We start from the raw sequence: 72,089 nt of genomic DNA, 5'->3' as shown, positions 1-72,089 counted from the left end.
TAACATAACTGTGTAATCAAGCCTGCTTTATGAAGCTTGTAATATGTGGATGGGGGGCTGAAGCCATTGCTCCAACAAGGCAGAGGGAATCAGAAAGTGTGCCAGCCACACCTCAGCTTCTCCGTGGCCAGCACCCTGGCCACCATGCATCCATTTGGTCAAACAAGGGGAGGGTTGGGAAATTATGAGCAAATTGTGTACCATCTGGGTTGCCTTTTGGAGAGCTGGAGCCAGAGAATGCGTACCACGCAGAGCAGAGTTCCACCATGGAGGTCCTCTCCACCCGGCGCTGACCCTGACTGAGTGCCAGCCATGTGCCCTTGTGGTGGCCATGATTTCTCATGAGGAAACACAACTGGAAACAGACCCAAAATTTCCCCAAATTAACAAAAGATGGGGAAACTATCTCCATCACATAACATCATTCTTCAGGTCAAAAATCACAATATTTAGCACTCTTGACCAAAATAGAGTAACAAAGACCGCACTTACCCTGCTGCCTGAAACAAATAAAAATCTGTGTGAACCAGCATTCTCCAGATAAACAAGACAAGTGGGATGTTTATATAAATATGTATTGTTATTTTGTTGTTGTTGTTGTTGTTTAGTCACTAAGTCATGTCCAACTCTCTTTGCAACCCCATAGACTGTCCATGGGATTTCCCAGGCAAGAATACTGGAGCAGATTGCCTTTTCCTTCTTCAGGGGATCTTCCCAACCCAGAGATCAAACCTCCATCTCCTGCACTGCAGTCAGATGCTTTACCGCTGAGCCACTGGGGAAGTCCATATAAATATGCATGTATATAGAAAAAGATTTATTATAAGAAACTGACTCATGTGATTAGATATGCTGACCAGTAACAAAATCCAGAGGCTACATCAGCAGACGTAGACCCAGCAGAGTCAATGTGTAGTTCAAATTTTAAAATGACCAAGAATATGCACAACTTTGGATATGAGCAATGATGCCACCCTGAGAGATGGGAAGAGGCAAGCCCTAAAATTGCCTACCTGTCTGCCTTGTGTCTCCAGATGAAGGCACAGACAGAACGTGCTGAGTGCTGGTCAGCACATGTGTGTGAGGAAACTAATCAAGTCCATAGAAAGACCCATCAAGGATTAGAGGGTACAGAATTCTGTGCTCACACGAGGCAGGGCTGCTGCTAATGACCCCAACTTGACCAAAAAACCTTATAATTCATAGGGCCTTGGGTAGTATACACAGAATACACACAAGGGTCTTGCTTCGGTCATGGGGAATTATTATCCCTAGACTGAGCACAAATCAATTACCTCAACTCCTACTTCAAGAAACTAGAAAAAGAAGAGTAAATTAAACCCAAAGTAAGTATAATAAAGGAAATAATAACAATTAAGACAAAAGCCAGTGATAGATTGGCCAAAAAGTTTGTTTGAGATTTTCTATAACATCTTATGGAAAAAACCCAAATGAATTCTTTGGTCAAGCCAATAGAAGAAAAGTGGAGAAAATCAATGAAAGAAAAAGTTGGTCTTTGAGAAAGTGAAAGTGTTAGTCAGTCAGTCGTTTGACTCTTTGTGACCCTATGGACTGTAGCCCAGCCAGCTCTACTGTCCATGGGATTCTCTGGGCAAGAATACTCGAGTGGGTTGCCATTTCCTTCTCCAGGAGATCTTCCAGACCCAGCAATCGAACCTGGGTCTTCTGCATTGCAGGCAGATTCTTTACTGTTTGAACCACCAGGGAAGTCCTTTAGAAAACCAATAAAATTGGTCAGCCTCTAGATGACCAATAAACAAGAGGGAAGACACAAGTTACCAATATCAGGAATGAGAGAGGTGACATCACCACAGATCCTACACATGAATAAGTGAGTTTAGTAAGGCTCCAAGACCCAAAATCAGCATATGAAAGTTAATTGCACTACATATATTCACATTAAACAATCAGAAATTGAAATTTAAAAGAATATTATTAGCTTAATATCAAAATGAAATAGGAATAAATCTGATAAAAATGTGAAAAATATGTACCCTGAAAACTAACACATTGCTGTGAGAAATTAAAGAAGATCTAAACAAATGGAAAAATATGTGATGCAGGATCATAATACTCATTATAGTTAAGCTGACAGTGTTTTCAATTAAATCTATAGGTTTAACATGACCTCATTATAAAAAAAAAAAAAACAAGTTTTTTGTTACAAATTGATGAACTGGTTTTAAAATTCATATAGAAAAGTATACAAAGGCCCTCAGTTCAGTTGCTGAGTCTTATCCAACTCTCTGCAACTTCATGGACTGCAGCACACCAGACTTCCCTTTCCATCACTCTCTCCTGGAGTTTGCTCAAACTCATGTCAATTGAGTCGATGATTCTATCCAACCAACTCTTTCACTGTTGCCCCCTTCTCCTCCTGCCCTCAACATTGAGGTCTTTTCCAGTGAGTCAGCTCTTTGCATCAGGTGGCCAAGCATTGGAGCTTAAGCTTCAGCATCAGTCCTTCCAATGAATATTCAGGCCTGATTTCCTTTAGGATTGACTTATTTGATCTCCTTGCTGTCCAAAGGATTCTCAAGAGGCTTCTCCAGCACCATAATTTGAAAGCACTAGTTCTTTGGTGCTCAGTCTTCTTTATGGTCCAGCTCTCACATTGTACATGACTACTGGAAAAACCAGAGCTTTGACTATACATATCTCTACTGGCAAAGTGACATCCCTGTTTCTTAACATGCTGCCTAGGTTTGTCACAGCTTTTCTTCCAAGGAGAAAGAGCCTTTTAATTTTGTGGCTGCAGCCACAGTTCACAGTGATTTTGGAGCTCAAGAAAATAAAATCTGTCACTGTTTCCACTTTTTCCCCATCTATTTGCCATGAAGTGATGGGACAGGATGTTATATTCTTAGTTTGTTGAATGTTGAGCTTTAAGCCAGCTTTTTCACTGTCTTCTTTTACCTTCATCAAGAAGCTCTTTAGTTCCTCTTCACTACTGCCATTAGAGTGGTACCATCTGCATCTGAGGTTGTTGATATTTCTCTCAAAAAGTTTTGATTCCAGCTTGTGCTTCATCTAGCCCATCATTTCACATGCTGTACTCTGCATATAAGTTAAATAAACAGGGTGACAATATACAGCCTCGATGTACTCCTTTCTCTGTTTGGAACCAGTCTGTTGTTCCATGTCTGGTTCTAACTGTTGCTTCTCAACCAGCATATAGGTTTCTCTGGAGGCAGGTTAGGTGGTCTGGTATTCCCACCTCTTGAGGAATTCTCCACAGTTTGTTGTGACCCATGCAGTCAAGGGCTTTAGCGTAGCCATTGAAACAGAAATAGATTTTGGGGGGAATTCCTTTGCTTTTTCTAAGATCCAATGGATGTTGGCAATTTGATCTCTGGTTCCTCTGTCTTTTCTAAATCCAGCTTGAATATCTGGAAGTTCTCGGTTCACATACTGTTGAAGCCTAGCTTGAAGGATTTTGAGCATTACCTTGTAAACATGTGAAATGAGCATAATTGTGCAGTATTTGAACATTCTTTGGCATTGCCCTTCTTTGGGATTGGAATAAAACCTGACCTTTTCAAGTCCTGTGGCCATTGCTGAGTTTCCCAAAGTTGCTGTTGTATTGAGTACAGCACTTTACCAGCATCATCTTTTAGAATTTGAAATAGCTCAATTGGAATTCCATCATCCCCACTAGCTTTGTTCATAGTAAGGCTTTCTAAGGCCCACTTCTCACTCCAGAATGTCTGGCTCTAGATGAGTGCCCACACCATCATGGTTATCTAGTCATTAAGACATTTTTCGTATAGTTCTTCTGTGTATTCTTGCCGCCTCTTCTTACTCTCTTCTGTTTCTGTTAGCTCCTTGCCATTTCTGTCCTTTATTGAGCCCATCTTTGCATGCAATATTCCCTTGGTATCTCTAATTTTCTTGAAAAGATCTCTAGTCTTTCCCTATTGTTTCCTTCTATTTCTTTGCATTGTTCTCTTTAAAAGGTCTTCTTATCCTCCCTGGCTATTCTCTGGAACTCTGTGGTCCGTTGGGTATAACGCTCCCTTTTCCCTTTACCTTTCACTTCCCCTCCTTTCTCAGCTATTTGTAGAAGGCAATGGTAAACCGCACCAGCATTCTTGCCTCGAGAACCCCATGAACAGTACAAAAAAGACAGCGTAGTTTTGGCATCAATAGCAACAAAAAGATCAATGGAACAAAATACAGAGTCCAGAAATAAACCCTGTATATGTGGGTAACTGATATTTTTACAAAGATGCAAACGCATTTGAATGGAGAGAGGAAAATCTTTTCAATAAATGTTTCTATAACAGTTTAGTTCACTTCTGTCACTCAGTCATGTCCAACTCTTTGCGACCCCATGGACTGCAGCATGCCAGGCTTCCCTGTCCATCACCAGTTCCCAGAGCCTACTCAAACTCATGTCCATCACATCAGTGATGCCATCCAACCATCTCATCCTCTGTCGTCCTCTTCTCCTGCCTTCAATATTTCCCAGCATCAGGGTCTTTTCCAATGAGTCAGTTCTTTGCATCAGGTGGCCAAAGTACTGGAGTTTCAGCTTCAGCATCAGTCCTTCCAATGAATATTCAGGGTTGATTGCCTTTAGGATTGACTGGTTGGATCTCCTTGCAGTCCAAGGGACTCTCAAGAGTCTTCTCCAACACCACATTTCAAAAGTATCAATTCTTTGGTGCTCAGCTTTCTTTATAGTACAACTCTCACATCCATACATGACTACTGGAAAAACCATAGCTTTTACTAGATGGATCTTTGTTGGTAATATAATGTCTCTGATTTTTAATATACTGTCTAGGTTGGTCATAGCTTTTCTTCCAAGGAGCAAGCGTCTTTTAATTTCATGGCTGCAATCCCACAGTGATTTCAAAGCCTAAAAAAGTCTCTCACTGTTTCCATTGTTTCTCCATCTATTTGCCATCAAGTGATGGGAAAGGGTGCCATGATCTTAGTTTTCTGAATGTTGAGTTTTAAGCCAACCTTTTCACTCTCCTCTTTCACTTTCATCAAGAGGCTCTTTAGTTCCTCTTCCCTTTCTGCCATAAGGGTGGTGTCATCTGTATATATAAGGTTATTGATATTTCTCCCTGCAATCTTGATTCCAGCTTGTGCTTCATCCAGTCTGGCATTTCGCATATAAGTTGAATAAGCAGGGTGACAACATACAGCCTTGACATACTCCTTTCCTGATTTGGAACCAGTCTGTTGTTCCATCTCCAGTTCTAACTGTTGCTTCTTGACCTGCTTACAGATTTCTCAGGAGGCAGGTCAGGTGGTCTGGTATTCCCATCACTTTAAGAATTTTCCACAGTTTGTTGTGGTCCACACAGCCAAAGGCTTTGGCATAGTCAATAAAGCAAAAGTAGACATTTATCTGGGACTCTCTTGCTTTTCGAGACAGAGTGCCTGAAGAACTATGGATGGAGGTTCATGACGTTGCACAGGAGGCAGTGATTAAGACCATCCCCAAGAAAAAGAAATGCAAAAAGGCAAAATGATTGTCTGAGGAGGCCTTACAAATAGCTGAGAAAAGAAGATAAGCCAAAGGCAAAGGAGAAAAGGAAAGATTTACCCATTTGAATGCAGAGCTCCAAAAAATAGCAAGGAGAGATAAGAAAGCCTTCCTCGCAGATCAATACAAAGAAATAGAGGAAACCAAAAGAATGGGAAAGACTAGAGATCTCTTCAAGAAAATTAGAGATACCAAGAGAACATTTCATGCAACGATGAACACAATAAGGAACAGAAATGGTATGGACCGAACAGAAGCAGAAGATATTAAGAAGAGGTGTCAAGAATACACAGAAGAACTATACAAAAAAGATTTTCATGACCCAGATAATCACAGTGGTGTGATCACTCACCTAGAGCCAGATATCCTGGAATGTGAAGTCAAGTGGGCCTTAGGAAGCATCACTATTAACAAAGCTAGTGGAGGTGATGGAATTCCAGTTGAGCTATTTCAAATCCTAAAAGATGTTGTGAAAGTGCTGCACTCAATATGTTATGACAGTTACTGTTCTGCAAAAAAAAAAGCAACTGATTCAAACCTGCACCATATGTAAAAATTGATTCAAAATGAATCAGCATTCTAACCATAGCACCTAAAAGTTTAAAACTACAAAACTTCTAGCATAAAACTTTTGTGACCTTGGGGCAGACAAAGTATTTTAATATGAAACCAAAGTCATGATCTCACTCAATAGTAAACTAATAGGAGCTCATCAAAATGCACAACTTCTGCTCTTTGAAAGACACTATTAATGAAATGAAGAGACAGCTACAGACTGAGAAAACAGTAACTGCAAAGTATATCTGATAAAGACCTTGTACCCAGAATATAGAGAGAATGTAGTTTTTAAATGACCCAATTTTTTTAAACGGCAAAATATTTGAATAGATACTTCACTGAAGATGATGTCCAGATGGCAAATGATTATGTAAAGATGCTCAATATCACAAGCCATTAGGGAAATGCAGATTAAAATCACAATAAGATCCCACTACACATCTATCAGAATGTTTAAAATTAAAAAGGCTTACCACAGCAAGCACTCATGAGTATGTGGAGGTACTGGGATCTCTCACTGCTAACGGGAATGTAAAATGGTGCAGGTATTCTGGAAAGCATTAGGGAATTTCTTTAAAAAGTTAAGGCTTCCCTTGTGGTTCAGCTGGCAAAGACTCCGCCCGCAATGTGGGATACCTGGGTTCGATCCCTGGTTTGGGAAAATCCCCTGAAGAAGGGAAAGGCTACCCACTCCAGTATCCTGGCCTGGAGAATTCCATGGACTGTATAGTCCACAGGGTTGCAAAGAGTTGGACACGAATGAGTGACTTTCACGTTCCCTTTTCGGGCTCCCCTGATAGCTCAGTTGGTAAAGAATTCACCTGCAAGGCAGGAGACCCTGGTTTGATTCCTGGGTCGGGAAGATCCACTGGAGAAGGGATAGGCTACCCACTCCAGTATTGTTGGGCTTCCCTTGTGGCTCAGCTGGTAAAGAGTCTGCCTGCAATGAAGGAGACCTGGGTTTGATTCCTGGGTTGGGAAGATCTCCTGCAGAAGAGAAAAGCTACCCACTCCAGTATTCTGGCTCAAAGAATTCCATGGATTATAGTCCATGGAGTAGCACAGAGTTGGACACGACTGAGTGACTTTCACTTCACTTAAAAAGTTAAGCCATGTGATTTAGACATTCCACATCTAGGGATTTTCATTTACCTAAGAGGAAAGAATGCATATGTTCATACAAAGATTTGTATACAAATATTCCTAGGAGTTTTATTTATGTTAGTCAAAAAACTGGAAACAACCCAACAGTCCACCAATAGGTGAATGGATAAATGTTTCGTGGGATATTACTTAGTAATTTAAAAAAAGGAGTAATGACACTTAGATTGCTTCCATGTCCTGGATATTGTAAATAGTGCTGATGAATATTGGGGTACATGTGTCTTTTTGAATTATGATTTCTCTCAAGACATATGCCCAGTGGTGGGATTGCTGGGCCACATGGTAGCCCTATTTTTAGTTTTTTAAGGAATCTCCATACTTTCCTTCATATTGTATCAATTTACATTCCCACCAACAGTACAAGAAGGTTCCCTTTTCTCCACACTTTCTTCATAAAATAAATGCTAATGGGAACCTGCAGTATAGCACAGGAGCTCAGCTTGGTGCTCTGTGATGAGCTAGATGGGTGGGACGGCGAAGTGAGAGGGAGGTCCAAGAGGGAGGGGTTATGTGTATATATAGAGCTGCTTCACTTCATTGTACAGCAGAAACTAACACAACATTATAAAGCAATCATCCTCCAATAAAGGATTGAACTATTGCTATATGTGACAACATGAATGAATCTCAAAATAATTATACTGAATAAAAGAATCTAGACCACCACTGGCCCTGAAGAAAGAGAGTGGGTACACTGTGATTCCACTTCTATAAAATGCAAACTGAACTACAGTAACAGAAAACAGACCAGTGGTGACTAGGAAAAGTTAAGGGAGGGAAACAGGGGAGGGGCAAAAGGAAAGGATTTTAAATGACCACAAGGAAATGTTTAGGGTCATAGGCATGTTCATTATCTTTATTGTTTTGATGGTATATTAGTTTGCTCGGGTCACTATAACAAAGTACCAAGACTGAGTGGCTTAAAAAAATTACTATTTTCTATAGGGGCTGGAGGGGCTTCCCAGGTGGCTCAGGGCTAAAGAATCTGCCTGCCAAGCAGAAGATGCGGTTTTTTTGTTTTTTGGTTTTGTTTTGTTTGTTTGTTTGTTTGTTTGTTTGTTTGTTTGTTTTTTACTTTATTTTACTTTACAATACTGTATTGGTTTTGCCATACGTTGACATGAATCCACCACGGGTGTACATGCATTCCCAAACATGAACCCCCCTCCCACATCCCTCCCCATAACATTTCTCTGGGTCATCCCCGTGTACCAGCCCCAAGCATGCTGTATCCTGCATCAGACATAGACTGGCGATTCGATTCTTACATGATAGTATACATGTTTCAATGCCATTCTCCCAAATCATCCCACCCTCTCCCTCTCCCTCTGAGTCCAAAAGTCTGCTATACACATCTGTGTCTTTTTTGCTGTCTTGCATACAGGGTCATCATTGCCATCTTTCTAAATTCCATATATATGTGTTAGTATACTGTATTGGTGTTTTTTGATCCCTGCGTCAGGAAGATCCCCTGGAGAAGGAAATGGCAACTCATTCCAGTATTCTAGCCTGGGAAATCTAATGGGCAGATGAGCTATAGTCCATGGTGTCGCAGAGAGTCAGACAGGACTTAGCGACTAAACCAACCAACCAACCAATGGGGGCTGGAAGTCTGAGGTCAAGGTGTCAGGAGGGTTGGTTTCTCCTAGCCATCTCTCCTTGCTTTATAGATGACATCTTCTCTCTGTGTATGCTCTTCTCTCTGTGTATGGGTCTTTCCCTCTTTGTGCGGGGGTCCTAATCTCTTCTTCTTATGAAGATGCCGGTTATATTGAATTAGAACCCACCCTAATGACCTCATTTAACTGAAATGCCTCTTAAAGACATTATCAGTCACAATCTTTGGTTCTGGGGGTTAGGACTGAGCACGTGAATTTGGGGAACACATGATTCGGTTCATAAGAAGTGGTCTCATGGGTGCACGCCAACGTCAGATTTGCTCACCTTAAAGATGTGTGATTTCTTATACATTAATTATACTTCAATAAAGCTGATTTTAAAAAATATATACATTATTTTCAGACTTTGTTTGTGTTTGGTTAATAAACAACTCTTCCATTGCATAGGATTTGATTCATCCAAGTATAGTTGAGCACAAGTGTTAGGAATGAAGTCTTCCCAGGTGGTGCTAGTGGTAAAGAACCCTCCTGCCAATGCAGAGACAGGAGACTTGGGTTAGATCCCTGAGCTGGGGAAATCCCCTGGAGGAGGGCATGGCAACTCACTCCAGTATTCTTACCTGGAGGATCCCATAGGCAGAGGAGCCTGGTGGGCTTCAGTCCATAGGGTAGAAATGAGTCAGACATGACTGCGGTGGCTTGGCGCCCGCGCATGGAACAGCTTCACATAATAAGACCTGCCTGTGTGTTTCTGCTCCCCTTTCCTTGTAACTTTCCATGCTTCACTGCATTAGCTTCACCCCACCCAGAGGACAAGCAGGGGTTGCGGTCCTGAACAGTTGAGGGAAAGGGGCCCTTTCCTTTCCAGTTGAAAGGAGCATTTTCCAGGCTCAGCTTGGACTGGCAGGGCCTTTCTTGTTAATTTGTCACCTCCATTTATCAGAGGCTCTGATGGCTAAACAATCTCTCTGCGAGTCTTCCTGGACACAAATTAGGTGTGTATTGCTTCCATGTAAGCAATTGACAATTTCTGGAGAGAAGAGATAAGTTTGCCATCACCCTCAATCTGTCCACAAATGTTCACACATGTATGACATTTCAGTCATCTTCAAGGAAAAAAATGATGCTTTACAGATGTCTCTTCTTCTATCCATCCTCCCCAGAAGAGGTCTCTGCCCCCCTAATTTGCTTCAGGGCAATCTCTGCCCAGGACTTGCTGGACAGAAGCTCCTTGGGGGCCTTTTTCAGGCAGTCCTTGGGCTTGCTTTAGTTCAAATGACACCATGGCTTAGAAAAACAAGCAAGCCTGGAAGAGAAGGGCCACAACCAATTCAGGCACAGGGAACAGACCTTCCCATGGAGAACAGGGCTTCCTAAAGCAGCCTCCACTCTGTTCTCTATCTCATTAATCTGTTTATTTCCTGCACAGCATTTAACACAATACGCCAGTGTCACTCACTGGGATCCAAGCCCTATAAAGTATGGGTCTTGTTTTTCTCATCCATTGCAGTATCCCAAATACCTAACAAAACCTGACATATGGTGGGTGTTCAATAAATGTTTGTTAAATGAGTAAATTGGGCTATAAAATCTTATGGGAAGTCCTGAGCCAATGAAGGCTCCTGCCTGGAGCAAATTCCTTGCACAGCTTCCGCTGTATTTATAGCAATGGGCTAATATTTTGCTATGTACCAGGTTGCCAAAAGTATTGGAGCTTCAGTTTCAGCAACAGACCTTCCAATGAGCATTCAGGGTTGAATATTCCAAGAGCTGACTAATTGGAAAAGCCCCCAATACTGGGAAAGATTGAAGGCAAAAGGAGAAGGGGTCAGCAGAAGATGAGATGGTTAGATAATATCACTGATTCAATGGACATGAGTTTAAGCAAATTCCAGGAGAGAGTGAAGGACAGGGGAGCCTGGCTTACTGCATTTCATGGGGTCAAAAAGAGTTGGACATGACTTAGTGACTGAACAACAACAATATTTTGCTTAGAAGATGCCTTGGATGTCTGCCAGGGTTGAGGAGGGTTACCTATACCTGTCCCCTATCTCAATCAGAGCAATTCTGCCAGGGTTGAGGAGGGTTACCTATACCTGTCCCCTGTCTCAATCAGAGCAATTCATTTTTGCCAGCTTTGCTATTGTAATTCCATGAAAATTTTTGTTTAGAAATTAAAGAATATATTTATTTTTCAGTTCAGTTCAGTTCAGTTCAGTCACTCAGTCGTGTCCAACTCTTCACAACCCCATGAATCGCAGCATGCCAGGCCTCCCTGTCCATCACCAACTCCCGGATTGGTTGGATCTCCTTGCAGTCCAAGAGACTCTCAAGAGTCTTCTCCAACACCACAGTTCAAAAGCATCAATTCTTCAGCACTCAGCTTTCTTCACAGTCCACCTCTCACATCCATACATGACCACAGGAAAAACCATAGCCTTGACTAGATGGCCTTAGTCGGCAAGGTAATGTCTCTGCTTTTGAATATGTTATCTAGGTTGGTCATAACTTTTCTTCCAAGGAGTAAGTGTCTTTTAATTTCATGGCTGCAGTCACCATCTGCAGTGATTTTGGAGCCCAAAAATAAAATAAAATAAAATAAAGTCTGACACTGTTTCCACTGTTTCCCCATCTATTTCCCATGAAGTGATGGGACCAGATGCCATGATCTTCATTTTCTGAATAATTATTTTTAAGTGTCTACAAATCACTGGTCTAGACTTATACTGAGAAAGAAATCATGTCATTTTAATTAGATGTTTTTGCAAAGCCAAAGCAATGACACCTTTCAAGAGGATATTCCCTTTAAGATATCACAAGCAGAGTTCTGCAAATATTCTTAACATCACCACATGTTAAGACAGCTTTACAAACCAACAAATTTGTTGATTCCAAAGTCAGGTTGGACCAGAGAATGTCTATCTTGTGTAATTGGCGCCTCTCTCTCCTCCTCTGCTTTCATCAAAGGCTGTGCAAGACAGGCAAAATGCTGCCCAGAGAGAAAGCAAAAGAAATTAAAGGAACAAAAGAGGTGGCAGAGGCAGCTGAGAGGAAATCTGGCTGTCTGCAGGATGGGTTAGAAGGTGGCAGTGATGACAAAGTAGGTTCAGGATGCCAGGAAGCCAGGAATCAGGCTCTGATGCTGAGAATAGAGAGAAGAGAACTGGATTCTTCCTCAAAACAAGAATGCTCCTGGTCTCCCACCATCTCACTCTCCACCGTGAGCAATCTGAACCTTTCCAGAGGGATCATTCCAGCCTGCAACAGCTCAGGTCAGGCTCACTTTCTGAATGATGAAGAGGACGGCTAGAATGGGATGTGGCATCTTGCACAAGTTGTTGCCGTTGTTGTTGTTCAGTCACTCAGTCGTGTCTGACTCTTCGTGACCCCATGGGTTGCAGCATGCCAGGCTTCCCTGTCTTGCACAGGGCACACTACCAGCTCACCATCTGGATGGTAATGGGTGATTCTTGACCACGCCTCTTCCTCTCTCATCCTGCCCTCCTAGTGGACAGTGGCACTTGCGTGTGGGACACAATGCCCCAAGCACAAGACACAGGGAAGATTCCAAGATTGAATCCTGGGTTTGCTAAAAATTTCAAAGTGGGGTTTCCCTAGTGTCTCAGTGGTAAAGAATCTGCCTGGCAAGGCAGGAGACACAGGTTCAACCTCTGAGCCAGGAAGATCCCACATGCTGCAGAGAAGCCAAGACAGTGGGCTGCAACTATTGAGCTGGTGCTCTAGAGCCTGAGGGCCACAGCTACTGAAGTCCGTGCACCCTAAAGCCCATGCCCCTCAATAAAAGAAGCCTCCACAATGAGAAGCTTGCACACCACAACTAGAAAGTAGCTCCCACTCACCACAATTAGATAAAAGCCCATGTAGCAATGAAGACCCAGCACAGCCAAAAATAAATAAATAAATACAATTATTTTTTAAGGTTACAAAGTGGTGAACTCTGTGCTGAAAACTGTAGGAGCAGCCCTGCTGAGATGGCCTTCCCCCGACACATAAGAAGGCAGACTGGCGTCCAGATGGGGGCTTGTTTCAGCAAAGATCAGAACCTAGACTCCGATGGAGAGTATCTGGCTAAATGCTGAGTTTTATCACCACATGAACCTCATCCTTTGCAGCCCCAATAAAATGAAACAAGGCAGTAATGACCATCAGCAGAGAAGCATGTGCCAGAGTCACACACTGGATTCCTATTGGGAAGATGCTAAAAGCCTGCCCTTTAAAGTCTCAAAAGAGAATTTCCTGTGCAGATACTCTGAGACTTCAGAAATTTCTATGTAACTTGTGTACCATTTAATCCATTCCCCATAACCCCATGAAGCATCCACCTGCATGAGTCTTACCCATGTCAAGCCAACCTCTACTGGGACAGCCCCAGGGGCAAGGCTGTTCATTGAATGGCTAGGTGGTCTGTTCCAACTTTAAACAGCTCAGACTTTGAGAAGCTTCTTTCTTTCACCAGATGAAAACCTATTTCTCTGAAACCTCAGTTCTGTCCTCTGAGGTCACAGGGAGAAATGAGTTATTTCCCATCTACAGAAATATCCATCCAACATTCAAAGGCAGCCACCATGCCAAACACCCAGCCTTTCTATTCCAGGATAAACATTGCTAGTTGCCTCAACCCCTTCAGAATTGTTTAGACTTATAAATAATACCATCCAACACTAAAGGCATCACAGGGAGGTCTACCCAATACAGAATACAGTGAGACCATGACCTCTCAGCTTCTGGACACCGATTCAAATGCTTTCTGGCCTGTAGAGTTTCTAGAATCTGCCACTCTCCTCATATTGAAATTGGAACATTCTCTTTCCTCTAATTTTCTGGAAGCTATTCCATTCTCTATGATTGCCAATTGCTGTCTATAATTAAACCTGAAGCCTCCGTGCTAGGATGGAATTGAATAAAAGCTGGAGACATGAATGTGCCCCAGCAAAGCTCTAGACAGTTCTTTTCCCTGCTTAATTCCAAAACGTCATGCACAAGTTCATCTTTCTTCCAGATCACTCCCCACAGTGACAAATGCTCTCACCCATTTTACTGACAATAAAAGCAAGGTACAGAGTCATAAGTGATTCCCAAGTGCCCAAGGACAGTCGGTGGTAAGTTCTTCATTCTATCCCAAACTGTCAAGCTCCCAGCTCTGAGCCTCATTCTTAGGAGGAGCAGTTCTGGAAAGCCCCGCCCACAGGGGCAGCTACAGAGACTCCAAAGGCTGTTTGTTGTCAGCCATTGTCTCCATCTTTGACCGAGGACAGTAAAAGACGTGGGATCACCAAGGGAACTTTTGGAGGTTGCAGATAAGGACTGAGCCTGAGGGCTAGGGACTGGCTTCTGCTTTCCAAATTCTTCCATGCCTCACTGCCCCCGGACCGCTCACAAGAGCCAGGAAATTTCACTCTTCGTGAAACAGGGAGAATATTCGCTTCCTCTTGGTAATAGAATCCTAAAGGCTGTCCCAGCCTGTCCCACTCCGTGTTGGCACAGAGGCAGGATGTCTGATGACAAACGCGTCCCGCCGTGGAGTCTGAATGGGGCCCGAAGGTGGCAGAAACGGAAACTTTCCAGTGACTTTTGTGCCCCCATCAGAATGGCTGTAAAGAACACAAGACATAAAGTACCTCCCTGTATAATTTGCTGGTTTGTAGATGGTTTCATCACTTTTTTTTTAATGGCTATCCAAAGTGATCTTTATGTTTCCCTATGGCTGGGACCAAATGCTCTGAAAAAGCCAAGAGAGCTGAGGAAATAGGGAGACCCTGGAAGAGGGTGCCCACTCCCCTTCCCAGTCCGTGGCCAGGAGGCTGTGGGTGTCAGGAAGGGACAGGGAGTTGATGCTCAGGACACACAGCTCTGCCTGCTCAGAAATTTCCTGCAGGATCATCCACGGGCAGAGGCTTGATGGTGCTTCCACCCCCAACCCCCTAAAGGGGAGGTCAGGGGCTTCCCTTGGACTTGAATTTAGAGCTGAAAGGACTATACACACCCATGAGGACAGGATACGAATAAGGTGCAGCTGGCACTAGTATTATCCTGTATCACCTTGACCACATGCTAGTAAAACAGCTTCCTTTCTTTCATCTATCCCAGAACCTGTGAGCTGCTTCTTGCACTTATGGGAAGTTGCTGTCATTTTGTTGATTTTGTGCTTCCCTGGTTATTTTTTGTGGGTGTAATTAGTGATGGAAATCATCTTAAAAACTGCCAGTACATGATTTAAATATCTAAACCACCTACAAGCATTTGCTTATTGCTATTTGTATTAATTTATTATTATATAAAATTTAATTTATTTTTCATATCAATTAAATTGAATTAAGACAAACACACTAAATGTTCAGAACTGTATTCAATGTTAACTTGTTAAATTATATTTATACTTGACATAATTATAGACTCACAGAAGTTGCAAAAACAGCACAGAGAGTCCCCGATGTACTCTGGCCTCAGGAGAACATCTTACACAATCGGAGTAGGAAATACCACAAAGGAAACGAACACTGTGCATTCTTCAGGCAGGTGTGCTGATGTCTGTGTGTGCGTGTGTATGGGCGTGCATGTGTGCATGTCTGCGTGCGTGTGTGCTAGGTATCTGGCAGTAAGTGCCTGCCTGGGATCTGTGTGTGTGTGTGTGTGTGTGTGTGTGTGTGTGTGTGGTTCTACACAATTTCATCACATGCATCAACTCCCATAACCATCACAGTGCAAATACAGAATAGTCCTGTCCCCCAAAGACCCCCGCCCGCAGCACCTGGTTACACTTTGTGTATCCGTGTACTCCAAGCCTGATGGGGCCACTCCCCTCCCATCCAGCATGCATGGCCATCTTGCAGGGCACCCACCATGTTCTGAAGTCCCTACCAAGACTTCCTCTCCAGCTGTGGGCATGGAGGACTCTAAAAGTAACCTGGGGATGGAGAATCTGGTCCTCAGTGTTAGATGTGGTGAGGGTGATGGAGACTGCAGGCTGCCTTCTGGAGCTGACAGTGGACTCCTCTGACCCCAGAGTGGTCCCCAGAGGCCATACACTCCACCCGCTCCCCTCCCCAACCTGCTCCTCCCCCACCCTCCTACCTGCCCCTCCAGTGATACGGGACCACTGGAGGGATGATTGGGGAATGCTTTCCAGGGCCAACTTTCAGGTGCAGGAGATTATGAAGGCCACTCAGTGACCCAGCCCCACAGGGGCCTCCAGGCTTTTGAAGAGGGATCGAGAAGAAGGGAGGCAGTGACTGAGGAAGCAGCAACACTGCCCACAGCTAGTACTGCTTTCCCATGCACCCCCGCTGCCAATGTCAAGTGATTGAGGGCCCTCCCCTGCCCCCCACTCAGCCATTAGGCAGCCCTGGGGGCCCCTCCCCCTCTCCTCCCTTCGGAGGATCTCTGGGAGTTCACACCAAAGCATCGCCACTTGAACTACAGAGTGGAGGATCCCCTTGGTCTCTACAGGGCACAACAGGACCAGAGCCTGTTCTCCACGGGTCTGGGCCAGAACCCAGGGTCCTCCTGCAGGTCTAGAATGGTCTGGATGCCTCAGTTCCTCTTGCCACCTTCTGGAACCTGCCAGGACCCCAGCTCACATTCACCCTCTCCCGGGCTCCCCAGGGCACCCGCAAGCCAGGAGGCCATAGCGTCTCTCTGGAGCTCGGATGCAAAGTGATGGCTCTCAGTTCCCCGTAACCATCCATGTCCATGGCAACAGCAGCCCCCAGCCCTCCCTACCTCGGCGGTCCGTTCTCATCCCAGTTTCCAAAAGAGACAAGGCCCACTGGGCTCCCCTGAGACCACAGCTGAGTAAAGGAAGCAGAGGCCTCCAGCAGAGCAGCTAGCAAGGCTCAGAAGGCTTCTGGCAGGACATCAGGTCTCAAAGACACGCAGATGGTGCCAAAAAGGAGTCTGGTCTCCCAGGTGGGGGCAGGGGAAGGGATGTGTGCATTTTTTAAATGGCTAAAGTAACACAGCAGAGGTTCCATCCGTGGGTGGAGGCAGCCATTTGGGACCTCACCATCCCCAACCAGGCGGAACAGATCTGGGCTCTGATGGCCATTAATATGTGAACCTTTCACTCCATCTGCAGGAGCTTAAACAGGGCAGGATCCACAGTGCCTAAAGCCTCACTGGATGGGAGAAGGGTACTGTATCAGTGATGCTGATCTCATGCTTGAGAGCTACTGCCTCCCTGAGAGTTATGGGAGCTAGACCTCTAGACAAAGTCATGGTCAGAGGTACCCTCATCTGAAGCCCCCAGCTCCCTATCCCCCTTGCCAGTCATGGCACCTACAATTCCAGAAGCTTCTTGAGAGCCCAGACCATGTTTCATTTTGCTCACCACTGATCTTCATCATCAAGCCCCATGTTTGATAGAACAGAAAGCTGTAATCAACAATACTATATTGGGTGATTTAAAATATGTTAACAATGTAGGTCTCATGTTGTGTTCTTACCCCACACACACACAAACATAAGGATACTTTTGGAGGTGATAGATATGGTTAGTACCTTGATGGTATCATGAGTATTTTGCACATGCCCAAATGCATCAAAATGAATACACTAAGGGAGCTACAGTCAATCCTTTGTGATAATCTATAAAGGAAAAGAGCTTTGAAAGTATATAATATATATATATATAAATCATTTTTCTGTACATCTGAAACTAACACAACTTTGTGAATGAATCACGCTGTTGTGTTAGTCACTCAGTTAGTTGTGTCTGACTCTTTCCAACCCCATGGACCCACCCGGCTCCTCTGTCCATGGAATTCTCAGGCAAGAATACTGGAGTGGGTAGCCATTCCCTTCTCCAGGAGATCTTCCCAACCCAGGAATCAAACCTGCATCTCCTACATTGCCAGGAGGATTCTTTATCACTAAACCAGTACTATACTTCAATTTTTTTAATAAAATGTATACACTAAAGATGTGCAATATTTTTGTATATTAATGGTATTTCAGTAAAGCTAAAAAAATGTTCTGAAAATGTGCTTGAATGAATGAAAGTATTAGTGAGTCAGCCAGTTAGGGAACTCATTTGCTGAATATCCATAAGCACTCGTGGATGTTTAGTGGACGTTCAGCTGATTGTTTGCATCCCCCCCACACACCGAGTAACCTTCAGAATAACATCCAGGAACTGGCCTCTGTCAGGTGGGAATCTCTAGCCTCTGCAGGGGGCAGGCACCGAGTTTCCAGAACACCCATGGTGTTTGGAGACACTGATCATTATAAAATTAAGCTGTCCTTTATGTCAAGCTGCATCCAATGCGTTGAGACTCAAAGCCGCTAAAGTTCACGGGAGACATAACTGTGTCATTCGATTTGCTCACCGAAGAGCAGTCAGACAGAAAGGTTACTGTCCTCTTAAAAATATTCCAGCAATATTTTTTTTTCATTTTAATGTTACCATTTTGCCTTTTTGGAGAAAAGGTTTCTGTTTATCAGCGATGAGTAAATGCTCCCAAAATCGGGGATTACGGACTCTGACCTTCTCTTTATCGGCAGGTAATAAAACGAATGGGCAGATGACAGCAACGTGATTCAACGATTACAAAATTTATGAGGAGGCAGCACGCTGAGGGGGAAAGTGATGACGACATGAGTGAGAGAGGGAGAAGCAGGTGGGGGACGGGAAACCCAACAGAAATGCTTTCCCCTGGACTCTCGGCTCCAGAAATGAAGATGTTTGCTCCACAACCTGTCCACTGCCTGGCACAGAGGAAGAAACTCCCAGTGTATTTTGAATCAGGACATCGGCAGGTGAACGGCTCCACTGTGGGGCCATTGTGGGAATTAAATGAGACGATCCTCAGAAAATGTTTAGTTCAGAGCCTGACACAGGGCATCACTCAGCGAAGATCACCTTCATCATCACCATCAGCCTCCTCACCTAATGACGCTGTGTATGAGAGCAGAAAGCCCTTATCAGCCTTGTCCTCACTCACCATTAACTCCTTGCTTTCAAAGTACAGGAACGCATGGACACCCATGGCTGACTCATGTCAATGTATGGCAAAACCACTACAATACTGTAAAGTAATTAGTCTCCAATTAAAATACATAAATTAAAAAAATTAAAGAATCCAGTTGAGCTTTAAAAAAAAAAAAAGTACAGCAGAGGCCTGGCTGCAAAGTCAGGCTTCTGTCTCATTGTCATGTTTGTGTCCATCAGTGCTGTGGGTTGAATTGTGTCCCCAGAAAGACCTGTTTGAGTACTAACCCCTGGGATCTGTACACGTGACTTTACTTAGACGAGGGTCTTTGCAGATGTAATTGAGTTAAGATGAGGTCATACTAGCTCTTGTTGAGCCCTAATGCTGTGACTTGTCTCCTTATAAGAAGAAGGAAATTGGACACCCACATAGAGACGCATACAGAGGGAGGTGCCAAGTGAAGATGGAGCAGAGACTGGAGTGGTACCTCTACAAGCCAAGGAACACCAAGTATGCCAACAGACAACAGAACTCGGAGAGGAAAGTAAGGGCCCTCCCCCAGGGAGCACGGCCGGCCAACACTTGATCTCAGAATTCTGGCCTCCACATTAGTGAGAGAATGCAATTTTGTTATTATAAGCACCCAGTTCATAGTTCCTTGTTATGACAGGCATAGAAAATGAACACAATAGGTGCCTGCAGCTAATCTGTTGGCATCTACTGTGCACCTGCAGGGCATCACGATGGAGCAGGAGAGAAAACACCATAGTCCCTGCCCCCACACCTGTGTGCTCTCTGCCATGGGCTCTGGGTACCACAAACCAGCACCAGGTCTCAGCCATAGTGGACCACACAGTGGGAACAGAAAACAAAAGCATAAATTTATCCATGTAACTTGAGATCAGTCTTCTGAGACAAACACAGGTGAGGAGAGGTGCTAGGGAAAGGAAAGCCATTTTCTGATTGGATAGGATAGCTGTCACTCACTGTGTACTAGGCTCCTTTGAGCTGGGCTGTGGTCCTCAGGGCTCCTTTAGGGGTGCAGCTGTCCCTGGTTTTTCTAACAACAAAGGACAGCAGTCACCACGGTGCCTTGCTGAGTTGCAGGGGTCTCAGGTAGACTCATGCTTTGTTACATTGAAAGCCTGCCCCCATGCAAGTCAAACCCCTTCCTTAGTAGATGATCTTTCTCAAAGTTCTTTAAACTCAGGACCCTTTTGGCAAACACAAACATCTCACAGACTAGATGAGGCACAAGCTGGAATCAAGATTGTCGGGAGAATATCAATAACCTCAGATATGCAGATGACATCACCCTTATGGCAGAAAGTGAAGAGGAACTGAAGAGCCTCTTGATGAAAGTGAAAGAGGAGAGTGAAAAAGCTGGCTTAAAACTCAACATTCAGAAAACTAAGAACAAGGCATCCAGTCCCATCACTTCATGGAAAATAGCTGGGGAAACAAGGGAAACAGTGACAGACTTTATTCTCTTAGGCTCCAAAATCACTGCAGATGGTGACTGTAGCCATGAAATTAAAAGATGCTTGCTCCTTGAAAGAAAAGCTATGACCAACCTAGACAGCATATTAAAAAGCAGAGACATTATTTTGCCATCAAATGTCCATCTAGTCAAAGATACGGTTTTTCCAGTAGTCATGTATGGATGTGAGAGTTGGGCCATAAAGAAAGCTAGGACCAGAGAATTGATGCTTTTGAACTGTGGTGCTGGTGAAGACTCTTGAGAGTCCCTTGGACTGCAAGGAGATCAGACCAGTCAATCCTAAAGGAAATCAGTCCTGAATATTCTTTAGAAGGACCAATGCTGAATCTGAAGCTCCAATATTTTGGCCACCTGGCGCAAAGAGCTGACTCGTTGGAAAAGACCCTGATGCTGGGAAAGACTGAGGGCAAGAGGAGAAGGGGACAACAGAGGATGAGATGGCTGGATGGCATCACTGACTCAATGGACATGAGTTTGAACAAGCTGTGGGAGTTGGTGATGGATGGGGAAGCCAGGAGTGCTGCAGTCCATGGGGTCGCAAAGAGTCAGACACGGCTAAGTGACTGAGCTGAACTGAAACATCTCATGGTGTGTCCCACAGCCCGCTTTGGGTCAGGCCCCTGGCAAGGCCCGCCCCCCTCCTTCCCCCTTCCTCCCCTCCCCCCACCCCCAAGCTTCTGTGTTACTTTGCAGCTAAGAGGACTTTGTGGAGTAATTTCACAGGCTTGGTGCAGCTCCTCCAGAACTTAAACACACACGTGCTTCAGCAGGGCGGCCCCAGTCTAGCAGGCTCTGCCCCGCCCAACCCCATCTGCTGCCGGAGCAGCTTCCTGTGTAACTGTTGTAACAGGATTAAAAAGCAAATAGCTCAAAGGTTTCCAATATGAAATACAGTTCCTCAAGGCTCATTTTAATATTTCAAATCAAAAGTTGAAAAGGCTGCTGGCTTTCAACTCCCAAATCTTTATTAAAATGTGGTCAAGGACCTCCCTGGGAGTCCAGTGGCTAGGACTCTGAGTTCCCAATGCAGGGGGCCTGGGTTCGATTCCTTGTCAGTGAACTAGATCCCACATGCTGCAACCAAGAGTTCAGATGCTCAGCTAAAGATCCCACATGCTGTAACTAAGACCCGACACAGCCAAATGAATAAATGTATACTTAAAAACACAAACGTAAGAAGACCATGTTGTTGTTGTTTAGTCACTAAGTCATATCCAACTCTTTGTGACCCCATGGATTGCAGCAAGCCGGGCTTCTCTGTCCTTCACTATCTCTGGGAGCTTGCTTAAACTCATGTCCATTGGCCAGTGATGCTATCCAACCATCTCATTCTCTGTCACTCCCTTCTCCTCCTGCCTTCAGTCTTTCCCTGCAACAGGACCATGTGCTTCTGTGGCTATCGTCTCTATTTTCATTGAAATTTCCCTAATTCTCAACCAGGACCTCAGCTGACGTCTCATCAGTTCAGTTGGTTCCATTCCAAAGGCCCAGACAAGGTCTCAGATCACAGAGGGACATGTTCCACCTTCAACAGGGTGAGACACTGTGGGTGGAGTACCTGATGGAGTCAAAAAATATTCACTGAGTGCCGTGCTTCTGGGGCTACAAGTACAGTGGTTAGCCAAGCAAACAACAGTCCTGTCCTCATGAAGCTTACACTGGAACATGGGTACCCCTGGGGAGGGAAGGACAGAGCCCCATGCTACATATGAAAGCCCTTTAAAATAAATGTAAAGGAAAGAAATCCAGTTATTTGCATATTGCAAACCACAGGGGAAAACTCTATGTGACAGCTTCCTGGCTCCTGAGACTAATGAGGAAGAGTGATCTTCCTCCTGGAAGGCATTGCAGAGTATCTGGGGTGCAGGAGTGGTAATTAGATCTCTCTGTTTGTCACAAAGAAGCATGGATGGGTTAGCTAGCTCTGTTATCAATTTCGAACAGATGACACACGCACAAGGGAAAGCGTTCTGACAGAACCAAAGGGTAAACGCAAGAAGGAAGTTTCCCGTGTATTGTTCTAGACGAGCTGTGCATCCATAAGCATGTCTGCAGGTACGCGTGTCCCTCTGCAACACGTGAGCATGCCATGGTGTCTGTGTGTTACGTCTTAGGGCTGTCTCCTGAAGACTGTCCTGGACCCCGGTGGTTAGCTCTGCCTCTTTCTCTGAAGGGTGAGGATTAGGGTTCAAATGGTTCTGTTGTAAGGATACTCCACAGTTCATGGATCCAGTCCTTTCTTGGTAGATGTATGTATCTTTCCTTTTTTCGTCCAGTGTTCATTCTTGTACATACATCTTTATGCACCTGTGCAAACATACCTGTAAGATCAAATCCTACATGAACTTGCTGAAATGAAGGGCATTTGTATCTCGCCTCTTGATACGGGACCTCTTTGTGTTCAGTTGCGTTCAACTCTGCAGCTCCATGGACTGCAGCCCGCCAGGCTCCTCTGTCCATGGGATCTCCCAGGCAAGAATCCTGGAGCATGTTGCCATTTCCTCCTCCAGGGGATCTTCCCAATCGAGAGATCGAAACTGTGTCTCTTGCATCTCCTTCTTTACAGGTGGATTTTTTTTTACCACTGAGCCACCTGGAAGCCCTACATCTTGATCGATGTCAGCAAATTGCCCTCCCCTCAAAGAATGGTCATTCCTATTGACATTCCCACCGTAATAACAACTGTTTCCTCATCCTTGTTGTCAATCAGATAGATTTAAAAACACCATTTCAGGGAAGTTTCAACACTAAGAGTGAAATTTCTCATCTTTCCTACATCTAAGAGCCATTCTCTTTGTGAAATGTGTCCTAGAATGATGGCTTGAGGAATTGAGAGCCCTGATCCATCTACCTTGCCTCTGCCACAACCACACATCTCACTGCAGTCCCAGGTGAGTTACCGCCTCCTTTCCTGCATCCAGAAAATGCAGGGCACATTTTGAAAGTATTAATAAATCCTAACCAACTCGGTTGTGATGGTTTTGTGCCCTTCTCAAGACAGCTGAGAGCCTGCTGGCATCTTTCAAGATGCGGATTTGAGCCAAAAGGTCTGGGGATGTCATAGGAGCCAGCTGGCAGAGAAGGGTTGAGAGCAGAGGCTGAGGAGAGGGCACTGAAACTGTGCCCCCAGACGGCTGCTCACCCAGATCTTGGCGGGTTCCTGGGCCACGTCCTGGGACCCAGAGCTGCGCCCTGCTGGCAGAGCACCTGGTCATCTGCCACTCAGGTAGAGTAGCTGCATGCTGATGCCCACAGCTGCCGTGCGTCCCTGCAGAGTCCACACCACTGAGGCCACTTCCTGGGCAGATGCTGTGCCCACCCAGTGCGGACAGCTCTGAACCCTGCTTCTGGGTGGACATGGAGAAGCATTTCTGGGTACCTCTCCAGGCTCTGCCTCCCCCACCCCAGCACCCCCGGCAGCCCATGGCGCTGAGTTTGTGATTTCATTGCGGGGCTGTCTTGCTCCTGGGATGAGGACAAAATGAAGACTCAGCAAACCATAACAGGAAGACTAAACCATTGGTTGTAAAAATGCATCAATATGGCTCCTCAGTTGTAGCAAACTTCGGCCCCAGAACCAGATGTTACTCACAGAAGGAACTGTGGTGGAGGAGTGGGTGGAGACATGGGAACTCCTCACACTCTCTGTAATTTCTCTATCAACCTAAGACTGCCCCCCAAGAAATAAAGTCTAAAAGAAAGGAATCAGAAGAGGTTTTGAGCCAAGACACACTGTGCTTTCCTCTGTTCTCCGGCGTTCATGGCATCTTCCTGGGGTACTTGTCCCCACTTGAGGCAATTAGCAGGTACCACTGGGGATAGGGCTGAGGCTGGGATATTTAACACCTAAATTCTCTTTTTTAAGGACTTCCCAGGTGGTGCTAGTGGTAAAGAACCTGCCTGCCAATGCAGGAAACAAGAGATACGGATTCCAACCCTGAGTCAGGGAGATCCCCTGGAGAAGGGAATAGTAACCAATTCCAGTATTGTTGCCTGGAGAATCCCACGGACAGAGGAGCCTGGTGGGCTATAGTCCATGGGGTCACAAAGAGTCGAGCACAACTGAAGCAACTTAGTATGCATGCACATTGAGGGTGGGGCTAAGGTTGGGATATTTATCACCTAAATTGTTTTTTAACATATGTATTTGTTTGTTTTGGCTATGTTGGGTCTTAGTTGCAGCGCTCAGGATCTTTGTTGCCTCATGGGGAGTCTTTCATTGCAGCCCAAGGACTAGCTAGTGCCCAGGTTTAGTTGCCCCATGGCATGTAGGATCTTAGTTCCTCGACTAGGGATCAAATCTGTGTCCCCTGCATTGCAATATGAATTCTTAACTGCTGAGCCACAAGGAAAGTTCCTTAACACCTAAATTCTAAGGCCCACATAGCAAGAAGGAGCAGAATAAAGGGTGGGAGGTATAAATAAAACAAAAGGCAGAAATGAGAAGGTGAGAACAGAAGGCGGATGAGATGAGACTGATCTCAGAAGTGACTCAGGTGATGCAGGCAGAGATGTGCTCTAAATGGTGGGGGAGCTCTTGGAAGTGATACCCGGGCTCCTGGATGCCCCTTCCCTGCATCTGATCAGGCACCCCCAGAAGGGAGGAAGGCCAGCTCCCTTTCCTATGTCTGCCTCCCATTCTCCCCATTCCATGACCTCACCCCCATGCTCAGAGTCTGGACCTCAGTGTGCACATGGGAGGAAGGGGCTGTGGCAGCAGGGGCTGCTGCATTGCCAGGCACTCACCCCCCACCCCTGCCCTTTTCTTTGTCCATGAGCAACAATTTCCAGGTGCTGAGGACGTGCCCAGCCCAGGGCTGAGTCCCCACCTCTGTGGCTCTCAGAGTCTGTGGTTTTAGTGAGGCACCTGTCAACCCAACTCAATCTGATGATGAAGGTAGGTGGGAAGGGAGCCTCCTGGGGATTTGAACAGGACAGACTAAAAGCCAATCCAGGGTCCTGGCCCCAGGAGGCCTTAAGACCCTGCCATCAGAGAACCTGCAAGGTAGGCAGGAAAGGAGCTGTTGGGACCTGAGCCAGAGACAAGGGAAGCAGCCTCATATCCTTGCCCAAGGACACATAGTCAAGGATGCAGGGGGACCCGGGAGAAAGGCCTTTGCACCCAAGTGGCATTTGCTAGCACCCTGTTGGAACTAGGCTTTCTTTAGGCTTAAAGGAAGGGAGCGGGGCCAATTCCTCACTCAAGAACATCACAATCCAGCTTTCTAGTTTCTGCAGAAAAATGCCCCTTTTCCAAACCCACACATTCCCCACTCTGCTTGGCCCCAAATTTGGGAGGAACAAGCAGCAAGATCAGTGACCAAAACCGAGAGATACACAGACAAGCCTCCTGGGCAGCCACCCTTTCCAGGAGCACTCACTGAGCGCCGTCCAGCTGCTCTGTGTGGGGGAACACAGGGGACAGGCTGTGATGGGACTGATGATATGCACCAAACAGGAAACAATGGGGGTGGCCAGGCCCACACACACCACAGCCCGGGGGAGCCCTCCAAGTCACTCGCTGTCAGCCACAGGGCATTGTCTTCTGCCACCTCCTGGACTGGTCCACTTCAGGACTCCTTCCCCTGAGGATCGAGTGCCTGCTCCTCCAGCTGACTCATCCGGCGCCCCGTGAGCACAGAGCCCCGTGCTCTGCCAGGAGCTCCTCCAGCCCCCAGAAACTGCAGTGAGCTCCCTACCCTCCTGGAGCTCACCGCCCCACAGAGGACTCACCACGCATGTGCAGCCGGGGTCACCTACAAATGCAAGATGCCCTGCAGAGCCTGATGGGAGCGTCTAAGGAGGAGGAGGAAGGGGCAGTGGCAGGTCAGGATAGGCATCTGGGAACAATGGTGGACACAGTCCAAGGAGGCCAGAGAAGGCCCCTGCCGCTTGTGAGGAGGGCCCGCCGTGGAATAGCGTGACCCAAGGATATATAGGATGGACATGGAGGGAGAGGAGGCTTGTTAGTGAGCAGGCTGACACAGCACCCCGCAGGAGGAGATGAAGGCCCTGCAAAGGCAAGAGAACCTAAGGGAGAGGCTGGACCAGGAGACTGATGAAGACGGAGTGAACAAGTTTGGGTGTGGACAGTGGGAGGAGATGGCCACTCAAGAGACAAAAGAACCGAGATGTCAGGGCCAGTGAAGCAACATTTCCAGAAAGAGCCAGAGAATAAATATGGGAGGCTTTGCAGGGCACATGGTCTCTGTTGCAATTCATGGGCTCCGCCTGGACAGCATGGACGCTGCCGGGGGGCACAAAGATGCGAGTAGGCGTGGCTGCCTGCCAACCAACCTGTGTTTCTACAAAAGCAGGCCAGATCTGGCCAAGCACAGCCCCGTGTAAGGTTCTGAAGTGCATGAGAACCTGGGCCGGGACTCCCCGAGTTGATCCAGCACTTTTATACAGTGCTTCTTCCCAGATCCTCTTCACCGGCTGCAATTCTCTGGACACACAGGTGTTTATCTCTGACATTTATCTCCTTTCCCTGGACCCTATTCCATAAACTCAACCTCAAACCACGTTGACCTTGGTTAGTGTCCCCCCAGCACCCCATGCATTCACTCCCAGGCTCTGTGTAGCCCATGGCACTCAGAATCCACAGCGTCTCCATCTTGTAAGCAAGCCATGCACTCAGGGGCCCAGGCCCAAGACCTTGCATTTTCCGTGTTAAGTTTCATCCTGTTAGAATTGATCCTATCACCGAGACTGTCAGAGTTGTTTAAAGTCCTGGTTCTGTCACCGGAAATTCTACCCCTGCTTACAGCTCTCACAGGAGACCACACGGGAGGCGGTGAGGAATGTGGAGTTGGGCCAGACCACCTGAGTAGGAATCTGGATGTGTGCACTGGGAGATCTGTGGCCCTGAGCTTGTGGCCCTGTGGTTTTTTTGTGCCTCAGTTTCCCAGGCTGTGATGGGGGATGGTAACCCTCCCTCCCAGGGCTGTGTGAGCCCTGGAGGAAAAAAACATGGATGGCTCATTAGACAGAGGGTTGAAACTAGGCCTGGCTTTGAGAAAGAACTGAGTGTGAGCACTAGTATTGGCAATAAAAAAAAAGCCTGCAACCAAGTCACCAAAGAAAAACTGCTCTCAGTACCGGGCTGAAGTTAGAGCCCCGTGGCATCTCACTAGTGATCTCTCTCCAAACAGCCCACACTCCCCAGGCACCATCAGTCATCCAGTACTGATTATATCCTACTAGGCACTAGCAGCAGAGAAGGCAATGGCACCCCACTCCAGCACTCTTGCCCGGAAAATCCCATGGATGGAGGAGCCTGGTGGGCCGCAGTCCATGGGGTCGCTAAGAGTCGGACACGACTGAGCGACTTCCCTTTCACTTTTCACTTTCATGCATTGGAGAAGGAAATGGCAACCCACTCCAGTGTTCTTGCCTGGAGAATCCCAGGGACAGGGGAGCCTGGTGGGCTGCCATCTTTGGGGTCGCACAGAGTCGGACACGAATGAAGCAACTTAGCAGCAGCAGACACTAGCAGAGAAAGCAAGGAGGATGAGGGACAGAGGAGAGAACTTATGTGAGACTCCTCGGGAAGAACTCCATCTAAAACTGTGACCTTGGCGATACCCTGAGTCCTGGTTTCCGAGGCTAAGGCCTGGCCTCTCCTCCTAGCCTCTTCATTTTTCTTCAAACTTTAAACTTTGTATTTTGTATTAGAGCATAGCCAATTAGCAATGTTGTGGTAGTTTCAGGTGAACAGCAAAGGGACTCAGCCATACATATACATGTATCTCTTCTCCCCCAACACCCCCTCCCATCCAGTCAGGCACACAACGTTGAGCAGAGTTCCATGTGCTCTACAGCAGGTCCTTGCTGGCTGTCCATTTTGAATATAGCAGCATGGACATGTGCATCCCAAACATCCTAACTATCCCTGCCACCACCCTTCTCCCTGGCAATCATAAGTTCATTGTCTAAGTCTGTGAGTCTCTTTGCGTCTCTTAAGTAAGTTCTATTGTATCATTTCTTTTTATATTCCACAGATAATGGATGTCATGTGACATTTCTCCTTCTCTGACTTATTTCACTCAGCGTGACACTCTAGATCCATCCATGCCGCTGCAGATGACATTGTTTCATTCTTTTTGATGGTGAGTAATGTTCCATTGCGTATACGCCACATCTTCTTTACCCGTTCTTCTCTTGATGGGCATTCAGGTTGCTTCAATGTCTTGGCTTCTGTAAACAGTGCTGAATGAACACTAGGGTGCCTGTATCCTGGTCTCTTGAAAATGCAGACATACAGTGAGCCTGGAGGATCTTAGGTGGACCAGCAGGAGCTCACATCCACTGTGCACTCACTACATGCCAGGCACAGGCCAACACTGGGGTTCAAACTTGCCAACTCATTTAGTTCATCATCACCCAGAAGGTGATGTATTGACGTCACCCTTCTGAGCTCAGGAGCCTCTCAGAACCTCAGTTTCTTCATCTATAAAGTAGGAATGATAGTACTCCCTGCTGCATGTGGGGCTTATAAAGATTAATTGAATAAACACATATATGGTACCAGAGGAGCTCACAGCATACGTGCCACTAGTCACCCCACATCACACCTCCCCCAGAAGGTGAGGGCAATTTCCAGGCTCCCTCCACTGGTGACGGCAGAGCTGGGATTTGACCTGGGAGCCCAGCCCTAGCTCGTGTCTGTCTCCTGCTTCTCATGGCCTGGAGAGTGCCTCAGAAGATCCCCTTCAGTACTGGAGTGGGTTGCCATTGCCTTCTCCACCTGGATGCTCTAAGGTCACCCTATTTCTGGTGGCTGCAGGACTGGGATGTGAAGAAGCACCTAGAGCCCGAACTTTGCCTCTTCCTTCCTCACTGTGTCCTAGGCTGGAGCGTCTTCCTTCCAAATGAATCAGATAATCAATACACTCTCCAGAGCATCCAGGCAGTGGAAAATAGAAAAACATCTTCAGGCCCAGCGAATTCAGTAATTAACCGGAGCATGGAAGCCAGGGTTTGTTTGGCCGGATATAATGGGTTTTTGGAAGGAGGGGTGGGAGTGCTGATGAACAACCCCAAACTCCCAGCACAGGCCAGGGAGGCCCTTGCAGGGGATGTCAAGAATCAGGGGCTCCACTCTCTGCCAGAGCAGAGGCTCTGGTCTCCCAGAGCCAGGAGAGGGAAATTTGTCTCTGACAGAGGCAGGAACTGGCTGAGCTGGCTGACTGATGGCCATCTCCTGCTCTGCACACACACCATTAATCTCACAGCCAGCTCGGGCCTGTGGGAAGATAGGACAGCTCCGGACAGCCTGGGGTCACCTTTCCCATCACAGAGTCCTCAGCCAGCCTGGAACAGCCGCCGTACTTGCCCAGCCACCTCCTGCTGAAGGTCAAAGGGAGCACAGCAACCAGGATGGCTGGGGAGGCTCCAAGGGTGACAACTGGGAACAGGTGGGTGTAGGAGGGAGAAGAGAAGGGGGTGACATGGAAGACATGGACCTTCTCACCCCACACACCACCCCAGCCCACCCAGAGACCAGGTCTCAGTGGAGGACACCATGTTGGGCCACCTTCATGGCCCACAGGGAACTCTCAGGGGATGCAAGGCGGGATGGGTGAGTTCAGGCTAACCAGACAAGCCCCTGGTATATCTTCACCGTCATGACTTAAGCATCCGACAGACAGGAGTGAGAATTCAAGCTTGGATACTTGCTGCTGGACAGCTGGACTCTGACCTCCAGTTTTCTCCAAGCTAGAGTAGGGCAAGGAGACATTCTGGTTGACTACATATCAGGGCAGGACTGTGAAAATACAGTAGTGCCTGAAACGCACACGGCACAGCCCCTTGGTGGCGCCCTGCCCTGTCCAGGCCGTCAGGAAGGAAGAGGAACTGGAGGACCACAGGACCCAGCGGTGAAGGTTTCCATGCAGAGTGAGGCAAGGGCTGGGCCATATGGGGAAATGTGGAGTTCATGAGGACCAGAGGGTGTTCCCAGATGGACACGTAGCCTGAGGGGGCGGAGGTATGAGCAGCTGACCTGGCACAGAAACAGTCAAGGCTAACCCAGGGCCCTGCCTGCTGGACAGCTGAGGAGCCAGAGCTGGAGGAAGGAGCTGGCCTAAAAGCCAGGATGACTCCACAGCATGAGACTCAGTTTCCCCAATGGTCCCCCAAAGAAAGGCTTTAGGCGTCAGTCCCATCCAAGGAAGGGGCCAACTCCAGATGCTGTGGAGTGTCGGAGGGAATCAGGACTGTGATTCAGACGTGGGAGATCTGGTGTGAGCCCCAACATGGGAGCCATCTCTGCAGAAGAGAATCCTTCCAAGTGGGACTGAGACACAGATGCTGCCCTTTTCTGAGTGCTCACCGTGTGTCAGGCCCTGGGCTGACCTTGACACTTCCTACCTTGACAACAACCTAGCTAGCAGGTGTCATCACTCCCACTTAGCATGTGAGGAAATAAGTTCAAAAAAGTTCTAAGGCACTAAAGATAAGTAAGTTACAGTATCAAAAACCTAGACAGCATATTAAAAAGCAGAGACATCACTTTGGCAACAAAGGTCCATCTAGTCAAAGCTATTTTTCCAGTAGTCATGTACAGATATGAGAATTGGACCGTCTAGTCAAAGCTATTTTTCCAGTAGTCATGTACAGATGTGAGAGCTGGACCCTAAAATAAGGCTGAGCAATGAAGAATTGACACTTCTAAACTGTGGTGCTGGGGAAGACTCTTGAGAGTCCCTTGGACTGTAAGATCAAACTAGTCAATCGTAAAGGAAATTAATCTCGAATAGTCGTTGGAAGGACTGATGCTGAAGCTGAAGCTGTAATACTTTGGCTACCTGATGCAAAGAGCCAATTCATTGAAAAAGGCCCAGATGCTGGGAAAGATTGAGGTCAAGAAGAGAAGGGTGACAGAGGATGAGATGGTTGGATGGCATCATCGACTCAGTGGACATAAATTTGAGCAAAGTCCAGGAGATAGTTAAGGACAGGGAAGCCTGGCGTGCTGCAGTCAATGGGGTTGCAAGGAGTCGGATACAACTGAGCGACTGAACAACAACAATAATGTCAGTATCACCTTATACCTTGGACCACTGAGAACAGCAGTTAATCATTAATGTAAACAGGGGTTACTAAGTACAGGGGACCAACCTAAGCACCTCCCCTTTAGTGCATCACAGAATCCTCATAACAACCTTCAGAGGCAGGTACTGTAGGCACCCCCATTTTGCAGTGAGGAAACTGAGGCCGAGCAGTCAGGTCTGTGGTCAAGGACAGCCAGCTCATAAGTGGTCAAGCGCCTGACCACATGTCTCTGCCCTGAGTAGAGGCCGCTGGAGCACAGGGATGGCTGAGGACCACTCCCGGACATCCACGCCTCCAAGCCCTGCCTTCGAAAAAACATGAACCAGAATGAGCTGACACACCAGTGGGGCCCTGAGAAAATGATTAATGTGACCCAGGCTGGGGAGATAAGGGGAATGATGCACTGTCTGAACATACTGTTCCCTGCTGACACTGAGGTGCAGTCGATTCAGGTGCTTCCAGGCCATAGGATACAGGAGGTGCACCCCCACTCTGCCCATCCCTGCAGCTCCTCCAGCTGGTCTGGGGTCCAGACTACACTTGCTCCCCTTCCACCAGGATAATCAACGGGTGGAAGCTGCTCCAGGAATGCCACCTGAGCTCACTGTGCAAGGAGGTTGCTGAGAAACGTTGCTAGGAGACAGGAGGGGTGGCTGAGGGCATCAGGACCAGGGGCTCTACAGACCATTAGCAGGCATTGTGGCCAGGTCCAAGGAGCAGGAGCATATGTGATGGACACAAGTCTTGGGATTTTGATGGGCTGGATCCTACCTGACATTGATGAGGGCTCACAGGATAAATTGAAATCTAATTGCTGGATGCTTTGGTTTAATATTAGAGCTGCTCCACTTGGTAAATATCAAGGAGCTGGATGCCTTTTCTGCGCCTCTGGGCAAAGTTTAGTGGTGCTGCCCTGGCAGTGAACAAAGGACATGCCAAAGCCAGAGAAAGACAGAGGGAGGAAGGGAGGGAGAAGGGGCAAGGGGAGAGACAGCATCCCAGGAAGTGGGGGTGGTAAAGAAAGCCTCCAGGCCAAGCCCCCCTAAAATCGTCTCCTCACAAAGACACACTCTATGCTCTGTACAGGAAATGAACACTCCCAGGATGTGGCTTCATGGTGGATCTCTGCATCTGCCCTGCTCCCAGCACAGCCCAGCCCTGCATCTGAGTGCTCACCCTCCACCCAGAAGAAAAGGCAGGGAGAGACCCTGGTGGGTGTGCTAATTCTTGGGCAACAGGAGTGTGTTGGCAGGAGGGAGCCAGAGTCTAGGGAGCAGTGGTGGGAGTTAGCTCTAAGCCCTGGCCAGGGTGGAGGCAGGGAGGGGATTAGTACAAAATGTCCCTGGTAGAAAATAGCTCTGTCAGATTTACATCTTAGATAGATCACCCAGAAGTCATCTGAAAAAAAGAAATAAAAGAGTTGGATCCTTACCTTATACCAGAGGAAATAACAGATGGGCCAAAAAGTTAGGGGGGCTTCCCTGGTGGCTCGCCAGTAAAGAGTCTATCTGCAATGCAGGAGATCCAAGTTAGATCCCTGGATCAGGAAGACCACCTGGAGAAGAAAATGGCAACCCACTCTAGTATTCTTGCCTGGGAAACCCCACGGACAGAGAAGCCTGGCAGGCCACAGTCCATGGGGTTGTAAGAGTCAGATACAATTTAGCGACTAAACCTACCTAAAGACTTAGGGAAGGGATGGAGAGAGAGGTAGGAAGGGAGGAAAGAAGAAAGGAAGAGAGAGAGAAAGATCGTTTAAGTATTTGCAGAAACCATGGGTTTGTTGTTTTTTGTTTTTTTTTAAGGTAAAATCCTTCTAGCAAAGACACAAAATCTAGGCGTCCCAAAAAGATAAATGTTAAAACAATCACATAAAGATGAAACTTTTCTGATAGATAAAAGCCACCATAAAGATAGTTTTGTTTTGTCTCGTTCCCTAAGGATAAACTCCAAAAAGTTGCAAGTCCTATAAACACAGACTTAATTTTTTTATCACATAAAGAGTTCCTATAAAAATAAATGAGAAAAAAGTCCAGTAGCCCAATAGAAAATGATAGCTCACAGGAAAGGGACTATAAATGCCTCTTAAATATATGAATGTATGACCCACCTCACTCAAAATAAGATAAAAGCCAGTAAAGCCATATCAAGATAACATTATTCACTCATCTGCTTGGCAAAGATCGAGAGTTTGATAAGCCATTGTTGAAGCAGTTGGTGGGAGGATACACGGGTGCTCATTTATTGCTGCTGGGACTATAAACTAGAACACATTTTATCCATTGTGATTGAATGATAGCTACCAAAATTCCAAATGGATGTACTTTCTGGTTTCGCAATTTCACTTCCAGAAATTTCCCCGGCAGATACATTCCTGATATCTGAAATTATATGTGAATAAGACTAAATATCACACTATTGTTTTAATGAACAAAACCTGGAGATCACCTGGGTTATTCAATAGAAGATTGGTTATTTAAATAACGATCATTCATAGTAGCACCCAATGCAGCTAGTTTAAAAAAAAAAAAATAAATGAATAAAGAAAAGACATTCATAAACAATGTCCAAGGGACTTATCGCGGCCCAGCAGCTAAGACTCCATGCTCCCAATGCAGGGACCTAGGTTCAACCCCTGGTCAGGGAACTAGATCCCATACGCTGCAACTAAGAGTTCAAATGCCTCAATTAGTGCTTCCCCCACAGCTCAAGAGGTAAAGAATCTGCCTACAAACCAAGAGATGCAGGAGACCCAGATTTCATCCCTGGGTCAGGAAGAGCCCCTGGAGGAGGTGATGGCACACCACTCCAGTACTCTTGCCTAGAAAATCCCTCGGACAGAGGAGCCTGGTGGGCTACAGTCCACAGGGTTGCAAAGAGCGGACACAGCTGAGCACTCATGTGCACACACACATGCCTCAGCAAAAGATCCCGCATTTGGCTACTAAGACTCAGCACAGCCAAACAAAAAGATTTTTAATGTCCAAGATATTAGTAATTTCACTGGCTCACTCATGTCCAACTCTTTGAGACCCCATGGACTGTAGAGTATCAGGCTTCCCTGTCCATCACCAACTCCCAGAGCTTGCTCAAACTCATGTCCATCGAGTCAGTGATGCCACCCAACCATCTCATCCTCTGTTGCCCACTTCTCCTGCCTTCTGTCTTTCTCAGCATCAGGGTCTTTTCTGATGAGTATGTTCTTTATATCAGGTGGCCAAAGTATTGGAGCTTCTGGGTCAGCATCAGTCCTTCTAATGTATATTCAGGACTGGTTTCCTTTAGGACTGACCAGTTGGATCTCCTTGCAGTCTGAAGGACTCTTAAGAGTCTTCTCCAACACCACAGTTCAAAAGCATCAATTCTTTGGCACTCAGATTTCTTTATACTCCAACTCTCACATTCATACATGACTACTGGAAAAACCATAGTTTTGACTAGCAGACCTTTGTTGGCAAAGTAATGTCTCTGCTTTTTAACATGCTGTCTAGATTTAAAAATGCCACATGGGGAACTCTGGGTAGAACATGCCCATTTCTGTAAGATAGTAGCTCAGTCATGTCCGACTCTTTGCAACCTCATGGACTATAGCCTGCCAGGCTCCTCTGTCCATGGGATTCTCCAGGCAAGAATATTGGCGTGGGTAGCCATTCCCTTCTCCAGGGAATCTTCCTGACCCAGGGATCAAACCTGGGTCTCCTGCCTTTCAGGCAGATTCTTTACTGTCTGAGCCACCTAAGATAGGGGTGTATGTAAATACATGGAGGATCTCCACCAACTGATAATTCTTAACAGATTAAAATTCAATACGAGCAGGGCCTCTTATTTCTTTTGTAATTTCTATTGAGTTAAATTTATATACCACAAAATTCACCTGCTTTACTTTTACAATTCAATGATTTTTGGTATTTTTAAAGAGTTGTGTAACTATCCCCACAGGCATAAATGGTTTGGTTTTGTTTTGTTTCTATTTTGGCAACAATGTGGGATCTTAGTTCCCCAACCTTGGAGCAACTGAGCCCCTGCATTGCAAACATGGAATCTTAACAGTTGAACCTCCATGGAAGCCCAAGGGTCTCTATTTATTTAAAAAAAAACACAACATTCAAGGATATTCCAAGACATACACCAATCCACCATTGAGTTTACAGATTCTTGGAGACATAGTTCATGAAAAGGTAAGTGTTCATAGTCTGAACTACCACTGTTTGGCATATGATTAGAATGACCCATTCTTTTAAAATTTATGAAACTTCTCCATACACCCATCTGGGCTCAGTGCTTCTTTTGTAGGAAACTGTTTACTCTTCACCTTATTTTCTTAATAGTACAAGACCCCCTCAGGACTGTTATGTTTTCTGGACTCTTGAGTCAATGTGGGAACCACTTATAACCACTCAGGATACCTGGGATCAGGGCACAGTCAGAGAGATGACAGGCCATGGGCTTCTTGTCCACTGCTTTCTGGAGCCTCAGTGGTCCTGCCTTGTGACTTTCTTCTTCCTGCCATGAGTCACATTGTCCAGTGTTCACATCTCAGAACACTCAGGGACCTACGTGTGGCCTGTCATTCAAAATGCCCATCCAAGAATGGACCATGGCTTCAGCCTCTGGAACACAAGCCTCAGCCAGTAGTCATGGCTATTCCCTCCCAAATCAACCCCCATCCCCCATGGAGGGGGCCAGTCCCTGCTGCCGAGTTCACTCACTTGGGGGCCTCAGTTTCTAATGACACCCCTATGGGGATCAGCCTCCATATTCGCTCTCTACCATGGGTCTCAGAGGATGATCCAAGGCTGAAATACCACCCCAGTGTTTTGCATTTGGCCTCATTACCCATGTTCCCATAGGCACCCACTGTATCACAACAGGTTAATTCACTCATTTACGTCACTGGTGGCTCAGACAGGAAAGAATCTGCCTGCAATGCAGGAGACCCAGTTCAATCCCTAAGTTGGGAAGATCCCCTGGAAAAGCAAATGGCTACCCACTCCGGTATTCTTGCCTGGAGAATCCCACCAACAGGTGAACCTGGAGGGCTGCAAACCATGGGGTCATAAAGAGTAGGACATGACCGAGCAACTAATACTTTCACTTTCACTGGCTCCTGGAAGGATATGCACTTGAGATTCTGGACAAGATACAAGGTTTGTATCGTCAAAGCTCATCAGGTGAGAGGGAAAAACTGAGAGACCTTCCATGGCCACAGAGCCTGGGAGAGGCTGGGTGGTGCTTTGAACCTAGCAGTTTGGCGCCATAGGATGGGGAGTGGCACACACAGAGCCCCCCATGAAGAATGAAGGTTATCACTCTTTCTAGTGACAGAGTCGTTTCTCCCTGCTCCCTGGGGAATCCCCTTCTCTCTGAACTCCAGACCCCTCTTAACCCGCCCCCTACAAGGTTGATGCCCACAGGACTGACCATCAACTCGAGGGCTGCAGAGGCCCCCTCAGCCCTGCAGACCCAACTCAGGCCTGTGCGCACGCTGCTCCTTCTGCCTAAAATGTTCTTCCTGTGGGTCTTCTCACGGCTGCCCATCCTGGCCAGTCCAGGCTTGGCCCCAGGGTCACTCAGCTGGAACTTCCCTCTTCTGACCTCACAAATTCCAGGACTCAGCTTGTGTTCCCCTGAGCACATGTCACTTGCTGAAGTTGTCTTGACTTTTTCATGATCTGCCTCTCCCTTGAGAGTGGACGCTTCCAAGGCAGGGGTCTCGTCTGTCTTAATCACCAGTGTATACGCAGCACTCTGGACAGTTTCTGACATACAGCAGGTTCTCAGTGAAGGTTAACTAAACAGATGAAGCAAGAATCAGATGTGTTCACAGCCCAGAGGCCACATTCACCCAATCTGTCATCCCTACGCAGGGGCCGGGAGACCCACTCACCTGGGGAATGGGTCTGCAGCTCTGTCTAAGGATTTAGTCAAAACTCTCTAATTTTTTCATTTTTATTGGAGTATAGCTGATTTATAACGTGGTGTTAGTTTCAGGTGTGCAGCAAAGTGATTCAGTTATCCACATACACATATTCATTCTTTATCAGGTTCTTCTCCAATATAGGTTATCACAGACTATTGAGCAGATTTCCCTGTGCTATGCAGTAGGTCCTCTTTGGTTATCTATCTTATATATAGTACTTGCTGTTGTTGCTGTTCAGTAACCAAGTCACGTCCAACTCTTTGCAACCCCATGGACTGCAGCATGCCAGGCCTCTCTGTCCCTCACCATCTCCTGGAGTTTGCCCAGGAGTTCATGTCCATTGCATCAGTGTTATCATCCAACCATCTCATCCTCTGCCACCCTCTTTTCCTTGTGCCTTTAATCTTTCCCAGCAACATATAGTCCTATGTGTATGTTAATCCCAAGCTCCGGATTCATCCCTCCCCCAACATATTTCCTCAACCAAGAAATGGGTAAAAGATCTAAATAGACATTTCTCCAAAGGAGACATATAGATGGCCAAGAGGTACATGTAAAGATGCTTAACATCACTATTAGAGAGACACTAATCAAAACTACAAAGAGGTATCGCCTCACACCAGCCAGAATAGCCGTCAATGAAAGATCTACATACAGTGCTGGAGAGGGTGTGGTGACAAGGAAACCCTCCCACGCTGTTGGTGGGAACATAAATCAGTAACAGCCACTGTGGAGAATAATAAGGAGGTTTATTTAAAAACTAAAAATAGCAGAAACTCTTGTCGTGGACAGGAGAAGCAAGAGGTCTGCTTCCCGGGAGATGACCAAGGCTCCACTCAGGCCAGGCAATTGCCCAAGGAGATAGCATTGATTAACACATTAATAAATAACTTTGCTATTAAAAAACAGTCTCCATCCCTGGGGGATAATTGCCTTGGGCAGCGATGGCCTCTGCCAGCCTCCTTCCTCCTGCCTCCAGTCCTGTAATTCTCCCCAAATGTTCTCCATGTGTCCCTGGCTGCCTGGAGTGAGTTGGGGTGGGGGGGGGGTGGGGTAGGGGTGAGGCAGGAGGCCTAAGCTGGGCCTGGAACAGGACAGAAGGACCAAGGGGGTTGGAATCTGGACAGTCCCCTGGCATCCTGACAGCAAGCCTCAAGAGGAGGGGCCTGGCCTTCCCTTATTCTGCTCTCACCCAGCCCTGTCTCAGTAATGAAGCCAAACAGAGTGACTTAAAACCACAGATGTGCGCTGTCTCACAGGCTGGAGTCCAGAAGTCCAAGATCAAGGTGTCAAAGGGCTGTTTCTTTCCAGAGGCTCAAAGGAGACTCTGTCCCAGGCCCCTCCTCAGCTTCCCAGGGCGGACTGGCCATCCTTGGCGTCCTTGGCTTGTAGGCACAGCACCCAGGTCCCGAGTTCATGTTCACACTGCGTCCATCATGTGTGTGTCTCTGTCCAGATTGCTCCCTTTTACAAGGACGTCAGTCACGTTGGATACGGGCCACCCAACTTCAGTATGACCTCATCTTGATCAATTGCATCTACAATGACCTTATTTCTAAACAGTGTCATGTCCCAGGTGCTGGGAGTTGGGACTTAGATGTGTGAATCTGGCATGCGTGTGTGCAAAGTCCCTTCAGTCGTGTCTGACTCTGCGACCCTATGGACTACAACCTGTCAGCCTCCTCTGTCCTCGGGATTCTCCAGGAAAGAATACTGAAGTGGGTTGCCATGCCCTCCTCCAGGGGATCTTCATGACCTAGGGATCATGACCTTACTTCTCCTGCATTGACAGACAGGTTCTTTTCCACTAGCATCACCTGGAACACCCGTGTGAATTTGGGGAAGGCATAATTCAACCTATAGCAATCAGTAACTCAAGCCTTGGCCCCAAACTCACCTGGAGGCTAGAACAGCTGACCCTTGGCCCCTCTGCCCTGCTCTGCCTGTCCCACCCCTGCAAGTCCTCTGGCACCTGACCCTTGTCTCTGCAGTTTGGACCCTCTTATCTCAGGTGGTCTCTTGTTATCTGCTGTCCCTGGGGAGGTGTGTGACATGGTGTGAGACGTTCAGAGAGACTTGGGTTCAAACCTCACCTCTTCCACTTTGGTAGGGTGTGACTTTGGGTGAAACATCCCATGTCCCCAATCTCCAGGCTCCTTGTCTTGACACCCTAGGTCCTGCTGCTTGGGCCCATCTGGCCTGGACAGTCTCTGACCACCCCTCCAACACACACAGGTCAGGTCAGTGTATCCCTTCATAATGGGGCAAACACACAAATCAGTGCGTCCCTCAGGGAAAATTCTGGTCTCCTGCTGTGAGCCTGGCAGAACCTAGAGCCAACTCTCTCCTGCTCCTGGCCACATCTACACCAGCGCTCAGAGCCTCACGGCATTGGGGGAGCTGGGGATCTTTCCCAAGAGTCTGCTATGCATGGACGTGGGGAGTGGGAATCCACACAAGCTTTCTCTCTCTTTCTCTCTCTCTCTGTCTCATAAGTTTGCCTCCTCTACCTGCAGGGAAATTTGCCCAGCTCCCCACCCCATGCCACCATTTGTATAACAGCCTTGTTCCTTCCAGATGCCACCTCCAACTGGGTGCCCAGCACTTCCTAACCACCCTGTGACTTTTACAGACACACACACACTCATTAAGTGCAAATGAGCCTGCATGATTATTATCACCATAATTACTAAGGAAATTAGTGACCACAAGCTGCCTGGTGCCCCACGATGGGGGCCCGTATGCAGCCTGGCCTCAGCTCCCCTGGTTCCCCTTTCCACCAGGACACAAGAGCCAGGCCCCTGGGCTCCAGCCCCACACTCCACCCTCTTCCTCTAACCTTGATTTGCAGCAAAAATCAGGCAGGGGGATGACCAAGGAAGCAAACCTGGTTTTTGTGTGATGAGCATGGGGAGAACCATCATCCTGTCTACAGAGGGGACCACCCCATCTGAGAGGGTTGGCAGCTTACTCTTGGCGGGACCCAGAGGCTTGTCACTCAGGACCCTCACCTGCTCTGCTGTCAGGACAGCCCTTCGGGGCAGACTATCTCCCCACTTCTGAGAGCCTTCGAGCTGGGGACTGTGGCCAAGGCTCTCAGTAATGAACTGGCCCAGAGCAAATGCTTCCAGAAGCCAAGAGTAGGACCTGGGACCTCACTCCAAAGCCTGGTCCTATCCGCCCTCGTGTTCCTGAGACAATAAAATGCCCCCCTGGGCGATGATGTCCTGTTCCCGGCCACCCTCACCTCCCCACCGGGAGAGTCCTCCCTAACATCTCATAAGGGCTCCTTGGCAGGTCCCATTCATTTTGCATTCATGGTCCAGCCTCCCCAGGCAGGCCCCAATGAATTCAGTTACAAACTCCTCCTGGATGCTTATGTCAGGAGCCCTAATATTACATATTAGGAGCACTTCATTCCTGTCCAGCCCCTCTGCATGTATTAGTTGCTCAGTCATGTCTGACTCTATGACCCCATGGACTGTAGCCCACCACCCAACCCTTCCATGGATTTCCCCAGGCAAGAACACTGGAGTGGGTTGCCATTCCCTTCTCCAGGGAATCTTGCCAATCCAGGGATGGAACCCAGATCTCCTGCATTACAGGTAGATTCTTTACCACTGAGCCACCAAGGAAACCCACCACCCCTGATGGGATGTCAAAGCTTCTCTCCAGTGACCGTTGACAAGGCCCACTTCCTGGCACCAACGTGGGCTTTGGGCTGGAGTACAGCTGTTTAAGCTCCAGGAGGGGGAGGTCCAGGTGTGGGGTTGTAATCACTTTCTCAAGTTATCCACAGGCCTGCCTGGCAACCTTACACCAGCTAAGGACTGTGGGGTCTAGCCAGACTGCCTCTCAGCCCCTCTCAGGGCTCCCTGAGCCAGCCTGACAGTGGGACCTCAGAGCAGGGCAGAGAGGCACTTGGAGCCCCTGCCGAGGCCGGGAGGGTGGACTGGCAGACCCCAGGCCTCACCCATCTGGGACCCACTGGCTTGGACCCTCCCAGGGGCCCAGCTGTGTGTCACGTTTGGTTTGTTTCACTCGTTTGTTTTCGGAATCTCTGGCTCCTGTTCGAGGAGGCCGTGCCCGGGGATTTTAACCTGCTCAGCAGCACCTGCCTCTCCTGAAGTTGGCCGGGCTGTGATCTCCACCCCCTGGAGCTCTGTGGTCAAATGGGCTGCGGGCAGACAGTCTCCATATGGGGAGGGGGAGGCGCGTCCTGCCTGCCTTGCCCTGCCCCCCAAACACACACATACCTCAGGTCACCCTCCCCCCAGGGGAGAAGGAGCAGGACCTGGACCACTGGGAAGACACCCTGCCCGGTCCCTTCCTCCCTCTCTCCCGCCTACAAGGGAATAAGTTGGGGGCGGGGGACAGCTCTGCATGGAGGGGCTACAATCCTCCCATCGGTCTGTCCAGGAGACCCTGATTATCCCCATTTTACAGGTGGGCAAACTGCTCACACAGGCTGAGTCTCTCCCCTAGGGTCACACAGCCAGAGTGGGACAGAGCCTGCATCCCAGATCTGTGCCTCACCCAGAAACCCAGCCTCCGGGACACTGAGGCATTGCCAGATGCTCGTTGAACATTTCCTAAAACAGGTCTCCTCTATGTATGTGCCTATTTCTGCTTTCCAAGTGAGTTCACCTGTACGGTTTTTCAAGATTCCACGTTACCTGATCTTTGTTTTTCTCTTTCTGACTTACTTCACTCCCGTACCAGGGTGGGAAGAGGACAGGATATATACCCTGCTGTGTGTAAAAGAGATAGGGCTTCCCTGGTGGCTCAGAGGGTAGAGAATCTGCCTGCAATGCAGGACACCCAAGTTTAAACCCTGGGTCAAGAAGATCCCCTGGAGAAGGGACTTTCTTGCCTGGAGAATTCCATGGACAGAGGAGCCTGGCAAGCTGCAGTCCATGGGGTCACAAAGAGTCAGACACAATTGAGTGACTGTCACTCACTCACTCACATAAAATAGATAACTAAAGAGAATCTACTGTCGAGCACAGGAAGCTCTACTCAGTGCTCTGTGATGACCTAAATGGCAAGGAAATCCAAAAGGCTGGGGGGTGGAATACATGTACAAGTATAGCTGATTCACTTTGCTGTACAGCAGAAACTAACACAGCAGTGTAAAGCAACTACACTCCAATAAAAATTCATTTTAAAAAGTGGGTCTCCTCCCCTGAGAGCATGTACTGAGGGCGCACCTGCCTCCTCCCACCCAAGCCCAAGCACTCCTGCCAGAACCTCTGTTGGGTATACCAATGGGCATGCCCAGGCAGGGGCTGAGGGCCTCCACCCGGGCAGCGGGTGTCCTGGTGTCCCTGCTCAGGACAAGATGCTGCTCAGAGGACCCCACCTTCCAGACTGAGAGTGAAATAGCCAGGGGGCACTCCGCTCACCAATGGATCCAAATCAGTAGCGTGCATGCATGCTAAGTCGCTTCCATTTGTGTTCGACTCTTTGCAATCCCATGGACTGAAGCTCACCAGGCTGAATGGGATTCTCTGAGCAAGAATACTGGAGTGGGTTGCCATGCCCTCCTACAGGGGATCTTCCTGACTCAGGGATCGAACCCGCAGGTTTTGTCTTATGTCTCCTGCCTTGGCAGGAGGGTTTTTTACTGCTAGAGCCACCTGGGAAGCCCCCAGATTAGCAGGGAACAGCCTGAGTGCACAAACCTCACAGAAGCCATTGGACTCAGTGACCCTCAAGATCCCCCTGGCCTCACAACCTGGGATTTGACAGCTGGATTAAAACCGCCTAGGAGAATAAACACTCGCCTATGAAATATGAATGAAGGTTCAATAAAACCTGTGGTTGAGCAAAGTGGGTTTGCCCGCAGCACAGTGCTGGAAACAGAAATTGGGACTGACACACATACATAGGGAGCAGAAGCATCAGAGCCCAGTGGGAAAAAATACCTGCAAGGACCAGCTCCCCAGTTGCCTGCCGTGAGCCAGGAGCAGGGCTGTGTGCATATGTGTCAGGGAAACAAATGCTCACACGTGCACATGTTGTTTCTATGCATGTGTGCTTGTGTGTGCACGTTGCACATGCATGCGTGTGCATGCATCCTGGCTCACTCATGGTGGCAGGTAGGCCGGTGTGTCATGTGCTTCTGAGGCAGGAGGAAGATGGGCCCCCCAGGGTAAAGCAATTTGGAGATTCATTCTCTACTGACCAAAACTCCAAGACGAGAATAGCAGGGCAATTAAAGGAGGAGGCTGGACCCTGCAAAGACCACATATTTCTCATTCCCAAAGTCAGAAGTCCTCCCTGACCACACACATGTGGAAAAGGCCTCTTGGAGGCCAAAGGGGAGTCATGTCAAGGGATGTTCTACTGAGACAACTTTTAGGTAGGATCCATCTTGGCTAACAGATGTGTGCACACACAGGGAAGGAACCTGAGATATACCAAATATGGACTGTAAACCAGGCAAATCAGAATGATTGGACAAAGGAAACCCAGAAGAAATACCCCATAAAAGTAATTCAAAGTACCATGAGGGCATGACTCAGCAACCCAGGGACTCGCCCTCTGGTCCTGCACGTGTGTCTATCCACAGGTGCTGTACTCTTTTTCCTCTTGGTAGATACTTTACTTGCTTCACTCCTTCCAACTTTGTGGAAATCCTTTTCTGCAAAGCCAAAGGGCTAGGCCCTTGTCACTGACCACTGGTCTAGTGGCTGGGATCTGGTGCTTTCACCGCCAGCACTCAGCCTAATCTCTGGTTGGGAACTAAGCCCCACTCCAAGCCGTTGCAGGCCAAGGCCACCTGAGATAACTTCCTTCTTTGTTCTCCCAGGGAGCTGCTTAGCTCCCAGCCCAGGGCAGCAGCACTGAACCCCGGCTCCCTAACTGGCTGCTCCAGCAGGAGTACATCCCAGAATCACTAGTGATAATGCCAGGTTCACTTTTCAAGCGCCTTCCCCCACATCATCACGTTCAAAACTTCTGATCACTTTTAGAAAAGGAATAACTTGGCATGTAGGTTTATGATTCTCTCCTACGTCTGAACCTCTGAACCAGCCCATCCAGTGAGTCATGCATGGGTTCCTGAGCAGCCAGAGAGCTGCAGCGATGGCATATGAGAATCCTGCCACAGCCTCTGGGGTTAAGCGGACCTGGATCCAGAGCCTGACCCCAGCCCTGGCCGTGAGAGCCTGGGACAGCTGCTGACCTCCCCAAGACTCATTTTCTTCATTTGGGAAATAAGGGCAAGGCCACTTGTCCCACAGGCTGTGCTGAAGACCAATGGGATCTCATGTCCGTCAGGCTCAGCAGGTTATACTTCAGTAACAAAATAACAGAAGCATCTCAGCGACTCGACCTTCAAGACTGACTCCATTCTGGTCTCGTGTCCATCACAGGTGGAGAAGGAGAGACAGGTGGGGCTCATTGGCATCACTCAGGGGCTCAGAGAAATGGACACCCAGCTCAAAGATGCTTCCTCAGCTCCAGAGGCAGAGAAACGAAAACGTGACAAACCACATGTCGCTGCTTAAACCTGCCCCGAAGGGGTACCATCACTTCTGCTCACACGGTGTTGGCTAAAACCAGCAGACTGACTGGCCACACCCCACTGAAGAGACTCCAGATGAATCATCATCCTATTAGAAGGAAAGGAAACAGAGATGCAGGTCGTTTACATCAAATGCCCAGTGTTTCCTACTGGCTTCTGCCCAGGCCCCACTCACTCCTTGGAGTAAAAGTTTCCCATGTTCATTACCAATGCAGTGCCTCCCATGCCCAGATGCACCTTCCCGTGTTGAGCATTGTGCTCAACAAGCAGACTTCTCTCGGTACTTCTTCCAAGTGAGCACAATCTGGGGCTTTCTTAGTAGAGGAGGCTGGAGAGACTTGGTTGAGAAAAGAGGCATGGTGATGGGAGAACCCAGCCACAGACGTGATCCCTCTGCAGTCTTGTGGTCTCCGCCTGGTGATCACTATTCTGCACTGTCTTGACACAAACCCCAGGCCCATGTGATCTGGAAGTCCCTGCAAGGGCCACCCAGACTCCATCTGCGTGCCCCATGAAGGCATCACACACCCACATGTATCCTGAGGGTCCACACTGAGCCAGTCCTTCTGCAGGACCCCAAGGCTCCTGTGTCTTGTAGCCTCCTGCCCTCCAGCAACTCCATCAAACTCCAGAGTGTAGTCAGGAGCTCCAGGCCAGCTCCATCCTGGCCAAACCCACAAACTTCTCTTATCCAGGATCTGAACTACACCTTCACCAACAATATCTGGACCTCTTTCAAGTTTGTGCTTCCCTGGAGTTGGGGGCTTTTTAAGGGCATGAGCCATCCATCTCCTTGCAAGGCCTTGCAATAAGCTTTTCTCTGCTAAAAGGAAAGTAAACAAAAAAAACCCTTGTGCTTCTTTAATGCCCTCCCACAGCCCTAGAGGACCAAATAGGGTTTCCTTTTGCCTTATAGCCACTTTTTTTTTTAATCATCACTAATAATCCTTTACATTAAACTTTCCCATTTAACCTACTATGTGGTTCTATCTCCTGCTTGGACCCAGACTTCTACCCATCTGAACTCTTGAAAACCTGCACTGCAGTTTTTCTCCGTCATTGATCCAAGATCCTACTTCCCCATTCCTCTCTGTCCCCTGACTTCTTCTCTTAAATGAAAGCCCATAAATGTGCCTGATGTCACCCTCCTTCTTGCCCAGGTATGAAAGCCTTAGGCTGTGAGAGACAGAGAACTGGGTGGGGGGAGTTGAGGGAGCTGCAGGTGCAGTGTGAGAGTTGGACCATAAAGAAGGCTGAGTGCCTAAGAATTCATGCTTTCAAACCGTGGTGTTGAAGAAGACTCTTGAGAGTCTCTTGGACTGCAAGGAGATCAAACCAGTCAATACTAAAGGAAATCAACGCCAAATACTCATTGGATGGACTGATGCTGAAGCTGAAGCTCCAATACTTTGGCCATCTGATGCAAACAGCCATCTCATTGGAAAAGACCCTGATGCTGAGAAATATTGAAGGCAAAAGGAGAAGAGGGTGACAGAGAATGAGATGGTTGGATGGCACCACCGATTCAGAGGACATGAACTTGGGCAAATTCCAGGAGAGAGTGAAGGACAGGGAAGCCTGACGTGCTGCAGTCCATGGGGTCGCAAAGAGTGTGACACAACTTACCAAATGAACAACAACAGGAGAACTGGTTCACTGTATACACAGAAGTTAGTGTTTCTAGATTGCTCAAAGAATAGATATTTGAAGCATAAGGATGTTTGGTGATTGGCCCAAGTTCCCATGGAAACATGATGGCAGAATTGGAACAAAAGTTCAGGTCTCCCAAGTGTCTGTCCAGTTCTGATGCTTCTAGGATATGGTCTCCTGGGAGAGAAGACAGGGAGGCCCTGCTCTTGCTGACTACGCAATGGGACACAGGGTTAAGATAGGGCTGTGGCTGGGTGCATCATACCAAAATAAAGCCAGACATTTTAAAAAATAAATAAAAGGGATACCTTTACATAAAAGGGCTTCCCTGGTAGCTCAAAGGCAAGAATCTGCCTGCCACTGCAAGAGACTTGGGTTCAACCTCTGCGTCAGGAAGATCCCCTGGAGAAGGAAATGGCTACCCACTCCAGTATTCTGGCCTAGAGAATCCCATGGACAGAGGAGCCTGCTGGGCTACAGTCTATGGGGTTGCAAAGAACTGGACGACTTACAGGTAAATAACAACAAGGCACAGCCCGCACATAATGGATGTGACAAAAAGGAACGAAGTCAGAAAAGTAAGAAGTTGATGCCTGGGGAGGAAGACGGGAGGAGTTGGACAAAACCTCGGCCCTAGATGAGGACGAGGGGCATGACCTTGGTGGTCACATGATGGAAGAGTAGAATCTGTCCACTGGAGAGCCTGGGATCTCAAGGTCTCCTCTTCCTTACACACAAGAATAAAGCTGCCCTTTGCGTCAGGGAATCCAGAGGAAATGTGTCTTCTGAGATTTGGGGAGGAGGGGAGAAAAAAATTAGCCTCAAGGAGTTGAGTGCCCACCACACATTGAAGGTGAACACAGCACATGGCCACTGGGTCCGCCCTTGAAACTTCTCCCTGTTCCGCGACCTCTGGTGTAGCCACGTGACCTGCTTTGGCCAGTGGAGTGGGTTCTGAGCAAGTCCCAATGCCCAGAAATTAAGAGAGACCTCTGTGCCTCCTTTTGTCCCCACCAACACCCGCTTCTGCCTTTGCCAGGAGAAGTGTGCGCCCAGGCTAGCCCTGCCCCCAGGAGGGGAGTGAGAGATGCTTATGATACTGACCCAGGCTCTTGGCCCCCTTGTGTGTGCTCAGTTGCTAAGTCATGTTCGACTCTTTGCAACCCCATGGACTGTAGCCCACCAGGCTCCTCTGTCCATGGGATTTTCCAGGCAAGAATACTGGAATGGGTTGCTATTTCCTCCTCCAGGGGATCTTCTCTATCCAGGGATCAAACACATGTCTCCTGCATTGGCAGGCAGAGCCATCAGAGGCCAGAGAAGGAATTCAGGCAAGGCTTTATTGGAGCTCCTGCTATAGCAGGGGTAGCAAAAACAAACAGGTTCCCTTGTTAGCTCCCTGAGTGGGGCGAGGTGGGGAAGGGGGAGAAGCTGATTCCTTATATGGAGCAAGGGTAGCAATGTGTCCATGGGTCAGGTCAGAGGGGCGGCTTAGGTGGTTTGCCCACCCCTTTGTTAGTGTTGTATGCAGGGGACACGAGCAGTACCCTGCTTTTGCTCCCAGTTCTTCAGACATGGCAGTTGGGTGGCTGTTGTGTTGGTTTTGGGTTTTTTGTTTTTGTTTGTTTGTTTGTTTCTTGTTGTCCTTAGTTTATCCCAATTGTGCACACATACTGCTATTTTTAGCCCCTTAGAGTTTCTTTGTATTTTGTTGCCGAAGGAGACATTTGTCCAGGAGCAAGCACTACAGCAAAGGGTCCCAGGTCCCATCTCACTTGGAGCAGAGAACACTGGCTGCTGCTGCCTGAGCCACGCGCCTACCCTACCAGCCCACAGACTCGGAAGTGAGAAACGCTTCCCTATGACAAAGGTCTCTAAGATTTGGAGTTGTTTGTTATGCAGCATGATTTAAGAAATACAGATACCTATTCCACGTTTCCTATAGAACAAACAGCTAAAGGGTTTAAAAAATACAATAGGAAAAACAAATTTTCAATTTTTTGAAGAAAATTGGGCACAACATTTTTATGACAACAGGGTGGAGAGGCTGTTTTACAACGAGATACAGAAAAGCCAGCACCGTGCAGAAAAATACTGACAAATGCAGCTACATTACAAGTGGAAAATAGAATCTGACAAAAGAGGCTATGAATAGAGTTAAAAGACAAAGATAATGCACAGCTAGAGAAAACATGTTTTTCAGATATTTGGCCACAAAAATACTGTTCAGATCACACACACACACACACTCACACAGAGAGTGCATAGAAGTTAGCAGGAGAATCCAAAGATCCAGAGATGAAAACGCAATGTGTCAGAGAAGAGACTCAAAGGACCAAGGGATACAAGGCAGGACAGTATCAGGAAACCTCACATTACAACAGGGAAATGTTATTTCACACCCAAGAAATTGTCAGGAGGTTAGAATATGAAGATGAGCAAACAGGAACTTGCACGCTGCTGATGAACGTGCAAAGGGAAGCTTCCGTCTTGAAGATCAGTTGGCTGTGTTTCATCAGCAGAACTGAAGATGGAAGATCCCAAGACCCTAAACCACACTGTGAAGGTGGTAGTGGGGAGGACCAGAGCATCAACATCACCCCAGGAAGGCAAGAGCACCACTTGCTTGTCAGATGTGCAGAATTCTAGACTCATCCAGAAAATGTTGGTGAAGGGAAAAGCAAACTACAGAAGAAACTGTATGGACAACTTGTATAAAATTTCACACACGAAAAAGACTCTATTTTCTTTATGGACAGGCATGCTCAGTATTAAATGTGGATGGGAGGAATACACACTGACTTCAAAATAGTTGGGGAACATGAGGGGAAGCTGGCAGACTAGATAAGGGGCGTAAAACTCATGCTTCAGTTGATTCCGTCATGTTTTATTCCCTAAAAAATAAACTCTGAAGCAAATGTGTCATAAAGCTGCCAGGCATTAAGTCTAACTGGTAGGTACATGAAAGCTGGATATCATTATTCTGCACCCTGTTTGGCGTGTTTGTAAGATTGTGTAATAGTTTTAAAGAGATGATATGCATGAAAGGAAGCATGCCTGAATGATGACAATGGTTATCGTTAGGTGGTAGGCTTATAGGTAGCTTCTTTTTTCTTTTTTCTCTGCTTTTATATTATCTTTTTTCCTTTCACGAGAATATATTACTGTTATGATAGAAAAGCGTGTATTTTGACCCACTGTGTCATGAGCACAGCATGCCCTGGGTTGGAAGGACGCTGAGGCAGGAACACAGTCATTCACCTGTCCAGTCCCTGGGGCAGCTCTGCAGAGAAAGATATGGACACTCATCCCCCACAGCCAGAGTTAAGAAGGCTCGATGCAAAATGATTCATTCCAGGAGAACTAAATCCCTGCCTTATCTAATTTTGTATCCTGAGGCTGATTAATTTAAACTCCAGAATAAAATAAACATCGGCCTTAAGTAAGGATTAAATACTCAGCAGGGTCCCAAGTTGAACAAACTGACATTGTACATTTTATGGTATGGACTGAGGGGGCTTGGGGTGGCAATGGGGGAGCAGAGGGAATGCCCTGAGGTTTGGAGAGAAAACAGCAATATTTTGGGATTCTGGAGTGTATTCACCTTTGATCTCTTGTCTGGAAACCAACAGAAAATGCAAGAGGCACAGAACGTGCCTTCACCGAGGAAGAATCCTCATGCTCTGTGTCTCCATGTCCTGTCCTCAAGGGGATGGTGTAATCAAGGAGTGAGGTCCGGAGAATGGAAGAAGTTCCTATGTTCTTAGAAAACAACAGAAAAGAGAATTCTCCCACCTAGGCATTACCACCAAACAGCTGCTAAGTGCATAAACTAACAGCAAACATCCCCGGGTCTCTAACTGCACTGGGAACCAAGGACAGTGAGATAGGTAAAGGATGAGGCGGCCTGAGTTGGGGAAGGGGGAAGCAACTGATAGATGATTCAGGCCTTCAGCACAAAGCTGGACCATTATCCCAAGGATGAGCTCCGTCTGCAGAGGGATCCCACATCCCCACTCCCACAGTCGCAGTGGCACAGGCACAGCAGCTACGAGAGGCCTGTGCAGCATCAACATAGTTCCAGAGCAGAGCCCAGAAGGCCTGGACTCAGGTCTGGCTGAGCCTCAACCAACTGTGTAGCCTGAGCATCTCATCAGCCACAGGTCCCCCATAGGCACAGCAATGATGAAATCCCCTGCAGATATGTACTGAGCAGAGGCTTCATGCGCTATTGGCTGGGGCATAAAACAAGTTGCAGTCCCTCCAGAGTAGGCATTTCCATAGCTGAACAGCAAAGTCAAGTTACTGCAGCCAACCTGGAAGGGGGCAGGTGTTGGGTAAAGAGGCAAGAAGCCTGGCCCCAAGTCTGCCTCAGGGCATCAGGAACATTTATGGATGGCCCACAAATGGCATCTTCTCTTCTCCCTCCTGAAATGCATCGTCACCCCTGTGAAGTCTCCCCAGGGATGCAGTGCATCTGAGAAACACTCCATTAGGAAATAGAGGGCACAAGTGCACCTTCTTGGTATCACCAACCTCAGACTTCCTGCAGGAAAGCAAGCAACCCTCCTGGGTCCACAGGTGGTAGCTAAATGAACAGCAAGATGTTTGTGAAATCTTCAGTTCATGGACTTGGAACACATGCCGAGTGAGAGGCCGTGACTCTTCCCCAGTGAGACAGCTTGGCTGTGGAAGTATCAAAAGGGATCCAGGTAGGAGGGATGGGGAGTCAGGACAATGAGAAGAAATCTCTCACCGTGACTGATAAATACTCTCTCTGCCAATAGCAGCAATCATGAGTAGCAATGAGTGCTTTCTCAGATGTAGAGATCATATGTGTTGGCAAGCCTGTGTGCAGAAACTGTTGTTGTTTGGGCACAAATCTGTTAAATAATTGAGCACAATTGGTGGAACATCGGAGAGTTGGGTTCAAACTTGTCTTCTCATCATTTGCTTTCTGTTTACCCTATCTGATATTTATCCCCTTTTTCATCTTTTCCTGTCTCCTTTTGGGTTGAGTATTTTTATTCCGTTTTATCTTCTTGGTCGGCTTATTAGGTGTAACTATCTCGTTTGACTTGGCTTTGATTTTTTAGTAGTTGCTTTACCAGTTGATAGTGCACATTTTAACTTATCATAGGCTACTGTCAAATGACATTATGCTGCTTCACATCAGTTTTTGTTGCTTAGTCACTAAGTCATGTCCGACTCTTCGCAACTCCATGGACTGTAGCCCACCAGGCTCCTCTGTCCATGGGGTTTCCAGGCAAGAATACTGGAGTGCATTGCCATTTCTTTCTCCAGGGGATCTTCCTGACTGAGGGATTGAACCCAAGTCTCCTGCCTTAGCAGGCAGATTCTTTACCACTGAGCTACATAGGAAGCTCTCACATATAGACTAAAAACTCTAAATTAATACTTTCATCTCCCCTCATTGGCTCTTGTATTATCGTGTTCATGCATTTCGCTGCTACATGCACTATAAACCCCATACCCCATGGTTACTATTTTTATTTTTATTTAAACAGTCAGCCGTGTTTACAAACATTTTTGATGCTTTCACTTTTACCTCCGTATTTACCATTGGGCGTGTGCTTTATTTCTTTGTGTAAATCCCAATTTCCATCTATATAATTTTCCTACTGCCTGAAATCTTTTGTTTATCATTTCTCATAGAGATAATCAGCTAGAAATGAATTCTTTAAGCTTTTGAAGTCTGAAAGTCTTTAGTTTACTGCTATATTTGAAAGCCCATTTTGCTGGGTATAGGATTCTAGGTTGACAATTGTTTCATCATCATAATTTACAGACATTGGCCCACTGTCCCCTGGGTAGTGCTGGTACTGACTGGAAATCTGCCAATGCTTTCATGTTTGTTCTCCTCTAGGTCACATATTTTTTCCTCTGGCTTCTACGATATCTTCTTTTTCATTGGTTTAGAGCAATTTGATTATGATGTGCCTTGATGTTGTTTTCTTTGTGTTTCATATGCTTGGGGTTCATTGGAATTCTTAGATATCTGGGTTTATACTTGCCTTCAAGTTTGAATTTTTATATAAATTCTTCATATATTTTTTTCTTCTCTCATTCTTGCTTCTTTTGGAAAATCTAATTATACATATATTGTATCTATTGGGGCTGATTGTTCATTTTTTCCAGTATTTTCTTCCATGTTTAATTTTTGATGGTTTCTATTGCTTATGTCTTCAAGTTTACAAATCTTTTCTTCTACAATGTTTAATCTGTTGTTAATCATCCCATCCAATATATTTTTTAAATCTGAAACATTATACATTTCTTCTCTAGAAGCTCAGTGTTGGCCTTCCATGTCTCCACTTAACATGCTTAAGTTTCCTTTACCTTCTTGATGTGGAAAATCTAGTGATATTAAGAGCTTTAATGTAATTTTCTACTCATTTTATGTGCTGTTTCTGTGTCTGTATCTTACTGAGTTTTCTTCTCATTACTGATTGTAGTTTCCTATTTCTTTGCATGCCTGGTAGTTTTTATTAGATGACAGACAATGAAAATTTTACCTTACCATGTACTGGATATTATTGTGTTTCTAAATATTCTTGAGTTTTATTCTGGGATGCAGCTAAGTTAAGTGAAAAGATGTTGGTCCTTTGAAGACTTTCTTTTAATCTTTTCAAAGTGGGACTAGAGCAACTTTGTCTTGGCATTAATTTTCCACACAACTGGGACAGTTTTTTTGTTGTTGTGTTTTTGGTTTTTTTTGTTTGTTTATTTGTTTGTTTGTTTGTTTGTTTTTTGAGTACTCTATCCAATGTCCTGGAAAGTTAAGGTTTCTTCGCCATTGCTGGTGAGAATATGAACTGTGCCTAGTTCTGTGTGAGTTCAAGCATTATTCCTTCTCTTCCTTCCAGGTGATTCCTTTCCCCCTAGACTTGAGTGATTTATTCACATACATGCACTGGTCAGTATCATGCTGAGACTGGAGACTTCCCTTTGCAGTGTTCTCCTCTCCAGTATCTGGGTACTCACTCTGCATAATCTATCTGCCTTGGTCTCCCCAGAATCCCAGCCCCAGCTCCCTTTCTACAACTTAGCTATAATACCCGACTCGGCCCAGAGTCTCCATCCCTGGGCCATGTCCTAGGAATTAAGCAGTAAGTTGGGACAACCATGTGGCTCCATTCAATTGTTTATGCTCTCTCAGGGACCATTGTCCTACACTGCCTGATGTCTCTGATAACCTGTTGTAGAGTTAGGATTTGAGCCTAAACTGTCTGACACTGGAAGGCTTCCCAGGTGGCTAAGTGATGAAAAATCTGCCCGCCGCTGCAGGATGCACAGGAGATGTAGGTCAGTCTCTGGGTTGGGAAGATACTCTGGAGAAGGAAATGGCAAGCCACTCCTATATTCTTGCCTGGGGAATCCCATGGACAGAGGAGCCTGGCAAGCTGTGGTTCAAGAGGTCACAGAGTCAGACACCACTGAGGGACTGAGCATAAAGCAAACATGCATGTCTGACACCAGAGGCCACGCTCTTAACCACTGGGCCACACCCGTCCCTCAGTCTCACCCTGAGGGTTTCACTAGCTTCCTAGAGAGAAGTGATTGGGAGTTGCCATCAGCACTATTCTATGTGTTACTAGTTGTTAGCTGACATTGGATATCCTTATGTTACTGCTTAATAAGCTGCCCAGCACTCACTCCATAGTACGCAGCCTATCATGATTAACTAATCTTAGCCCCTCATATCACCATTCCAAAGGTGCTGAGCTAGATCCACTTGGGGTCATTACCAGCCAAGATCTGGATGTTCAACAATTATAGTTAAGAGCCAGTGCTCCGAGTCAGCACATCAGGATGGCAGCCCTGTGAGAGAGGAGTCCCATGAAGACCACTCTCAGCAAGCACTCCACATGCTGCGAGTCTAGTCTGGGGGGTCTCATAGTACTGAATTAGGGAATTGAATGTGATGGTTTCTCAGACTTTCTCCCTTAACAGCTAGGAGTTTATAATTATCCAGGTCCCCTCAGGGAAGTGAAAACTATGATCCTTGATTCACCAGTGAATTTAGGAAAAGGAGATAGCGAAGAGTGGATCAGACCTATTCCTGGAATACGCTAGACAGCTTCTGGAGATTAAAATAATGACCACTAATGGATATACATGTTTAATGTTTCAGTTACTGGTAAAATTAATACCCTGTTTAATATTAATAGAATCAGTGGATGTCTCTGGGGTTGTTAATCTGCTACCTTTCCACTACGTCAAGTATAAAAATAGCTTCCTGTGATTAGCCAGGTGGGCACAGATGGGCGGAGGGTGGGGAGGAAGGAGGGGGGAACTGAAGAGTAATAATGGGATGGTGACAACAGCATGCATTTTAAATGCATTATGGCTCATCAGGATTCTGAGAGAGAACATTTTCTTCCAAGTACAGTTACTTTTTCAAACTTCATTCATGGGTTTTTTTCCTATTCAATAAATATTTATTGGATGCTTTCCAGCTGCCAGACACTGTGCTAAGCTCTTTCAGCTCAAGGATCAGCACTGTGCTAATCCTTGCAGCAACCTTTTGATGGGGATGTGCCTATTCCCATTTTAGGGATGATAATACTGAGGCTCAACGTCCCACAGGCAGGAAGGTGCAGAGACTGAACTGGAGCCAAGGTCTCTTTGAATCCAGAGCCAGAACTTCTAACTCCAAGCTTTCAAGGATTTTTTTTTCTAAATCATCTTTAAATCCAGGATCATATAAACACTGCAGGAAATAAATAGGATGGCGGGACAGAAGATGACATAGCTGAGGTCCAGGAGGTCGGCACTCAGGCCCTGACTCCACAACTGAGAAGAAGGCTTGGAAAATTTGCTTTCTTAATCACAATTTCAAAATTTCATTGTAATTAAGCACATATGCTTAATTGCTGGAGAAGGCAATGGCACCCCACTCCAGTACTCTTGCCTGGAAAATCCCACGGATGGAGGAGCCTGGTAGGCTGCAGTCCATGGGGTCGCTAAGAGTCACACACGACTGAGCGACTTCCCTTTCACTTTTCACTTTCATGCATTGGAGAAGGAAATGGCAACCCACTCCAGTGTTCTTGCCTGGAGAATCCCAGGGATGGGGGAGCCTGGTGGGCTTCCGTCTATGGGGTCGTACAGAGTTGGACACGACTGAAGCGGCTTAGCAGCAGCAGCAGCAAGCATATATGTGTTGAGTTCCTACTCTGTGCCTGGCACTGTGCCAGACACAGAAATCAGTGATCAAGATAGACACAGCCCCTGCCTTCAGGAAGCTCGGAGTTTATATTCTACTGGGAGAGACAACAAACATATATAAAGACATTACCAAGAGAAACCAAACAAGTGCATAAACATAAACAAATTGTGCTGATTGCTATTAAGCAAGCAAGGAGGAAACTGAGGCAGGGTGGAGAGGGACAGACTTAAAGAAAGTCATCACAGAGATTTCCCAGTGGTCCAGCAGTTAAGACTCCACACTCCCACTACAGGGGGCATGGGTTCAATCCCTGGTCAGGGAACTAAGATCCTGCATGCTGTGCGGCAGGGCCAAAATGTTTTTAAAAGAAAGGAAGTAATCAAGTCTTCTCTGAAGAGGTCTGCCTGTTAGGAGCCTTTGGATAAGCAAGAAAGACCACCTCTGTGTCCATCAGGGTAAGAGGGCATGAGGTAGGGGCCAGAGTTCAGAGGAGGTCAGCAGTGGGGTTCTCCAAGGGTCTGGCAGAATAAACCACCCCTGATGAAGCTGCTGGAAAGTACACCTGCCAACCATATATTTGCTTCCCTCCTCTCTTCTCTCTACTCAAGACCAAAAACCCTGGGAATTACAGTGAAGAAGGGAGAAGCCAGTTGGTCTCACTTGTGTTATGCCCCTGCCACTTGGATGGGTAACAAAAAGGCATCTTCATATTTGCTGCCCCATCAGGGTTATTCCTAAGAGGGGAGAAAAGATTATTTTTAGAAAAATCAGGTGCTATCAGGCATGGAGAACAGATGCAGCAGCCCCAGAAAAGTCAAACACAGGAGGAGACACTGCCTAGAACTGAGACTGAAGAATAAAGAACAAACGTTTGAAAGTGGAAGGAAAAGCAGTCTAGGGAACAGCATGTTCAAAGGCTCTGAGGTAGGTGTGTATGTCAGGTAATAAGAGGCGAATTCCATTGTCCAAAGGAAAGACAGTTGATCTTGTACATAAAGATATACAAACAGGGTAAATATATGTGTGTGGATAGATGATGATGGCAAAGCGTAAGAAGAAGGAAGAAAATGAGAGGAAGGAAGAGGGAGAAAGAGAAGAAAGAATGAAAGATAATTGAAAGATTCATTGAAAATATAAGCTTGCAAAAGCAGATAGGTAGATGGGTGGATCAATGTGTGGAAGGATAGGTGGATGGACGGATGTGTGGATGAATGGATGGATGTGTGGATGAATGGATGGATAGTAGGTTGGACAGATGGGTGGATGTTGGATGAATAGATGGATGGATAGATCTTCCTGAGATGGTCTGTCTCCAAGTCTTCAATCCTTCAGCATCACTTTCCATGGTCCTAATCATGACTGAATGTCAGGTCTGATATAAAGTGAACTGTATGGAGGGGCTCACTCTCAGAGTCAGACAAGTGCTCTCAAGTAAACACCTCTTGAACTTGATGCCCTAGGAACCTTACTCATCTAAACCTAATCCTGACCCCATTTAGCATTTCCCATACATTTCTACTTCCTCTATAAAGGAAACTGACATTCCATCAGAGATGGATGTCTGTCAGTGTGATGTGATGCAAATGCTCAGGATGTTCCAGTGGTCTGTTCTACCTCCTGTCTTTTGATCCTCCAGAGACAAGATGATGTAACAGAACAACCATCTGCATGGTTCTAGATCTAGAACCATCAGCCTATTTCAGCTCTCTGGGCTTCAGTCTTCTTCTGTGTAAAACGAGCGAGGTTGGACTCACCTCAAGTTCAAAATGAGGGTGGAAAAGAAAGGCAGAACACCCCAAAAAACCTTTAGGGCAACCCCTTCTTAGATGGCTTGCATAGCCTCTTACCTACCTTCCCAGTAGGAGTTTACAAATATTCTTTCTGCATGTCCAGCACTGGACTAGACACTGGGGCACACAGACAGTATCCCTGCCCTCCTGAAGCTTAGGGTCTGGATGTCAAGTGAGATAGTAAGTCAAGAAGGTTGAAAACCACAGTTTTAACAGTTGTTCTGAGAGTCCAGTGGACATCAGGACCCTGGACAGGGAGCCTATCCCAGACTGCAGTCAGAGAGGCTATCTGGAGGAGGTAACTATCACAGATGAACAGGAAAACATTAGGCAGATGATGGGAAAGAGATGACAAGCACCCTAGGGTCTCTCTTTGAAGTCTGGGGAAGTGGAACACACTGTAACTCTGTGGACACCTTATCAGGCCCCAGGGGATTTGTTCAAATGTGAGAGCATACTGCCTCTAGCTTAGAGCATATGATCTCAGAGTCCTTACAACCCCTTCCCTCTGCCTCATGAGGCTGAATCTTGCTGAGCGCATGGAGGGGCTTTTCAGCTGTGATTTGTTGGAGCAGAAGAAGCAGAGGGTGTCATTCTTAACACACATGCCCTGTGGCAACCTGGTGTGAGATCTTAGAAAGATGATTAGGGTGTTTGTTCAAAGGACATGATTGCTACATTTTCTCATCCACTTTTGATGTTTATGACTCCTTTTCCATCTTCTGGGTGCTCATACACCAGGCAGAGCTTGCTCTTCAAACCTCATCTCATTATCCATTTTCCCCTCGATTGCATATTTTAGAGGCTGGTAATAGGGCTGCTTACAGTGCTATGTATTACTGCTGAAGGATCTGCAGGACTCCAACACCCCCACACTCCCCCGCCAAGCAAAAGAGACAAAATATTTTCATTTCTAAGCCTCTAAGCCTAGAGGGAAAGAGTTATGCAACCGTGTGACTGCTATGACTTCTTAAGAGCCTTTGGTGGCTGGAGAAGGAATCCAGTCTTAGCTGGCTTTTCTTAAGTAACAAGTGTCTGGGCCACCTGACACTGTCAAAGGACTGAGGTGTCCTAAGCATGTCTGCCATCATGCCCACCTGCCTGTGCAGAGGCACCCAGCCCTTGCTCAAAATAGATGGCTTCTGGGATGAAGATGGAGGTGGGGCCATGCTAATTAAGCCCCTGCTCTGCACAGGTGCTGTGCCTTCCAGTGTTTCGTTTGCATTAATTTGCATGTGTATTAGTTACCAATGCTGTGTAATAAATTATCACCAGTTCAGCAGGTTTATTACCACACCCATTTACTTTTTAAAATTTTTATTGGAATATGTTGTTGCTCAGTTTCTGAGTTGTGTCTGACTCTTTGAGACCCCATGGACTGCAGCACTCCAGGCTTCCCTGTCCTTCACTGTCTCCCAGAGTTTGTTCAAACTCATGTCTATTGGAATATAGTTGATTTGTTTAAAATGTTGTGTTAGTTTCAGATGTATAGCAAAGTGAATCTGTTTGTATATCTACTCTCTTTTAGAATCTTTTCCCATTTAGGCCAGGCCATTGCAGAGTAGTGAGCAGAGTTCCCTGTGCTATACAGTAGGTCCTTATTAGTTATCTATTTTATATATAGTATGTATGTCAATCCCAATCTTTCAATTTATCCCTCTCCCCCTTTACCCCCTGGTAACCATAAGTTTGTTTTCTATATCTGTGGCTCTATTTCTGTTTTGCAAATGTTTCTTTGTACAATTTTTTTACATTCCACATGTAAGCAAAACACCCATTTATTATCTCATAGCTTTCAGGGTCAGGAGTCTAGGTTCAGTTCAGGCGGGTCCCCTACACAGGGTCTCAAGAGGCTGAAATCAAGGTGACAGGGAGCTTCTCATGTGAGAAGCTTGGGATTCTCTCCCAAACTCACTGGTTGTTGGATGAATTCAGTTCCCTGTGGTTGTAGGACTAAGACCCTTGGCTCCTCAGAGCCACTCACTGTTCCCTTCCATGGGGTCCCCTTCACAGCATGGATATTTGCTTCTTCAAGGTCAACAGAAGGGTGTCTGCAGCTTCAGCTTTGACTTTTTCAGTCTTTGGTTTCTGGGCTCTTTTGTTAAAAGGCTCCTTGATTAGGTCAGGTCAGGCTCACCCAAGACAATCCCCTTTTTCATGAACTTAAAGTCAACTGATTAGGAACATTTATCATATCTTTGGCCACCTGATGTGAAGACCTGACTCATTGGAAAAGACTCTGGTGCTGGGAAAGATTGAGGGCAGGAGGAGAAGGGGATGACAGAGGATGAGATGGTTGAATGACATCACTGACTCAATGGACATGAGTTTGAGCAAACTCTGGGAGATAGTGAAAGACAGGGAATCCTGGAGTGTTGTAGTCCACGGGGTCCCAAAGAATCAGACACACCTTAGTGACTGAACAACAGCAATCATCTCTGCACTCTCTGTGCCATATACAGTAACCTAATTAGACAAATGACATCCCATTGCATTCATAGCCCCTCCACACTCAAAGGGAGGGGATTATCCACGGGTGTGTCCCAAAAGGCCACCTTAAAAATATATCCACCACAGCTTACAACACTTTTGTATTTGGGCTGCCTGACTTCTGTGGCACTGCAGCTCAGGCTGCCTGGTTGAATCTCTGCGCTGACTCATAATAGCTGTGTGACCTTGAGCAAGCCACCTAACCTCTCTGTGCCTCCTCTCTCTCATCTGTAAATTGGGTTCAATAATAGTACCCACCTGCTAGGTCATTTTGAAGGTTAAAGGACACAAGCATGTGGCCGAGGGTACAAGGAGGACTCACTAAATGCCTGACTTTGCCTGCTCCCATCCGTCTTCCCAGGGCTATGTCAGCACCGAGGCACACTTTCCCCAGAACACCACCCTCCCCTCTCCGCACCTCCAGCATTCCCCTCTATCCCAGGAGCAGGCGGTGATGGAGCAATTAGCCTTCAGTAATGAAAGTACACAGAGCCATCAGCTGGGCTGCCATAGGGATTTATGAACTCCACGGAAGCTTGTACCACTACAAGAGAGGTCGTCAGGGGACCACTTCAGAGGTAAGAACAAAAAACACCTCACCCATCCCTGCCAGGCCCTCCCCATGGCAAGACATCAAAGCGTGCCTATCCCTTTCCACATTTTCCAAACCTTCTACAGCGAACCTGCATTATTTTTATAATCAGACCAAAAAAAAAAAAAAAAAAAACCGCAGTAAACCCGATTTTTCATAGAAAAGCTCTGTGGTCAGAGGCACCAGCTCCTGCCAGGTTGCGTCTGCAGGTGGAGCACTGCCAGGATGTCTGAGAGCTTGCGTTTTGTTCTTTTCTTTTTTTAAAACAAAGATCCATTATGCAAATCGATCGTAAAAATTTTAAAGCATCTTGTCCTGTCTCAATTAATTACAGCCTTTGTGGGCCCAGCTTCGGCAGAAGAGAAATTCTCGTGGTTCAGGAATTTTGCCCCAAGAGACAAAGCACTGGTCTGGTCCTGCCCCCGGTACTCTCTTGTCCCTTCAGCCCAAGCCTGCCTGTGTTCCTGACCACATCGACCTACTCATCACACGAGCCAGCTGGCCACCGCGCCCCACCACCAGCTCACACACACGTGCAAGCACACACACGCATGCACAACCCTTGGCAGCTGCTGCTCCTCCGTCCTCCAGGAGGGTCCTTCTCCAGCTGGACTGAGACTAATGGTCTGTAATTTATGGCTCGGCCCCTGTGCTGCTGGCCAAGTGAAAGCAGCCACTTGGTTTAGTTCCACCCAGAGCGGAGAAGAGAACCAAGGCTTCAGAAACAGTAGTAATCGCCACGTCTGTCCTCAAGCCTGCCCTCTGTCCCCTCCCCAGAAAGGAGCAGAGCCCCGCTCCCCACCAGCACTTTCTCCATGCTGAGAGCCATGCGGAGCTGCTGAGCCAGGCCCTGGCACTCCCAAGTCTGGTGGCCGAGTCTTCTCTGACATCCAGTCTCTCTTTCCCGAACATCCCCATTCACTCACCGACCTACCCACCCAACCTGCATCCTGCCTTCTGCCTGCCAAAACCACTTCTGCCTTATTCTACAGAACTTCATTCTTAGATTGGGATTCTCAAAACTCATTCTCACTGTGGTCTAGGTGGCCAATAACCACTGAAAATATTGGCTGTGGATTCTCAATCCATTCTGTTCACATTTGAAGAGGAAAGGCAACAGAGGATGAGGTGACTGGGTGGCATCACTGACTCAATGGACATGAGTTTGAGCAAACTCGGAGATAGTGGAGGACAGGGAACCCTGGTGCACTGCAGTCCATGAGATCACAAAGAGTTAGATACAACTTAGCTACTGAACAACAACAACAAGAGGATGAATTCTTTGTACTAGTTTAATAGAATACTTGGCAAGTCAGGGCATAAAAGCAAAGTGTTTTACTTCCCTCCCAATAGCTCTTCCCTCTGTCCATCTCTGCTCTTCCTACTGAGTACCAGAGCCCTTGTTGACTTCATGGAAGGGATCACAACTTTCCTGCTTCACTGATCAGAGCAGCCTTTTGTTCAAGAGCATGTGTTTGTACCAGTGTAGCAGTACAGCTGCTCTTTCAAAGCATTCCGGACATAGAGGCTCAAACCAAAGAAGGAGATATTCCAACTGGGATGAGAAGGAGAGCCCAAGGCTCCTAGAAGACCCATCAGCCATGCACTCCCACCTCACCCTCTGGCCCTACAAGTCCATCCAAGAGCAACTCCAGCCTTGAAAACCCACTGACCCAACCCCCGCTCATGAGCTCCAGGACCATAGCTCCAAGGAGCGAGACCTCGGACATGTGTGATCAGTTGCTCAGTGATGTCTGACTCTTTGCAGCCCTATGGACTGTACCCTACCAGAGTCCTCTGTCCATGGAATTTTCCAGGTGAGAAAATTGGAGTGGGTTGCCATTTCCTACTCCAGGGGATCTTCCTGACCCAGGAATTGAACCCACATTTTTTGCGTCTCCTGTGTTGGCAGGCAGGTTCTTTACCACTGTGCCACCTGGGAAGCCCTTCTCGCCCATCTTTCTTTCCTTTCCTCACCCTGCCCAATCTTCAGTGAATGAAGTCAACATCAATTTTATGACATCCACTCCACCCTGTAACACCTGTTGTTTGTTCACCTGGCTGGAGGCCCAGTCCTAACTAACTTGTCTGCATCGCCCATGTCATCATCTAACTGTCACACTGTGTTAGCAATTAGCTTCATGAAAAGCTTTGGAACTGAGAACCTCGTGTTGAGTCAAAACCAATGAAAGCAGTCATATTGATTCAGGAGTCACAGAATAGCCCGCAGGCTTTGGGCTGCCTGCCTCACCCTCCCCGCAGCCTCACGGAGTCACAGACACCACCAGCGTGAAGGGAACTCTCCACATGGTACATGTTGCCGAATGCTCTTCCCACAATGTCCCCAGTTCACATTCATGGCCACCTCATTTTATGTCCCTATTTTGCAAAGCTGCACACTGAGGATCAGCCTAACTAAGGAACTGACCCCAAGGTACAGAGCTTGTAAGCTGTGCTGCCAGGATTTGAACCACTTGGGTTCTGGAGCCTGGGACCTTAACCAGATGGCTTCCTTTTTCCTGGTATAAAAGGACAAACAGCCTTTGACAGGATGCACCAGCAATTAGGAGAGAAGGATCAAGGAGAGAGGAAGAGCAGCCAGGAGCCGCCTCTGCCGAAAACTTTCCAGCCCCCACTCTGTACCCAGTGTTGAAAAGCCTGCATTTTCAAAGCTTACAGTCTGAGGTTTTGAGCTCAAGGTTTGGAGCAAACCATGTCTAACACTGCAGCTCAGGACAGCAGTGCTCACTGGAGAATCCATCCTGACAGAGAAGCTCCTTTGCAAAGATGCCAAGGGGAAAGAGAGAATGACCCTGCTCCTAGCAGAAGGATCCACGTGGGAACAGAATGTTAGGAAGTTGAGCTCCAGGCCCTGGTGGAAATGGTAACAGTTGTCCACGGCTCAGCACCCCAGGCTTCACTCAGATATCAGCCAACAGACAGAAGGCACCCAGTTCTGCAGATGGTTACAAAGTGGGTGGCTCTGAGGACACAAAGGCATGGCCTGTCCCTTCCCTCTGGATGTCCTGAGCTCCCAGCCCAGACCTAATCAGCCCACCACCAAGGGACACAACCGAGAGTTCTCGAATGCCACACCAGTAGGACGTGGCCAATGCTTCATGAGCTGCTCTGTGAGAAGCTGGAGTGTGGTTATCACTGTGCATCCATCTGGTTTTTAACCTGGATCTGTCGGTCAGGCTTGTGGAGGCTGGGAGGACACGTCACCTTGAAGCTTCCACTCACTCTGCAGCAGAAGGCTCACAAGTCCTGCAGGAGAGTCAGTCCCTTCTGACAGCAATCCCAGGCAGGACCTCCTGTGCCACAAGACTTTCAGGCCACACCAGCTCAGCATCAGCCAACTCACCCAGTGCCAATCACCCCCACACACATCCCCCTGGTCATCTTTAGCTGGAGCCTCAGTAGGAAGCCAAGTGCTGGGGACCACTCCGTCCACAGGGAGCAGGGACCACTCTGTCCACGGGGAACAGCTGTTTTCTCACGCATGAAGCAGCAGCAGGTGTGTTACATGCCTAGATACAGAAATCACAGCCTGGATGTGACACTTTCACAGCCATCTTAGACGGATGACATGGCCTCTCCTCGCTTTGATCAGAACCCAGGCCAGGACCTGCCGGAGGCCTTTGCAGGATGGAGATGAAGCAAGAAGCAGCAACTGGTGGTGAGATGTTACTTTAGGCCCAAAGAATGGAGGCCCCAGCACACACTGCCTCACCAAGACAACTCCTGCCTGCTCAGGCCTGTTGGCAGCACATCTCCCACAGTGTCAAACCTGGGCAACCAGACATGGCAACCTTGTCCACTACTGTGGGGCTCCAATGCCAGCAAGCGAGCAAAGAAGTTCTCAATGCATAGACGAAGAAGTTGAATTCCCAAGCATGAATTGAATCAGTTCTACATCTCAGGCACAGAGATACCAAGTTAAGTGAATAAGACCTGAGAGAGCCCAAAAAAGGCAGGTGGATCCAGTCACCCTCAGTGTCAGAAAGACACGGTAACCCACCCCAGCCTCATATGTGCTAAAGAGGGGAAGAAAACACAGGTAACGGGATGAGGGGTCAGATAGACACCTGAAGAGGACATTCCAGAAACCCAAAGAAGAACCCAGCACTCCTCAGTCATATAACACACTGAAGATGGGACTCTGCTTCTGTTTCCCTATCCCAATCCATACTCTGCTACACACACCAAGACCCTCAATGCTCTAGATCCTTCTCTCTGTCACACCCTCAGCTTCCCGACTCTCTCCATCTTTGTGGTCCTCTTCCAACAGCATCGGTCTCTGCTGGGAGCTTGCTTGGCAGGCAGAGTCTCTGGCCCCACCCAAGAACTGCTGAGGCAGAACCTGCCCTTTACCAGATGCCCAGGGATTGATGGAGAGGCACTGGAGAAGCCGCAATACGGCCTGCACACAGACCTGGGTCTCATCCAGACCAGTCTCTCCTGGATTCCAGAGCCTTTCAGCTCATCTGTGACGTCTCCCCCGCCCTCTTGGATGAAGAACAGCTGATATCTCCCTCCTCTGCATAGCACCAGGCCCTGAAGAGAACCTGCCCACCTGCCCCTGCACAGAGCCTCACACACCTGCCCATCTCTCCCTGCCAGCAGACCACATGCCCCTGGAAGGCAGGGATCAGGTTTATACCTCTACATATCTCCAGAGTTAGCCCACTGCCAGGCACATGTGATGTGGGCTGTTCAGCTGAAATACAGGTTTGTGGATGGAGGAATAGACTGTGCCTGAGCTGTTTTATCACAGCACACACTCTCAGGACACTGGCCAGAGGAGACATGAGGACACCAGGCACAACTATCTTAAAGTCATGTGATTTGTTCACTGCCTTTTAAAATGTTGGAAGAGAAGGCTGTGACCTTTTGGAGAGAACTGATTGATGTTGGGGTCTGGGGCAGGCTGTGAAGGCTAAGGCTGGGAGGGAGCCTGGTAAAGTGTCCCTGCAGACTGAGCTCAGTTGGATGAGGGATTCCATTTGTCACTTTGTCCTTTTGTCCAGGTTTTTAAAGGTTCCTCTGAAACGGCTCTTTTGTGTGGGGTTGGGGCAATGGGAGAGGGGACAATTTGGCAGGCAGCACACCCACACTGGTTCTTCCTGGCAAGACAGCAACCATCTGAAAAGGAAGTGTCACTCTGCTTTTCAAAGAAATAAATTCCCAAAGTAGGAAGTGAGCCAATGCTTCAGCTCAGGCCCAGAAATACAAAGATCCCAAAGGCTCAGAGATATCTTCCTGCAGTTTGGTTGGAGCATTCTGTGCCTACACCTCCTTCGAGTTTCGGGAGCTAAGCTGAGGGAACCTGGGCTGTAGGGAAGAGTCCAGTGGGTCTGGGAAACAGAGCATGAGTCGAATTATGCACCAGAGAGGGAAGACATACCACAAGGGGGTGGTGGGGTGTGGGGGTGGGCTGTAGTTACTAATTCATTTGGATGAAACCTCTAAACTATAATTAAGGAAGAATCTCTCCAACTCTGGAGCACACCAAACAATAAACAGCTGCCTACTTTGATTAATAGCCAGACCATCGCTGAATCCAGGGCCTGGAAACCAGAGCCTGCGGCAGTGTACTGACTCAGGAAGGCTTTCTCCACTGGGAAGGGCCAGCCTCTGGTCCTGGGACAGCAGTCCTTCCAGGCTGCCCTGCCCTGGATAGGGGAAAGAAAGGGCTGTCTCATCGAATAGGTTGAGAACACACCAAACTGAACAAAACTACAAAATCCAAGTGCAATAAGTATCTTGACTACGGAGCTTCTCAGAGGCCCAGCCCACACTGCCCACGTTAACTGTGACACCGCAAGAGAGGAAGAGAAGGGGCACTGGTTCATTCCAGAGCCCCTTCTGGGTGGGGAGGCGGGAGTTTGAAGTAAAATCTGGGAAAGCAACCTGAAAGAAAGTGCCCTCTCCTTTGGGGACACAGTGCTCCCAGCCCCTCCCTTGTCTGCACTGGCCATTCTGACACTTGAACCATTACGTGGACACAAAACACCCAGCCTTGTTCTCTACTCTTCCCAGAGCATTGACTCTGAGCTCCAGAGTTTGTGTTAAATGTGGATAATAGCTTGCAAGCAGAAGAGAGAGAAACTGAGAGACCCAGAGAAGGCTTCTGGGAAGAAGCTGAGTCTGGAATATTATCAGAAACAGCTGAAGGAACTGAGTCTTTATTTGGCAGGAAGCTGCTGCTGCTGCTGCTGCTAAGTCGCTTCAGTCATGTCCGACTCTGTGCGACCCCAAAGATGGCAGCCAACCAGGCTCCGTCGTCCCTGGGATTCTCCAGGCAAGAACACTGGAGTGGGTTGCCATTTCCTTCCCCAATGCATGAAAGTGAAAAGTGAAAGTGAAGTTGCTCAGTCGTCTCCGACTCTTAGCGACCCCATGGACTGCAGCCCACCAGGCTCCTCCCTCCATGGGATTCTCCAGGCAAGAGTACTGGAATGGGGTGCCATTGCCTTCTCCACATTTGGCAGGCATGCAGATCAAAGAGAAACGATTGCTATTGTTTAAAACCTATGTCCTTTAGAGAGTCTCCCAACATCCAGGTTTTTTCCTTCTGAGCAAGGCTCTGTTCTTCCTACCTTTCCTGGAGTTAGGTATGTTCATGTTGGCTTGCTCTGGCCAGTAGAATGGGAGCACAAGTTAGGTGTGGTCACGTGACTTGCTCTGGCCAATCGAATGGGAGCCCAAGTGAAGTACGATTATGGACTTGCTTTGGCCAGTGAAGTGGGAGCAGAAGCTAGGCGTAGTCATGAGACTTGCTTAAGTTAGGTTTGGTCATGTGACACACTTTGACAATGGCAGGGGAGCAGAATCCTATGAGCCACCATGCTGCCTTCTCCAGTCCATTGGTGCCCAGGAACACTGCAGATGGTGAAACCTCTGCACCCTGACTCCCAGAGGGAGGACAGCATGCATCAGAGCCCACAGCCAAATCAGCATGGACAGGGAACATGAGAATATGTTCAAGCCACTGAAACCTGGGGGCTGGTTGCTGCCTCAGCAAAATCAAGCCCATTTTAACCAGTACAGAGGTTGATCCCAGAGGTAAGATGCTGCTGCAACAAAAACCCAAAATGTGTGACTTGGGCTTCATGATCAGGCAAAGAGTTTAGAAAACTCAAGGCTGGAAAGATGGTAGCTGCTGTTAGGTGGTGGTGGACACTTGACAAAACGATCATCTGTGCTGACCTGAGGAGTAAATCATGTACCCAGCACAGCTACTGCCCTGGGGGAGGAGCCGGAAGAGACTGAAGAGCTGGTGCTGGCTGCTGTCAGAATTTAGCAAAGTGTTGCAAGAGAGAGATGAGGTCAGAAAGGGAGAACAGGGAATTCCCAAATTCAGGGACTCATGGGTCTGCAAGAGTCAAGCTCTTCCCAACCACAAGTGGTGAAAGTAAACATTTTGAGAAAAGACTTCAACTGAGCCACATGGTGAAGAGAGAACAGTGTCCCATCCAGAGATAAACAAATGGATTTGGAGGCTCAGGATAACAGAATCAGGAGGGTGGCCCCCAGTTCATCCTTCCAGCTGGACAGAGTCGCCCATCGAAAGAGTCTGTCAATGTGGCACTCCCAACCAAGCCTGATTTCATAGAAAAGTGTGATTAATTCTGAGGGGAGATCCTGTCCCTGTTCCGCCCTCCTGTCAATGAAGGGGAGCAGGCAATTGGTCTTTGTAGCTCATAGACACCTGAGCCAGAAGAGCCATGGGCAGGCCTGGGGTAGAGGCCCCTCTGCCTCTCCCGAAATCCTGGCCAAGCTCTGTCGGCAAGACTGAGGTTCCAGGGCTCCCCTTCCGAGTGGGCTGATAGCTGGCGAGGCCCCTTTATATTTATATTTGGAAATACAGCATTTGCTGATTAAAAATAGAATTAATGATATCTCTGTTCAACAGAAGAAGACAATTGTTTGGAGGAATTATAGTTTCCCTCCCCTTCAAATTTTCTGCAATCTATGGCATTTCCAAGCATACTGAATTTTTTCAGACTATTTCTAAGAATAGCTTCTCCCAGGATCCACAGAGAGGGCATGAAATTTACCCTTTTCAGAAGGAGAACTGTTCCCAAACCCTTGAAAGAGTCTCCCTGTGTCTGAAGCCACATGAAGTCACCAGAACAATAGTTCCTGGAAAATGTCGTTTTAGCTCACAGAATTGAAAGATTGCCCTTTTGTGTGCAAACCCACCAAGGAGCCGTGATGCCCACTGCTTTGCCCCCCCCACCATCCTTACCACCCCCTCTTCCCCACAGATGCCCACCCCACAACCCAGGCCAGCCATGGTTGGGACCCTCCAGCATCCAAGACCCACCCCCACCACATGGAGTCCCATGCATGTGTATAAATCAGCACGTTCCTCCAAAAACAATTTGCAGTCACCAGTAATAGAAACACATCTAGAAGGAGGCAGTGAAGAATAAAGAGGGAAGGAGAGAGTTGTACAGTGAAAGCACACAAAACTAGAACAAAAAGGAAAACAACAGGCCGGGGGAAATAACAGCACCGAACATGACAGAGTCGATATCCCAGTGAGGCAAAGACCTTGTACAGCCCGGTGTCTGTTTGGAGACAGTCATAAGTGTGTAGACAGGCAAACAAAGCAAAGCATAAGCCTGGGAGTGGGGCTGAGTGTGCATAAATGTACAAGTATATGAGTATAGGTATTAATTGTGGGTCCATATAACTGTGAGAATACAACGTGTGAGAATGTATGTTCACGTATGGAGTGTGTGTGTGTGTGATCCAAGGTGACTGGCAGTCCTGAAGTGAGGACATGAAGCCAGTGCGGTCCCCAAAGTTCACCCTGACAGAGAGGGAGCTCAGACCCCAGCTCTGACGCTGTTCACTGACAGGCCTTCAGTGCAATTACTTAGCATCTCTAGTTCTGCTTCGTCATCTGAAGAATGGAAATAATCGCTCAGGAGGGCAGATGAAGGAGATGATGCATTGACTGAGCACGCTAACTTTTCCCTCCATGTTGGGGAATCTCCTTGCTGCAGTCAGATATCCAGGCTGACCAGGTTTCCCTCTGCTCATCTTCCCTGGTGGCAGAGACACACGGGTTCCAGCTTGAGTTCTAACAAGAGAAAGGAATCAGGTTAGGCCTTGGCCTGAGTAGGGGGGACCTCCACGAGCAGCGGGAGCCTCAGAAAACAGAAAGTGCCCAAGGAGGCAACGTCCCCCTCCTCTCGTGTGGACCCAGCCCTGCCGCATGCAGCCAAGAGGGCACAGGGTGTGGATCTGGGGCTCAGGGTCTGACTCTGAGGTTCAGGCCCTACCTCAGCCAGCTCCCAGCAAGATGCGGGCAAGTCGCTGGAGTTCTTTCCCTGGCATGGAGGACCAAGTGAGACGCACCATGGGTCTGATGCCCACACCACACCCCCAGTCCACACTGTCCCTGTCCTCGTGTGAAGCAGAGGCAGCTGGGCGGAGCGTGTGCTTGGAGCCACACTGGGTTGGGGTGGGCAAACTCTCAAGGCTGGTTTTAGTTGGCATCTGCATTCTCTTTTTGGAAGAGTTCCCTCCTGTTTCACAATGAACTCCCACGGGGCTATGAGAACACCCTCAAGACTCAGTGAAGAAAGGACAAAGGCAGGCTGGCGCCATTCAGGCAGGATGAGAGCAAAATATGAGAGATGTGACCCTCCTTGTTTAAAGAAATGCAAAGTGCCACACTGATGAAGCGCCGCTCTCAAAGTGCAGACAGACACTTTTATGATAATGAGGTTGAGGGGGGCGGGGTGCTGACATTTTAATATACAGCGAAAGTTTTTATAATAATTCAAACATCCAACCTGGGGAGAGCATTTAAATAACCATGCGAAGGAATTCCAAGTTTCCATTTAAATGACTATGGGTGGTTTTTGTCTTACAATTTATGCTTTTCCGGACTTTCTGAATCATCTATGTCCCAAGATGAGTATGCATGACTTTATCAAAAGCAAATAAATTAATTTTTTTTAATTTATGGCTAGGGCTAAGAGTTAGGCATTTGAAAACAGTTGTATAAAGTTATGAAGACTCAGCATGAACTTGGCCTTTTGTCAAATTTCCCCTAACACTGCAAGGCTGTACTCTTAACAACAGAGAAAAATGAAGGTAAAACCTATTGGAGATGGTTTCTCGAGATTCTAAAGCAGACTCCATGGGGTCCAATTAATCCAGGTCCTGCCACCAGGCTCCTCCCAGGCCATCTGCCCACCCCTCCACTACCACCACCTCCTGTCCCAATCACCTCCCCTCACAACACAACTCGTTTCCATGCCTCTCACATCTCCCCCTCCTCCCAAGAAGACAGTAAGGTGCTCACCCCCAGGACCTCAGATCATAACCTTATTTGGAGAGGTGATCAAGTTAAAGCCAGGTCATCACGGCGAGCCCTCATTCAGTATGACGGTGTCCTTGTGAAAAGGGAAAACTTGGGCCCGGAAAGAGGTGCACATCGAGAGGAAATGTTGCAAAGACATGAGGAGAAGGCCACCATCTGCAAGCCAAGGGGAGAGGCCTCAGAAGGACCCTGCCCTGCCCAAACCTGGATCTCAGACGTCTGACCTCCAGACTGAAAGAGAATGGATTTGCACTGTCTAAGGCTCCCAATCTGAGGTCATTTGTGACAGCAGCCACAGGAAACAAAAGTAAGGCTGTCTCTAAAAGGCAGTCGGGGAAATTTTTAAAAACCCGAGCGTGTCATAGCAATGACACACAAAAAACGCATCACCCTGCACTCAGCAGAGGCTGGAATCCCAGCAGAGATCACAGGCCCTGCTGATGGGGCTTCCCATCTACTTCAACCCCAGGGCAGCAAGGGCACTGGCTTCTCCCAGCCCCCCTTGCAAGGACCTTCCTGCTCGCCTCCCAGCTTTGTCATACATGCTCTCAGCACGTGACACTCTTCTCATGTCCTCCGTCCCTTCCCAACACACAAATATGTGCACACACACATACAAACACAAGCACACACCTGCCCCTGCTAATTTCCCCTACTCCTTACAGTGTCAGTTTAACCAGACACCTCGGCAGTTCCTGCCTGAACCCCATCTTCCTCCCAAGAGCTCTATCATCACAGGGGCTGGATCAGCCTCTGGGAACTGCAGGGCGCTTAGCCTCATGCAGGCATTCGCTGACAGCTGCCTGTTGAATCCCTCCTTGCTCACAGTGTGATAAGCAGAAATGATCCAGACTTAGCCTGGCGTCCCCTAGGGATAGGACTCCCCATGACCAATGGCCACTGCTCTGTAAACTTTGAACTCCACAAAGGCACAGGTGGCATGTGCCTTCCTTCCCACCCTATCCATCACCAGGTGCAGTTCCTGGCACCCAAGCTGGCCATGTGCGCCCAACCAAAGGGCTGGAGGATAAGGAACCAGCCAGGGCAGGGCAGTCTCTGGTGGCTCAGCTGTAGCCTGACCTCACTGATGCTCCTGGTATTGGAATGACCCCTGCAGGACCCGCAAGCAGCCTGGGCCATGCCCATGTGAAACCCCCCATGATGTTGTCTCTTGGTTCCTAGGTCTCTCCATCCACCAAGACTT

Source organism: Capra hircus, chromosome 16 (genome assembly GCF_001704415.2).
Source record: "Capra hircus breed San Clemente chromosome 16, ASM170441v1, whole genome shotgun sequence".
Classification (NCBI taxonomy): domain Eukaryota; kingdom Metazoa; phylum Chordata; class Mammalia; order Artiodactyla; family Bovidae; genus Capra; species Capra hircus.
Note: the sequence above shows the minus strand (reverse complement) of the source record.